Source organism: Pyxicephalus adspersus, chromosome 1, assembly GCF_032062135.1.
Source record: "Pyxicephalus adspersus chromosome 1, UCB_Pads_2.0, whole genome shotgun sequence".
Lineage (NCBI taxonomy): Eukaryota > Metazoa > Chordata > Amphibia > Anura > Pyxicephalidae > Pyxicephalus > Pyxicephalus adspersus.
In genome coordinates, this window is record NC_092858.1 from 89,103,991 (window position 1) to 89,176,079 (window position 72,089).

General features: G+C 38.3%; 4 protein-coding genes and 1 long non-coding RNA gene across 6 annotated transcripts in view; 3 read left to right on the forward strand and 2 right to left on the reverse strand.

The window, feature by feature from the left end:
* Nucleotides 1-6,148: 6,148 nt before the first annotated feature.
* Nucleotides 6,149-11,801, reverse strand: AZIN2 (antizyme inhibitor 2). The gene is made up of 11 exons (XM_072417929.1): nt 11,644-11,801; nt 11,468-11,563; nt 10,144-10,287; nt 9,030-9,203; nt 8,748-8,920; nt 8,500-8,634; nt 8,096-8,261; nt 7,828-7,990; nt 7,597-7,709; nt 7,275-7,489; nt 6,149-6,468 (listed from the first exon to the last, which is right to left on the reverse strand). The coding sequence occupies exons 3-11, from the start codon at nt 10,240-10,242 to the stop codon at nt 6,333-6,335; spliced, it is 1,374 nt and encodes a 457-aa protein (XP_072274030.1). The 5' UTR covers nt 10,243-10,287; nt 11,468-11,563; nt 11,644-11,801; the 3' UTR covers nt 6,149-6,332.
* Nucleotides 11,802-12,952: 1,151 nt separating this feature from the next.
* On the reverse strand, nt 12,953-15,337 carry LOC140335371 (uncharacterized). The gene is made up of 2 exons (XR_011921689.1): nt 15,177-15,337; nt 12,953-14,305 (listed from the first exon to the last, which is right to left on the reverse strand). It is a non-coding gene; the product is annotated as an uncharacterized lncRNA (long non-coding RNA).
* Nucleotides 15,338-22,717: 7,380 nt separating this feature from the next.
* AK2 (adenylate kinase 2) lies at nt 22,718-30,426 on the forward strand. Of its 2 annotated transcripts, XM_072417969.1 has the most exons (7): nt 22,718-22,875; nt 25,585-25,710; nt 25,797-25,907; nt 27,942-28,036; nt 28,129-28,201; nt 29,252-29,447; nt 29,772-30,426. In XM_072417969.1, the coding sequence occupies exons 1-7, from the start codon at nt 22,783-22,785 to the stop codon at nt 29,777-29,779; spliced, it is 702 nt and encodes a 233-aa protein (XP_072274070.1). In that variant the 5' UTR covers nt 22,718-22,782; the 3' UTR covers nt 29,780-30,426. The 2 variants fall into 2 exon arrangements, with proteins under 2 accessions (XP_072274070.1, XP_072274062.1); XM_072417961.1 differs by lacking the exon at nt 29,772-30,426 and having other exon boundaries at nt 29,252-29,653.
* A 4,371-nt stretch (nt 30,427-34,797) lies between these two features.
* On the forward strand, nt 34,798-46,925 carry RNF19B (ring finger protein 19B). Its single transcript, XM_072417950.1, has 9 exons — nt 34,798-35,374; nt 40,428-40,633; nt 43,044-43,188; nt 43,272-43,434; nt 43,543-43,657; nt 43,756-43,893; nt 44,007-44,229; nt 44,697-44,828; nt 46,192-46,925. The coding sequence occupies exons 1-9, from the start codon at nt 34,881-34,883 to the stop codon at nt 46,583-46,585; spliced, it is 2,010 nt and encodes a 669-aa protein (XP_072274051.1). The 5' UTR covers nt 34,798-34,880; the 3' UTR covers nt 46,586-46,925.
* Nucleotides 46,926-55,918: 8,993 nt separating this feature from the next.
* The window catches only part of TMEM54 (transmembrane protein 54), a 17,099-nt gene continuing 928 nt past the window's right edge, over nt 55,919-72,089 (forward strand). Inside the window, exons 1-6 of the mRNA XM_072417982.1 lie at nt 55,919-56,054; nt 64,947-65,128; nt 67,855-67,914; nt 68,062-68,250; nt 69,291-69,419; nt 70,837-72,089. The exon at nt 70,837-72,089 is cut by the window's right edge and continues 928 nt beyond it. Of these exons, the coding sequence (XP_072274083.1) occupies nt 56,042-56,054; nt 64,947-65,128; nt 67,855-67,914; nt 68,062-68,250; nt 69,291-69,419; nt 70,837-70,923 (660 nt within the window). The 5' untranslated portion in view covers nt 55,919-56,041 and the 3' untranslated portion in view covers nt 70,924-72,089. The remainder of the gene's footprint in view (nt 56,055-64,946; nt 65,129-67,854; nt 67,915-68,061; nt 68,251-69,290; nt 69,420-70,836) is intronic.

The following is a 72,089-nucleotide window of genomic DNA, read 5'->3' on the forward strand; positions in this document are numbered from 1 at the left end:
TCTTCTAATTCTAATTCTCCTAGCCAAATATGCTCCCGGTTTATTGCCTAAAGAATATTGAGTAGCCTTCAGTTTCCTAATGTAGGTATCATATTTAAAAAGCAAAAGGGATCTAAGTTGTATTCTACATTTAGAGAGAGCAGCTGTTAGTTGCGGAGATGAAGACTGTTTATTAAGAGTCTCCAAGTCTCTAATAGACTGTAGCAGATGATTAATCTGTGCCTTTCTACCCTTATTTTCATGTGCACTAGCTTTAATAAATAAATAAATAAATAAAATAAATAAATGTATATGTAAATATACATCGCATGTAGGCCTTATGTGCATTCCAAATATCAAAAATATTAACATCTGCAGTAGCATTTAAGGAAAAATATAAGTCCTGCGCTTTCACTAAATCATCTCGATATGTCGGATGGGTTATAAGAAAAGTCTTTAGGCGCCATAGTTGATCAGGTCTAGTAGGTCGAGCTCCCCATACAATCGTCACTGGCGCATGATCTGACCATGTTATGGATTCAATGGAAGAGTGAGAGATATTGATGTAGGAACGTAAGTCTGTCAAAAAGAAATCAATACGAGAATACGAACTATGGACTTGCGAGTAATATGTATAATCACGCTCCTCTCCATGTAGACACCTCCAAATATCGAACAGTTCGTATTCTATGAGAAGGTTGCGCAAATCTTGAGATTTCGGTTTGGATTTAGCTTTAGAGTCCAAAAGAGAATAGGGGGTCGTGTTGAAATCGCCTCCTACAAGCAGCACTCCTTGTTTAACTTTGGTTACTAATTAAAAGAGCTTCCTCAAATAAGTGTGTTGGTTGTAATTAGGAGTGTACACATTCACCAAGGTGAAAATTTCTGCATTAATTTTGCAAATCAAAATAAGATACCTGCCATCCTCTCCAACAATATGATTGAGGTATTGATATGGAACAGAGTCTCTAATTGCCGTCATCACTCCGCATTTCTTCTTGGGTAAGCTCGCCATATAAGTATGGGGAAAATACTTCAGCTTCCAATTGAGCAATTGGAGACTATGTAGATGAGTTTCCTGGAGAAAAATAACATCTGCTTTCAAGCTTTGCATTTCCTTAGAGAGTAGGTTTCTTTTGAATGGGCTATTAAGACCTCGAACATTTAAAGAAACAAAACGTGTCATCTTTGCACTATTGAAATTGGAGCCATCATAGCTATGGAAACTTTTCGAGCATTTGGGTTAAGATTGCAGACATCTGGGTATGATCCAACAAAAAAGGAACCTATTGGCTGGGATAACAAAAATAGAGACAGAAAAAAAAATAGTGAGAATTTAGGAAAAAAGGTAATGTTCTCCTGGCTAATATCCAGGGATATCGGGCAACAAAAAGTCATACTGACTAAATAGAAACACAATCCTGTGTCAGTAAGGGCTATAGAGTAGAGGCATGACCTCTCTATGTCAACTTTCATAAGACCATTCATGAGACACTTTTTTTGGAGATGACTGAGACTGATTTTCAGAAATAGGTTTGTCCAGATTCCATCTCTGAAGAAGCTGTCGACCTGTTTCAACTGACAATACTGAGTGGGTTGTACCTTGATATGTTATGAGCAATTTAGTTGGATAGCCCCATCGGTATGCAATCTGATTGTCTAGCAATATTTTAGTAATAGGTGACAGTTTCCTCCGATTTTGAATCGTCTGAGCAGACAAATCAATAAACAATCGAATATTGCGGAACTGCTCCGGTACGGAAGATGTTTTCCTGGCTGCTATCATAACTTTTTCTTTAATGTGGAAGAAGTGCATACGTATTAGTACATCTCTTGGGGTCTCAGCTGGAAGAAACGCAGGTTTAGGAATTCTATGTGCCCGATCAATAGTAAGCTCTAAATCTGTTGCTAAGGGAATCGAAGCATGACACCTTTGTTTGACAAAAGATCCTAAATCGCCTAGGGTCACCAATTCAGGTATCCCCCTGAGCTTAATATTATTGCGTCGAGAACGATCTTCCAAATCAGCTACTTTAGATCTAAGCCAATTCAATTCAGATGTATGATCTTGATGAGCATCAATCAAATTGTTATGTGCCTCAGAAAATTCTCCCATTTTAGTTTCCATGTGTTGGATTCTTTTCCCAAAATTAGAGATAGACATATTAAATTTACCCAGCATCGAATTTAAATCCTGTTGTATGGAGTGTCTCAAAGACAGAAGCAAATCTTTCAGAGTTGCTGGGGACAGGACTGCGTCTCCCACCTGAAAGCGCTCCAGGTCTATGTCCCCTGTCGGGCCTGTAAATAAGGCCGTATCCCCGTTATGCTTACCGTAGGCTCAGGTGTATGCGGTGTCTCTGAGTGTGAAAACAGAGATGGTGGTCCCGGGGAGACAGCATGGTGGGAAGAGTCATACGCACTGTCAGTCAATCTTGCTTTAGAAATGGGTAGTGGAGAGGAATCCCCCACTGATTGTGCGGGAGAAGAGACCGGAAGAGGAGGGCTGCCGCCATCTTGTTGTTGACGAGATTTTTGCGGCCTGAAAAAATAAGATAATTTCTGAGGTTCCATCTTACTCTTCTTCCGTCTAGTCATGTCAGCCAGGATCCGTAAGGTCGCAGACCACCAGTAAGGATCTCAGAGGGTCAAAGTAGCTGTGAAAAAAGTCGCTAACGCCCAGACTCACACAGAGCTTACTCAAACCGTGGCCATCTTGAAAGCTGGCCGGACACGCCCCCTCCCCCTGAAGGATTTTTAGGGCTTGGTGTGGCATTCTACATCACTGGAGAGGTCTTCAGGGGACACATACAGGGCAGTGAAAATTGATGGACCCCGCAAAAGTAAAGATTAGGTAAAACAAGAATAATAAAGATTTTTTTTACCACTGGTGTTGTGTCTTATCTTTGAGGACCAGATTCCTGAGGTCCATTTTTTTCAAGGAAGGTACCGTTTTAGAAGGGTCTGGTTTCAATATGGAAGGAGGGGGACCCCGCTTTTTAAAAAAAAAATCTTCCATAGAGTAAGTTACAAATGCTTGCTTTAAAGTTTGCAAATTCCTGCACAAACCAGACGTTTTTGCCTGAAAATGATCCTAATGTCTAGCTGTGTATGATGGGTATTCAGGATTGGTAATGTCTGCAGACTCTGAACAAGCCATAAGTCTATAGAAATTAATGCAAAGTATCCGGATGTTTCAGGAAACAAGCATATGGGCCTTGTACAAAGTGTCAATATGGGAAGATGTCTTTATGATACTGCAGCCTCCAGGTAGATTTAGTCATTCACATTGCATATTACAACCCTAAGCTGTGGAGCCATTTGGTGCATCTTTGTCCTCAATTTACCTGGCTGACCTAGGCTGATGGGGAGCCACGTTCTGGCACTTTAGACATCACTTGATCCTGCTTAGATAAGTGTTAGTCAATAAAAAACAATATTCAAGTTTTTGGTGTATTTTGGTGTGTTTGTAACCCTTTCATGGAGTGGGTAAGAGATATTATGTACCCCTGTACTCATTCCCCGGGGGAGGGGGGAGGGACATGGCAGATATCCTGGGGGAAACCTTTTGTAGGGAGCTTCTGGATTCCAAAAAAGCCCCCCACAACACTGGCCATGTTGTATGGAACAGGCCACCATTGGGGGCAGGTGGGTTTATTAAAATTGGGAAGAAACACACTCAATGCAGTTTTAAAAGATTACGAATATCTCTCTGCCATTGACCAGGTCCGTCTGGGATGTGGCAAAAGGGGGCAAGAATTAGATAGGTTGAAGGTGATAAGGTTGTGTTCATAAAGGTGAAATCGCAAGTTGTCAATTGAGTGAGGTTGCAGAGTTTAGAAAAAGAATGTCTAAAGTGTGTCCAGTGATGTGTGTGGGGCCATTTATATTCTGTAGGAGTCCAAAGGAGGAGGTAGTGGGGAGCAGTTTGGCTGAAGAAGGATGGTTGGGGTCATCCACTGGAAAGTCACCAAGGATAAGAGTGGGCAGGTCATGGGAAAGAATGTTAGGAGCCAAGAGGCAGTTATCCAAAAATTGTGAAACTGGGATGTGGTGGTGGGTGGTGGTAGACAACAATGAGGGGTAAGGGGCGGAAAAAATGGACAGAGTGGACTTCCAAAGAGGTGAAAATGAGAGAGGGTGGGGTAGGAAGGACTCTGTATGTACAGTTAGGGGAGAGAATGAGACCCACACCACCCTCTACCACAAGGGTGTCCAAACTTTTTGCAAAGAGGGCCAAATTTGGTGAGGTGAAAATGTGCGGGGGCTGACCACTAACCAGGGTGACGTGAGGGATTTCCTGTGCATGGAGTCCAGTGACTGTGCAGGCTCCATGCAGAGCACAATCTTGGAATCAGAGTGGGCGTGGTCCGTGAGGGTCCCGTACAGCACACATCCACTATAATGACGTAGGGAATTCCCCGTGCACACCTGGAGACTCCGGTCCTGCCAAATATGCCCGCAGAGTTGCGGCCCGATAATTGCAAGGCGGTAGATCAATTTTTTGATTTTAATTTATACTGTGGTCAACAGTGCTGGTGGGCCACGTATTCATTTTATGGCAGAGGCTACAGGCTGGAAGAAATCTGAACACTGCAATTGGCCCCCAGGCTGGACTTTGGACAAGCCTGCTCTACCCTGTTGCCAGGTCCAGGCGTATGTGTGAAGTGCAGGCCTCCATAAAAGAGAGCAGCCGTAGAGACAGAGTCCGAGGAGGAAAGCCAAGTTTCAGTGAAAGGAAGATTAGAGACTTTCAGAAGAAGGTTGTGGATAAAGGTTATTCTATTGCCAACAGATCTGGCATTCCATAGACTGACAAGGGGGGTAAAAACTTTTAGGTAGGGTGTAATGGGATGAGGTTAGGAGGGAGTATCTTGCTGAAAGTGTACTGACTGAGATATCACCAGCAAGAGGCAGTAGAGAAAAAAGGTGCAGGAAAGTGAAGGAGCAGTCAAGACAATGAAGTAAGACTAGGATGAAGGAGAGGGAATAGAGCCAGCAACCTTGCGTGATGTTTAAATAAAATGTCCACCTTTGTTGTATTCTCTTCAAAGAGTTTAGTCCTATTCTAAAGCAGACTTTTCAGAAATTTTACTAGTGTGCACAATTATATTTCTGGCATGTCATAACATACAGCAACACTGTATATTATTTCAAAAGATCTCTACATTAGGGTGAACCTGAACTCTGAATATTAGAATATCAGTAAAAATCTGCTGTAATGAACATTTAGAAATCTTTATTTTTTCTAAACAGTACCGTCTGGAATTCCTTGTATATAACTCTAATTAAGCACTCCAATACCTATAGCCGCATAGCTGTTGTCTACACGAAGATCTAAGGCACTGCAGTTTTCATTGACCTCACAAGATTTGGCTATATCATTATTGTACTGCTCCCCGATTTCCTTGCTTGAAATTCTGACAAAGGGGCCTTTACTAAGATAGCCACTAAAGCGATCCGCAATGTAGAACCAGGTATGGTAAGTCAGTAATCAGTTGCAGGGAAACCAAAACTAATCCTATTTTGTTCTGTCTTTTTGGAAAACAATTTCAGAGTTTAGTTCCTTTTAAATGATTAAAAACAGCCTTTGAGCTTCAGGCAAATTACTTGGTAAATTTGTAGAAAGTCACAATGTGAGAGGCTGCAGCAACAGCTGACCCATGTGAGACATATGCAAACACAGCCAACAAATGCACTAGCACTAGAATTTACAATTTAATCCTAGAGCCGGCAGAATGATCCCCATCTTTTTTTATTACATTTTTCTGGTGACTATTACAAAGGTAATGGCACTGTGCCTGCTATCATCATCCTATCTGAATAAATGCATTTATAGCAGATAAAATTTCTCAATCAACAAGGAAACACTTTAAATTATTGTTAGTAGTTGTAGATTTTTTACTGCAGTTACCTACATTAGGGCAGAGTTGCCAATGCAGCTTTTGCTGTTGCAGATAGTATTAAAATAACATGATCAAAGGATTTTTACTAATATTATTCTCATAGTAGGACATATGGTCAACATGGAAAGTTCAATACTACCAAGATTTATTATACCGGTGCATGCTGCATGCACATCTGAGGCTTCAGTAATCAGGGTTCTGTTCATTTGTAAACTGGTTGTTGAATGAGAACTTGTAATATTGTTATGTAATATACATAGAGATAAAAAATAAAATAATTATTTATTATAAATTAAACAAAGCAATTTCCACATGACCAATGAGAATATGAATCATGTTGCATACTTAAAAAACAATAAGGAAAAATATGAATTGGACCCACATGCTGGACAATAAAGCAGAAAAGAATGCCAGCTTTAAAACACTTTCCATTTGGGATGTAGCGGCTTAGATGATACTGGTTGGGGCAAATGCTGGAGTGAAGCAGAGAGAGTCTGAGATCTCCCAGCCACAGGACATTGGAGTGCAGACTGTTTCCTTCTCAACTTTATGTAATTCTTTTTGTAGTAGCTGAATTGCCTCCCTAAAAAGAAAAAAAAAAGACAGATGTGTCACACCAGTATTCAAAGCAAAATACAAACATCCTTTACCAGTACATTTGCAATCAATCTGTCAGATAACAAGAGACACTGCTCTGCAAATATTCACCCCTTTCTGATGTTGCAGTTTCTTTGGAAAATGTTTTCCCCAAAAAAGCTTATATAAGGAGTTTTTACAAATCTTGTGTAACAAATTTCCTTTTTGCAACATGGATACCAAGTCAATATCAGAATACACATTGGGTCTGATTTTTTAAACCTTTCCAGCACTAAAGAGGATACACTTTCATCAGTGAAGCTGGGTGATCCAGCAAACCTTGAATGGGTGTCCTAAAAGTCCTTTGCTGAACCAGTTCCATTTCAGGTTTGCTGTGTCACCCAGCTTCACTGATGAAAAGTGTATTCTCTCCAGCCTTGGGGAGCTTTTTTAATAAATCAGGCCTATTGTAGGTAAATTCTTTTTCGTAAGATGTGCACTTTATTCTTTTTAAACAGGCTTGCAAAGCCTACATGGTCACTTTGATGTGGCCCTTGGAGCTGAATAGGCCACAGGACCACACATCTGTACGATTAAGTATCAATCAAATTTATATAATCTTCTCCGGGGAAGTTTGATTCACTATAACCCTGGAAATATATTTAAATAAATAGACCATCAACTTTAAAAAGTATCTTTGGACTTGTATATACTATCCGGCACCAGCATGTAATAGCCCAAATAATGCCATCAAATTCAAATACTTTAATTTCAAACTCTTCTCCAATCTACACGTAAAGGTGAAATACTTACCAGGAAGAACGAGGCATTGCATAATGGATGCGGGTTTGTTGAAAACCATTGAATGTGGACGAAGCTGCCACTGTGTAAGCTCCCATGTTTTCAAACAGCAGCCAATCACCAACATGTAGCTCAGGCAGCTGAAGACGCTCAGCAATTTGATCTAATCCATCACATGTTGGTCCCCATAAACTACTGGTGTACATTGGCTGGTCTGGGGAGGGTTTCTGAGACAAAATAAAAAAAAAGAAGTTCATACAATGAAATCCCAAAGTATGATGAATGTTATAAAAAAAAAAAAAAAAAAAAAAAAAAAAAAAGGAGAAACTTTTACCTTATGGAGGATGGGTTTAGGGTGCGCATGATCAAAAAAGATGCAGTTGAAGGAGCCATAAACACCATCATTAACATAGTACATGATATTTTTGTTTGGGCAGTTTTCTTCATCTGGGAAAAAAAATAAATAAAAGTTTGGTACATTTTTCTGGGATTCGGCTTAATGTGTGTAACGCCATTACAGAGATGTATGTAAAAAAAAAAAAAAAAAAAAAAAATTTAAACTTACCATCTGATCCACAATTGTCCAACTGCACCTCCTTCTTAGCAATGATGTTAACAGCCAAGGAGAAAGCAGATGCTACATAATATCTCCCTGGCTCAGCAATTATCTCCACAGCAGAGCCTTCTGGGAAGTACAAGTCCAGTGCTGGATTTATCACAGCTGCAATCTATTATAGAAAGACAAGCGAGTAAAGAGTCATTTCTTTTCAAAATCCCTTCCCTCCCCAAAAAATGGTGTCAGGTGCTGTGAAAAGTTTACTATAATCTATTACCTCTTCAAATCGAATTTTAGCATCATCAGTTCCTGGAAATCCCCCACCGATATCCAGCAACCACATCTTGTATCCAAACTCAGATGCCATTTCAAAGACTAGTCTAGCATCTGAAATAGATTGCACATATGCCTTGGGATCACTGCATCCACTGCCCACATGAAAGCTGAAATAAAAAGTTTAAATTAAGAATATGGCCAATAAGAGTATAAGTGTATTAGTCTACCATCATAATTTGGGTTTGCTTACATATTGCAAAAAACAAACTAGACCTGTTAAATGAAGTTCTCATTTATATGTACAGGTTTTAAAAATATATCGCTGTCACCTTAATGTCTATTATTAAATGAATGGCACCGATTGTACCTTTTTTAATTTGCATACCCAAAATAAATAAGACTTACCTAACACCAATAACATCAACATGGAGGTTCTTGGCCATTTCAAGGAGATGTCTACATGATTTTAGAGGAGCACCAAACTTCACACTTAGGCGACTGGAAGACTTGGAGTCATCTGTAGCTATGCGTAATACCATCCTGTTGTCAATAAATGCCTGCATCAGTATTCTGATATGTTTCACATAAAAAAATCAATGCAGCCTCAATTATTTTATCATCTATATTCTGTAAATTTAATGGCAAGTACATACTTGGCATTTTGGTGATTACGTGAAATCTTGGACAACTCCACCTCATTGTCAAAAGTCATCATCTGGACACCGTTCTTAGCAGCATACTTAATTTGGGAAATTTGCTTACAAGGGTTAGCATAAATAATGTTTTCTGGAGTCACACCAATGCTTTGGACTAACTCAATTTCAGTCTGCAAAAAAACAAATATGGTGTTACACAAACAGTAATGCAATACTCCTGTACTTTCACTTTTTTTCATTTTTTGACACATGACACAAACTATAAAAACTCAATATTACCTTGCTGGCACAGTCAAATCCAGCACCTAGTTCAGCCAGAGTCTGAACCACACCTTTGCTGCTATTGCACTTGACAGCATAGAAAGGCTTTACACGAGGTAGGGCCTTCAGGAAGCGGATATGTTTTTTTACTACATCCCCCAGATCAGCAACAAAGAAAGCATCTCTGTCCTCCTAAAAACATTAAAAGATACAAATTAGTAGCAACAAAGTCTGCTGGGATTATTTATGCTCATATACAATCACATCACTAAAATATTGCTTATACAAGTTTAGAATTAAAAGTAGTTCTGAGTCACCTAAGAGATGTTGAACTATGTTTGACCTCATATGATTATTCTACTGATGTCTGGTTGGCACTTTTTTTTTTTTTNTTCTATGCAAACCTGTTGTGTAATGATATTGTTTACTTTATTTAAAAATTTCAATAAAAACTTGAAAAAAAAAAAAAAAAAAAAGTAGTTTTGCTTACAGGATTCACATTTTAAACTTGAATTGCAACAATGTACTAGGTGATCTTCTACCAAACTTAAAAAAAGGTAAGACAGACATGCAGAGCTGCAACCAAGGAACAGCACAGAATTTGTGCCACGAGATTGCCCAATTTATAGGACCACTGAAAATCTTTTATTTTCTTTTGTTTGAAAACTTGTATTGGTGATGCATGTATGCTCCTAATTAATGCTGTGAAGTAACAGCTAAAAGTCTATTTTCATAGTGTGCAATATCCTAGACGATTGTTTTAATTTTCTGTATTTCATTATCATTGTACACTCCCCTAATGTTTTTGTTTATATATTTTCTTCCAATAAATCTTTTGTACCAGAAATTCCTAATGATTCTGACAACAATCATTTAAGATAAGACTCAGGGTAAGATCCCACTATTGAACTTTCTAACTAGTCTGAATCATATGAACTGTTTAGTATTTTAGTTACTATACTGCCTGACTTACCCTAAACATGTAAAGGTCAGTAGTGTGTAATCACCATATTTTGGAGAATAAACCCCATAAAATCACAATTATTTGCTTGTAAAAACCATCAAAATATTTTCTGTATACATTATCACCAAAGTTAAAAGAAAAAACAATAGGTGCTGATGGAATACTTACAGTCTGTGAGACATCATTAATGATTTCCTCCATCAAATCTCTGGCAGCAAAGCCTTCCTCCACCATGGTGAAGTCTGATTCCTGGATGTATCGTGGCATTGTGACAATTTTTCCTAAATGTGTTGTTTATAAGTATGCAACAAACTGCAAAAACAAAAACAGTGACTGTTAAAAAATGCAAATATATAAAAAAGGAATTAAACCAAAAAAATATGTAAAAATTTGGTGTTTATACACAATTGCAAAGACCGCACTAAAGATGCTTACAATTGTTCTGATATATTTGTATGCGTTAAAAATAATTTACTGGGGCTGCTATTGAATAAATAGGACGGATTTATGACAACTGGGGAAAATTATACTGGACCAGCAAATAAATTTTAACAAAAAACATAGCATTACATGTTTTATTCCAAACAACTCTGCTTGTGGCCCAATTTAAAGAAATAGCTTTCAGTCCTTGGATTGTTTTTGTAAATTAGGAATACAAAAGAAACTGCTTTTAAATCCTCACATTAAGACTTTTTTTACTCCTGGGGTACCATTGATAACGAAAAAGAACATTGCTATACTGAAATGTGTTTGCTTACACTGTGACCTGCATAAAACATGTCCTAGGGAGTTTGTTCTACATAATGGACAGGTCACATGACCAGGTTCTCCTCTTACTCCAAAGCAGGGGTGTCAAACTCGAATACACAGTGGGCCAAATTTAAAAACAAGTTTGACCCACAACTTTAGACAAAGTTGCGGGTCAAACTTGAAACTGAAATAGCACAGGTACTACAATTCTTTGAGTTTATAAAACAGTCCAATGCGGGGCCACACATAGGTAGAGAGGCCGCTGGTCTACAGACCCCAGGAATTGTAGTAGTAGTGCCATTTGAATGCAGTGGCGGCCAAGCTGTAATTCATATATATGATTCCTTTGGGGGCTAAAAAAAGGCCAAAGTTTGACACCCCTGCTCCAAAGAATAGATTACTGAGACTTTTGGACTTTAAAGCCCATATGTAAGACACAAGGCTTAATTTCATCAATGTGTGTATGTATATATATATCTCTACATATGACATTGTGTGCCTCTACCCCCTCCTCTTACATTGCAAGCTCTTCTGGACATCTGTCTGTCATTTGCAACCCCTATTTAATGTACAGTTTAATAGAAATATTAATAATATGGCCGGCACAACCACAATAATAAAGACTGATATTTAGGCTGCTACCACGCTGTCATGTCTACTCCTCGTATTTTCCTATGATAACGTGTGACATATTGCTGGGGTGACCAGGTATACACGATCAGACATACGATCCATCACTCACCCGTTATCAGAAGGCCCAGGGAGGCTCTGCAGTGAATTCGGAGGACTTGAAGCACCCCGGGCTAGCGATGTCGCCACAGCTGGCGTTCTGTGCTGTCTGCGGGAAGACAATGAGATTAATATCAGGACCATCCTGCGTACATTTCCCTCGTTGATAGCTCCTACACACCAGCTTACCTTAACAAGCATTTACACGGCCGCTTCCCATGAAGGATGTTAAGAAGTGTTGTATATTACTGCCCCCACACAGCTCCTCTCCGCAGTGCTCTGTATATGTCCGTCACTCTGCGCAGCCTTCTTATATACAGCACTGACATCCATCCCGGTGATGTCATGATGTTTCCAAGCAACTGGAGATAGCAAAACAGTCCCGCGCCATTCCTTGGCCAAAACCCCACCCCTTTCCCCGGGTCCTGTGACTTTATTGGGTGTTCCGGACATGGGGGCGTGTTCAGACAGAGAGGATATGGCATGTTTCTGTAGACACAGCACGTGATGATGACTAATATACAGGAATTTATTGGAAATTGCTTATAATTGATTGAGAAATCATTTCATTTTTATTATTTTGTCTTCAAGCTGTATAAAATAATTTTCATATATATATATATTGTATTGAAAGCTGTCTGATCCAGGCAGAAGCAGGTCAGGTGGATGAGCAGGTCAGGGGGGATTTAGTCAAAATGAACCTGTCACTTCACAGGAGGATTACTTGCTGCCTGATGGAGTGCAGTAAATCTACAGTCTGCCAGGGATAGTTTTAGAGAAAAGGGACCCTGGACAGTTCTAAAAGGGAGCCCCAAAAACACTGCATACCAATCCCCTGCACCCACTACTGGGGCCCTCCAATAGGTGGGGGCACAGAGTAATTGCCCAGTTTTCCCTCCCACCTCAAATGCTTATCAATAACCAAATAAAGAAAACTGCTATCTAGCCCAAATTTATCCTGAATCCACTACTGGTTAATATACAGGTCATTGCTGTATTCACAAACTTCCCCCAAACAAGCAGTATCTGCTGAAAAATGTTTTTTGGTGTAACATTGTCAAAATGAACACCCATAACAGGACATACATCACATAAAATTGTAATGGCATGGTGCCAATGATGATGGAAGTCTCATCTTCATCTAACTATGGGCATTCAGGGTGGTTGTTGAGTTCAAAAGAAGAAAAAAATTTGTACAGATCACAAAACTAAGGTTGTCGTTTTTTTCTGTATTTTACAGATAATAGGTACAATTTTTTGCTTCTTGTATACTGATGTGAATGGAGCCAAGGTCAGGTAGGTTTTCTAATATCACAGGCTTATTGGCATGAAATTATTAAGTTTAGTATGACATCACTATCTTTCTCTTCTCAATGCTGCTGATCCTCTGAGGAACGAAGCTGGCAAAATAGTCAGCCAAAACCTGTATAGTCAAAGGGCTACCTGGAATGGCACACTTGAATATGAACAACAGAAACCTGGCCATATATCAATCTAATTTCTTTTGGTGTTACCTGATTGGATATACATTGAATAGGCTGTTTAGTTAGGACATAAATCTTTGTAAATGATGCTGATCTTACTGGTCTGTGTCCATTTTAGAATTCAAGGTTAGCTTACAACCCATTATTTTACTGACAGTATCAATTTCTGATTTTGGATCATTACTAGTGGATTTTTAGTGACTTTGATGGGCTGTTGCTGAGGTACTACACTTCATATTGTGGACCTTTTAGTAACTTTAAAATTCAGCATATATAAATTCCAGATATGAAAAGCAACAATATATTGGAAAAAAATTGAATGGACCCCACGTTCTTTTACCACTATTATGAACATGCTATTAGTCTAGTCTTCCTGAAGATTGTAACTTCTAACAAATCACAAAGAGAGGGGTCTGCTCTTAATCAGATTATTTCAATCTGGCCAAGAACTGGAATGAACATGACTGTTATTTCTAAATCAGCATCCCAGTACAGGAAGAAGACACACATTTTAGATAATGCTTTAACAAGGATGGTGCTGTCCTTCTGAATATATATATATATATATATAGCTGACTGCATTGTGAAAAGTGATTGTCCTGTAAATATCATTAGGTTTCTTGTGTGTAACTATAACCAAAGTATAAAAAAGAAACAATGGCTAATAAACTGGGGCATGAGAGGAGATAGCTTGTATATCAGAGCCATGCATTGTTCAGAGCCATCAATGACTCTGGATTCCTGAAAGATCACTGTTTACTGTTTACTTTTAATTACCTTTCTGTAATTCTTCACTTTGTATAAATACCACCACCTTTTCTGAATAAAGCAGAACAACAACCACATTTGATTGTTCTCACACATGTGTCTGTGAAACTTCCATCTATAGCAAGAAGTCTCCGTTCTTTTTAAAGGGAAATACGTTCATCTTCAACAAAATGTGTTTATATAAACAATTTATCATGTGCTAGGTCCACCTGCTATGGCGTTGATATTCCCATACCCCCAGTTATGGTGTTATTAATTGCTATAGTGTCAGGGTGTTTTATGACTATTTCACATGCTATACAACAAATGTCAATGGGATTTGACCTTTACTGGAAGCACAACACAAAACACCATATGAAAGCTCTGTTGTGGCAACTGTAATCCAGATTAGGGCCAGTTTGAGCAGATTTTCCCAGCATACATGCCCCACACTAGGAAAAGGCTGTGTCCAGACATGAAAGGCTATTGTCTGGCTTGACACAATAGTGCAGCTGGTCACATCCAGTTTGCAGACAAGATGATATACTGATTCTGTCATGTTGCTTTTTGCTGTCTGTGTCCTGTTGGGCAGATTTCCTTGGCAGATATCCCTCCTATCCCTAAAACACAACAAGTAAGATGAAATATCTACTACGGTAATGCTACAATAAATGCTTAAAAACACTAGCATGGCATTTGTATAAGTGTTTCTAAGGAAATTTAGAAACAAGCTATATGACAGAGAACAAGTAGAATAGAAGAAAACACCCCCAAAAAAATTAAAAATGCCCATAAACACTTGTCTAAATTAGGGTAAATCCCCTCTTAGGCTCATTTCACAAATGTGTAATTCTCACCAATGGAGAGCATTAAAATGCATATTACCGTGTGTTATGTTGTATGATAAAGTGCAGTGTGGTAAATAGGCCCATTCCAAAGGACCAAAAATAGGACAATGCAAATGCATATGAGTTGTGTTACTTTATTGTGTTGGGGTGCTCCTACTGTGCTTGGGGTGTTCTAAGGTCCCTCCTGAGTTTGCTAAGGGTTCCTTGAGCCATGAGCAAAATTCCTCTTAGGTCAGTTAAAGTGACATCAATGATCTTTTTGGCTATCTGTAAGGGTGACATTCTTCCCAAAGGCCAGCCATGTAAGAGGCATTCTTCCCACTGACCACCACCACCTCCAATATAATATGGGCTGTAGATATAGTAATTGTAGAAGGGGTAACCTAAAGACTTAAAAGTTATTTCAAAGGTTGCCCCATGTTAGAAAGGTCGAAAAAGGCTGGTATGAAATTACATATAACAAGTCATTTAGGTACTGGATCTTACTTTGTAAACTATGTATGTATGACACTAGTTATATAGTGTAGGCAATGTAAACTTGCTGTTAGCAACAAGGGAGGTTACAGAAGCACAAAGACATGAATTTACATGAAAGAGGGAAGTAATTGCATACAATATTCTTGTTTGACAGGGTACACATCACCTTGTTTGTTGCACAATCTGGTTTTAGTCTGTTTAGAGAGGTTTGCTGAATACAGAGTATAGTCACCACTTCTCCTACCACAGCATTGTTTTTCTGTCAAATGGTTACATAGATAAGAAAAGTTCACGTCACAGGATACTGACATAGTACGCAAAGTCCACTGCTTCAGGCACTTCCTGCAACAAAAAGTGGATGTAAACTTTCGGTATATGACATCAGAATGCTCTGCTCTGGGCTGGTTCAATCCAGCTAAGAACAGATATTACAAACTACTGTAACTGTGCAACAGACAGAAACTACATAGTCTATACACTAGTCTACTAGTCTATACAAGAGCTGAAGAAATTATTGCAATTATCTACAATAATTAACACAGAGCTTTACAAAACAGCCTAAAGTGTAAAACACACCATAAACTTTTGTTTTCCTTGATTAAAGCTTGATAAACTATGAATTTATATAGCATAACATTAAAAAATGTTGCATTATTAACTAAATTGTAATTTTTCATCAAACTAATTCATGTACAGTTGTATAATTTCAGATATGGGGGAAATTGTTTTGATCTTTTGAACACTTGCAATTAATTTATATTGATAATAATTGTGCATATAGATGCAACTGTGCATATTTGAATTGGCCTTTATCCATTACCTTGTTTGCTGCTTGACTATCATACAGAGGCATTAGGCTGGGTTTACACAGACGTTTTCCCGAGCGTTTAACCTGAGGCTTTAAAAGCCCATGTTTGAAATTTCCATACATTCCAATAGGCTAATCTATACCAGGATGTTTCCTTGTTGCACGTTCTTGAGTGTTATAGATAATGCTCCTTGCAACATTTTAAAAATTAGGTTAGTTAACGCAGGTAAACATGTCCATTGATTTTAATGGGGGTGTTTTCCCGCATTTATAACGTAATGTAACGTAAAACGTAAACAGTCCAAAAAGCTTGTATAATACCAGCAAAACGCGGCTTGGAGGTGTTCTAGCGTTTTTCCAGGCGTTTAAAGGCAAGTTTTAAAACGCTTGTAAAGGTGCATAAAAACGCATATAAACGCATTAGGAATGTTTACATGCGTTTTTAAAACCGTAAGTAAAAATAATAGATGATAGTGATGATTCTCAGGTGCTATGATTGATCCATCCTGGAGGATTAAGGTTCCTTGGGATGGATGTCTGGAAGAAGCTTCAGTGAGGAAGACCACTTCAAAGGATGAAGAGGTCAGGGAGAATGCAGGAGGTCAGCTGTCAGTAGTAATTGTGATTTACTGGATTTGGGCTACTTGTACTGGACACGTTTCTACCCTAGACCCTCTCTTCTACATATTAAGTTCTAATAAATTCTCCTAACCTAGGCCACATTACAAGGGTACAAGGGTACACTCAGGAAAACAACATTCACACCTCCAGGAATGAATGCTACATCAGTTATCTTTAGGCCGGTGAATAATTATACAGAGAATAGCATGGGCATGTTCATAAACCTTTGGGGGAGAGGAAGTGACATCAGAAAAATACTTTTTCACACTGCTATTGAAATAATAAGGAATGCAAATAGAGTAAAGAAGTGGTACCTGCAGAAAATAAAATGGTACTTGTAAAATATCTTATTTGGCAGATAAAATATTCCAACAATTGCCTTTTAAATAGAATTAAACACTTTGTAAAACAGTTAAAAAAATAATTTAAATATGCCACTAGTTCTAGATCGGTAAAATTGCTCATCTAAATAACTACATAACTAATATTCTGATATTTATAGCTCTAATATTTTTCATCCATCTAAAGCTGCCCTATATCAAAGATATTTAAACTTACCTAGATGACAAAGAAACATCGAATAATAAAAGGAGTAAATGATGGCACTGGGACCTGGGGTCCTACCTAAGGAATCCTACTGCAGGGCATGTGAGTTTATAATTAAGTTGTACTACCAGAAACGGCAATCGGTATGGTCATTTACTTAGTATTATCTATTTATAATAAAAAAAAAGATATTAATCACTATGTTTTCTAAATTCCTTGGGTAATAAAGTTAAGCTTTTCTTCCTATGCTCCAAAATTTGATTGAATCAAAATCAATTAAGAATTAAACTCCACCCTGTCACTTTCACCCCTAGTGAGACCCCTCCCCCCTTTCACGCCTTTCCTCTCTTCCCCTATGACATTTTCGTTCCTTGTCTGGTTTTACCCCTTCTATAAAAATATCTCAAATAAAAAAATTGAAAAATAAATTCCACCTCGGATATCAAAAGCTTTTACTTGACTCTGCCCTCTCATTTACCCCCCATATTCAGAACATTTCCAGGTCCTGTCACTTTCATCTACACAACATCTCCAAAATCCGCCCCTACCTGTCCCCTGAGACCACCAAACTCCTTGTACATGCTCTTATCATCTCTCGTCTGGATTACTGTAACCTCCTTCTCTCTGTTATTCCACTAACCCAACTCTTCCCTCTACAATCTATCATTAATGCTGCAGCCAGACTCATCCATCCTTCCCTCCGCTCCTCTTCCGCTGCATCTCTTTGCAGATCTCTACACTGGCTTCCATTTCACCTTAGAATCAAATTCAAGCTCCTGTGCTTTGCCTTCAAATTCCTCCACAGTTATTGTCCCACTTACCTTTCTGACCTGGTAAAAAAAATACTCCCCCTGCCGCTCTCTCCTCTCCTCCAATTACCTAATACCCACTTCCTCACTCATTACTTCATCACATGCACAGCTCAAAGACTTTTCTAGAGCTGCCCCAACTCTCTGGAATGGTCTTCCTCGTCCTATTCTTGCTCCCACTTTCTGCTAATTTAAAAGAGCACTCAAAACCCATTTTTTCAAACTTGCCTACCAATCTTTTTCTGTCTTTTGATACCATCACTACTTCCCACCATCCTATTGTGTGTGAAATTCCCCCACCTACTAGATTGTAAGCTCTTCGGGGCAGGGTCCTCTCCTCCTGTATCACTGTCTGTATTAGTCTGTCATTTGCAACCCCTATTTAATGTACAGCGCTGCGTAATATGTTGGCGCTAGATAAATCCTGTTTAATAATATTAATAAAAATATTAATAATTGATCCAACTCAGAAAAAAAGGATCAACAAATTCCTATGAAAAAAATAGGATGTTTGATTGAATGATACATCTGTACAGTTAGCCTTAAGATCAGGCATTGCTCTATGCCGATGATTAGCAATGAAAGGCTTGCAGTTCTTAAACAAAATCCGGTTCTGCAGGGTGGGATGAGAAAATAGGAAAGAAATGGCTAAGTAGTGGCTGGCAGGAAGGAAACCTCTGAGTGCCTAGCAGTGGTAACAGGCAGTGACCTGCAGGCTTTTTCAGGCATTTGCAAATGTTCATACAGGTGTTTGTAAGCAGCTGCAAAGTGTGTGTTTTTTTTAACTTTTTTTGGTAATAGAAAACACGTTCAATTGCTTAAAAAAGTTGTATAAAAAGTTGTATAAGTGGTGACAGACAGTTCCAATTCAAGTCTATAGAGACAGCAGAGAAGGGAAATCTCTCCTGCATGCTGCATGTAGCATACATAGACCCATTTGTTACAATGCTAATCACTTTTGCAAGCAGCTTTAAGTAAGAATAACATAAAAAAACTTGCAAAACTGTGTGATAAAGCCATAAACCTCTTGATACAGTATCATCCCTAACCCTGGGGGTCTGCCTAGTCTAGAGTTAAACTGAATGCCCACTGGGAATAGTATGTTGTTTTTTTCTGTACATTGGTTTGTTTTCTGTAAATATTTGTGATTATTTTGGGGGCAATACTAGCTGCTCAATCCACAAACCAATGTTAGAATGTGGTGGAAGATGTGCAGCCCTATATGTAAAATAGTTAGAACTGTTCTATATTTATGACCACTGTATTCTGTGTTGTAGAATGCACAATATATATATATATATATATATATATATTTACTCCTGAACCATGTACAATGCACAAATATTGTATTTTACATTCTCCTGACCTTTTCACTTTACTGTATTATATACTCCAACTCCTTTACTTTAAGCACTAAGCCTTGTTTTTTTTCCTTATGATAGGCCCATTACAGTTTAACAGGGAGCATTTGCCATGTTTTTTACTTTAATTAAGCATTGTCCAACTGCTGGATCAAAGTATAACCTCAACAACTAATTTTCAGATACTAATACAGGCTGAACATTCTTCTGTTTTCAACATACATGTGATACTTTACCTAACAAGTCATTTTTATTTTGATGAAGTGCTACTTCTGACCACAAGAGGGAGAAGGTATACCACAAATCAAACTTCATATAATCCATGTAATTTCCTAAAACAAGGGAAGTGAATGTGTCCAATTTTGTGTTGTTGTTTTTTTTTTTACTATCCTGTCCTTCATTATATTACCCTTACACTGACAAAAGGGGAATGTTTATTATTCCCAGATCAATCATATTAGCTGCTTTTGTTCACCATACACCAAGTTTTCCCACATTTCAATGGAAAATCCAGGTCCCAAAACCTTTAGTCAGATTTAGAAGATGGCAAATGTGACAGTCGCTAGGCCCAATTCGATTTTGACACTGATCAACTTTTTACAGCAAAGTCACCCACATTTCTTCATGTACCACTTCTAAATACTTTTTAACACCATGTTCTGGCCAGTCACACGTCCTTCCTGTCCACAGCATTTTATTGTGATCCTAGGCTGACGTAGCAAATTAATTAGTTCATTTGTGCACACACTGGGCCTGTTTTATTAAAGGTCTCCAAAGCAGGAAAAATAAACTAATATGGGTAAACCAGGGTGATCCAGCAAACTTGGATTGGTTCAGGATTAAAAACTTTTGCCAAAATAGCAAAATCTTATCCAGGTTTGCTCACTTAGCCTGGTTCTCCCATAATAGATTTTCTCCAATCTTTGAGAGCTTTATTTTAATCAGGTCCAATGTTTTGAGGGAACCCAATCACTTTGAATGAGCCCATAACAAACCAAAAAGTATGTAAAAAACATACTGTACTCGAATTTATTTTAACTAACACAGTGTACTGCAACAAATGTACACTCACATACATGAATTGCAGTATGCAAGTCCTGGTTTGCTGCTTCATACTTCATCACTATAGAGAGAAAGGCACCACAAGACACATATACAGCAAGTTTCAGTTTGTTGTGCTAACACAAGTGGGAACACTTCATTTTTCTGCTGCAACATGTTTCATCCTACCTTTCTATAATGCCACAATAGTGAGAATAAAGACTGGCATATCAAAGAATAAAAACCTGTCTTCCAATTGTTTATTGCCCATATAGGTATCCTTTTTGTCAAATGTGTATCACAAAAAGAAAGCAAAAGGTATAAGTGACTATTTGAAATTGAAGCAACACTTTACAACCATTCATTTTATAATTACATCTAATCCCCTGAACTTAATTTCTAATTAAAGTGGGCCTATCATATAAAAGGGCAGATAACCCTTCTATATGAAGTAAAAATGTTGTTTTTCATTAAATGGCTTTTACTATCCTTACCATGAAAACTGAAAAGGATCGCAGGGGTTTCGGGCTGCTCCTTCTGCACATGCCGAGATTGGGGGTCTTTTGAGTCATTAAAAAAAAAGAACTGATCTCACGCATGCGTAGTGACATAGGCAGAAGGCAAGAAGAAGGCAGAAGATGCCGTTGCCTGGCGCATCTTTCTCGGCTCCGGGACGTAGCAACAAACCAGAACAATGCAGGACTAAATTGTAGACAGCTCCGGAGGGATCTGTGGAAATAAAGTGGTAAGTGTGATTTTTGTTATTTTAACTTTAGTTTCGCTTTAAAAATGGTAGGGAAAACAATCCTTTGATTTGCTAGACTCAATGCTATGAAAATAATGGTTCAGTAACCAGATCCATGAGTGTAAGGCTAGCTTTAGTGATGAGGCCAGAGTAGAGATGGTAAAATGGCAACATGGGTTGAAAGCCCCCACCCCTGTACAGAATTAGTTATTCTAATTTGATGTAGATGGCCTTTTTCATACCTGTTGCAAACTAGTTGTCCTCTCTGTCCAAATGTCGAATACGGCAGAGATACCTTGCCTGTCATGTTAATTATGAAATGTTGGGTGCTGCGAGTCACCTCACCATCTTCCCTGCAGAATTAAAAGATCCAGTACTGTGCCCAGCCCTTCATCACCCAGCTCACCTCCATTCCTGTCTATGCAGACATTTCTCTATGGATATAGTAACCACTCTCCTGTGCACACATCAAGATATGTTTATATATGATACGAAATAATAGGAAAAAATCTGGCTCAACCACACCGGTGTCTTATTTATATATTTGTATGTTATATACCTGCATGCTAAGTACTGTGTCAGTGTAAAATGTATAGGTATATTACCTGTCACAGAGATCACAGTACTACCCCTGACAATGCATGCATCTGCTTTTCTTTCCAGAAGTATGATGACAATTTTGTTCAGGCATCAATGACAACTTACAGCAACCTTTTTATACCTGAGAAAAAAATTCATGTCATAAGAAACCCTATTAACTTTTTTTAGGGGGGTTGAGAGGTTAAAAGGAAAAAAAGACTTCTTAAATTGTTGAAAAAGAATGGCCTATGCAAGGGTGGCAAGAATAGCATATTTATAGACAGTAGGCAATCTAGGGATAGAACTTGGGAAAGGTTTGGATAGGGTATAAGAATGTTCAAATGTATTTTCTTCTGTCTTTGAAATACCTGATGCAGAAGGAACATCATACTTCTGTTATTCTCAAACTTTTTGATGTAGGGGAACCCTTTAAAATATCTTTCAGGTCCCCAGGGAACCCCTGCTATAAGTACTCTATCCACAGCCACAAGTACATTAGCTTGGTGGTCTGTAGGAATAATACCTCTTACATTGCTAGCCAGTAAGAAGAATGTCACCCTTACAGATAGCCAAAAACATCATTGGTGTCACTTAAACTGGCCTGAGAGGCACAAATTGCTCATTACTCCAGGAACCCCCAGCAACCTCTGGAGGAACCCTGGTTAAGAAACACTGCCCCAAACCAAGCACAGAACATTCTGGAAACATTTTATTGAATATGTCATGATACAACACATAGACACAAATAGGTCTAAGTACAGACACAAATAGGTCAAATAGGTCTAAGTGTTAGATTTATAACATCAGTTAATTTAATCATTGCTAGCCATTCCCACCTCCAGTAATTGACCAGCTACAAATGAGTTTTTATTTAGATATAAATGTGTTCCAGTGGAGATTATATTACATTTTCCACCAATTCCATAGCATCTGGTTACATTCATCTGCGGTCACCATACAGTTCATAAGGTGACATGTCCCAGCACAAGCCACGCCCCATATGAGCCACGTGTTTTCCTATCACCAGGACACCTTGGCGATCTTCCGCTTCCCGCCTTTACATTACAGCCCACAACCTCACAATTGTCCAATCACCTTTCTATTGGCTAAATATGGTTTATAATTGACAGGCCTCTTATCCAATAATCGTCTCCTTTCGAAAGTCACGCAGATATCCTACCCAATAATATTGCGGACTGGGCGGAGTGGGCTTTGTGAGCGTAAAGGTGTCTAGGAAGGCTGACTGCTCTTTCTTGTGAAACATGGCTCCCAGAGAGGGTACAGAGCGGGGCTCCGTTATGGACGGGATTAGAGCCATTCTTCTAGGCCCTCCGGGAGCCGGCAAGGGGACACAGGTAAATGGAGTAGCAGCGGGTATATTCTCTTTATTCTTTGCATAGTCAGAGGCTCTCTGTCAGCTAATGTGAATGCCTGGACTTGAAGGGGAGGGGGGTGTTGAAGGGTTTAGTGACGTGGCAAGCTGTGATAGGGCAGCCTTCCCTCGTCATGCAATGAGTGACAAGTAACCAGTGCCTGTGATCACTGACAGGAAGCCCTCCCTCCCTGCGGGCTACTAGTAACTTGCAACATGTTGTTACCTTGTCTTTGAAATGGTTTATGATTTTAGCAAAGATTCATGCAAGTATAATTAATTATAATGTATGCAACTGGACATTATTATATATGTATGGCTGTGTGGTCACAGAAGTCCCAGCATGACAGAATGTACCACTGTTCATCCAGCCTCCCAAAAAACATGTGCTGCAGTGCTGTGATATAAATGCAATTGCAAATTACAGTTTTCTCATAGTCCCTCTACAAAATCCCACACATGCCAATGTATTCTGCCCATGACAACAATGCTGCACTGTGCCTGAATTCAGTGCAGAGTTGTCCCTCTCATGTAGCCTGGGTCTGCTGTGCTACAATGAGATGATCAGGTTGCAGGGATCTTGATCTCAGCATTGTCACTGCTGATTTGTGGGTTTGTAGCTTGTCAGTCAGCATCTAGTCCTGACCAGGAACCATGGCAGGGTGCCAGGAAATCAACACTACCAGAACTGTTCGATGCTTCAGTATCGCTTGTTCTGGCCATAATGTTCACTTCCTCCTGTCTGCTCCAGTGTTCCTAAATTACAGACACACATGGCAATAAATGATCTTTCCTTGCTCTAAAAAAAAAATCAATCTACGTTCACTTTAACTTACAGCTATATTTTTGGAGGCACTGGTGAAAATCTCATAATTTATTGTGCTTGGCTATACAATTTTTAACCTAAAAAAAGAAAAAAAAACTGCTGCTGTTTGAAAATCTGGTCATCAGAGTTTACATTTGTGTAAGTGACTTGATCTGCAGTGGCTGACCTTGGTAAAGCAGATCAATAGCTTGCTGTAAGGACAATGCTTTCATTGCTCTTGTCACATACATGGGGTGACCTGCAACTGCAGATTACTTTATCTTTGTTCTAACAGTCATTTTCAAATAAACCTATACTGTACTATCCAGGCTGATTTTGCTGAAGTCCTTGAAAATATTAGTTGACTGGTTGTCTGTGGACTTTAGTAGTTTCTGATCTAGAACAAGTATACTGCAATTTAAACTGTTTAATCTGCATAACTTGTTAAATGGCATTGCACTAGAAATTATTAAAATTTGCCATGACAATTGGAAAACTATTATTTTTTTAGTCTTTTTCACATGGCCAGTTATGTTGTAGCTCAGTTATAGATTACCTGACACCTAATTTCAATTGCTAAGCACTCAGACGTTATTACAGGAGGTTACAGCAAGTGCCAAAAGAAAAACCTACAGAAATGCTATAAAAGCAGTTTATGAGCTATGTGATTATCAGGAACTGGAGGCTTATAGAAAGTGAAAACACATTTTTTTTGTATAGAGTCCTCACAAATGTTTCAAATTTGCTTAGCTGACATTGGGAAAACATTTTTAATTATGTAAATAATTAATATGGAAGTGATTGAGCAGCTGATGACCTAAGATGACAGTCACCACCCGGTGGTCCTGGTCCGTTGGTGGTCTGCAGTCCCCTGTATTGACACAACCTGCCCACTCTCCCATAGCGGGCTCATACCTGCTTGCTAAACATCCTGGGGGGACAGCAGCGCAGGGTTGTGGAACGTCCTTAACCCTGCACTACTATCCCCCCAGGATGTTTAGCAAGCAGGTCTGAGCCTGCCATGAAAGTGTGGGTGGGTTCTGGCATCATGACTTTAGTCAATTTAGTTCCTTCCCCTTTGATTGACACACGGCTTCCCACGCAAGTGCGGTCCAGAATTCATGGATTTAGTAGTCTCTGAGTTTGGAAAGGCTGGCGACCACTGTCCTATGAGACACTGCATATGGGGCCTTAGTAGAGGCCAAAAACTGCAACCCGACCACACTGCCTGCAGAAAAAACTTTTATTTTTCACAATACAAGCCGGTAAAAATACATCAACAATTAAGCATACATATTTATGTTTAGTACAATTTTCTTTAACCACCTCAGTCCAAATCATTTATTGTGTTGGTACGGCAGATATCTGTCCTGGAGTGTGAAGAAGTATGAAGTAGAATACTATGCAGTTTTCTCACCCCCAACCTCCCATCCCATGCATTTTGTTTACCTCATGAAACAAAATATACTTGTCTATATTTGCTGTCTTGGTCCTTACTTGCCTGGGTGCCAAGAACTGCTAATCCACCTTGGCAGATGTTCCTGTTATGTGCCATGATTGACATGCTTTAAATCCTATAGTTATAAATCAGCCCTGCAACCTCAGTTTCACATACTGGAGAAACCACAAGGGGACTGGTGGGATCAATATTTCAATTCAACAAAGGTTAGTTCACAAATGTTTGTCATGGTGGAGATGGGGGTTATAGATGTATAGAATGTTTGGGTAAACAAACTGCCTTTAGTTGGTAAATGAACGTGTGCCTTTTAAATGATTAAAAAAATGTTTTCCTAACATTTCCTAACATGTTTTCCTAACATTATCTGTTGTAAGCACAGCAATTATTATTCTAGATGTGCCTTTATTTAAAATCAATTTTTTTTTCAGGCTCCAAAAATAGCAGAAAAATACTGTGTTTGCCACCTTGCCACAGGAGATATGTTAAGAGCTATGGTGGCATCAGGATCAGAGCTGGGAAAACGTCTAAAAGCTACAATGGATGCAGGAAAACTGGTTAGTGTCTGGCAAGTCACCTGCTAGAATGCATGCTGCTGTAAAATGCATTCAAAAACAATTGTATGCTTCATTTCTGTCTTTAGGTCAGCGATGAAATGGTTGTAGAGTTGATTGAAAATAACCTGGATACTCCTGCGTGTAGTAAGGGATTCCTGTTGGATGGATTTCCTCGCACTGTCAAGCAAGCAGAAATGGTAACACCTGTTGAATGAAAGAAACATAAATCCTCTTTGCAGATTACAGATGATGTAGCTCAGTTACATTTCTGCACCAGTAATACTCAGTACATAGGAATGAACAAGTTTGTTAAAATTAACCTTTTATGAAAAATCATGAATGCTGCTTTTGCTTCCATATTACTTCAGCAATGGTTTGAAAATTAGTAACTTGGAAAAACTATATCAGGCATAGTCGTAGCACAGCACTGTGGAGCCTTCAGAAGGTATTCACATGTCTCCTCTATATTGTATCCCAAAAATAATATTAATTTCAGGGTAGTGACCAGAACTACACATTTATATAACCCTATTGGTTAACTCTACATCCCATACTGCTGATGTGAATAACGGGTACAACCTAATAAAATGGACTCATGGCAAAGTTTTGTTTGTCATCATCAGTGCAGTAATTGGAAACTATGGTTTCAATGGAATACTGCTCTTAACCAAAAAGAAAATAGTTGCTCAGAAGACTCTGGTGTGCTGGGTCTAAAAAATCTTCCAGATAACCAGTGTTTAGCACACTAGAGTGTAGTTTGGAACTGTTAGCCAATAGGGTACAAAACAAATTTGGAAGAAAAATGCTACATTGTGATATGCACTGATTTTATGACAGCCCTTCTTGGTTCCATTAGTCGTTCCTTGCTATAACCTTCTGTGATAGTGGCACATAGATGTTTCAGGTTAGTCACTCAAGTATTGGGACCTGAGGGTCAACATAGTAAAAGGCAACTAATATTTTCAAGATAAGGTCAATAGCTTCCATTCTTCTCTTCTGAGCAATTCAGTTTAAGCTTTACTAGGCTGACATAAGAGAATTCAGACTAAGGCTGCTATAGTGTTTCAATGGTCAGAAAAGTTTTTCTCCCAACTAAGGTAGACTTACACGGCTCAACCCTTAACCAAATGGTTACCCATCAACTTATAAATGGTAATGCCTCTAAATTTAATTGTGAATAAAAAATGTAGGCAAAGTTATGTCTCCCCTTAAAGTTTTGCAGAATAGCTGTTGGCTCTGGCATACAAACAGCAGCCACTCCCATTGGCTATCCTTTGTTTGCATTTCTGCTCTCTGCCCTAGTAGCTAATGGTGAAACATCTGTGGAAAAGGGTGCAGTTTAGGCAAATATAGACAGGCATTCACAATTTAACTTGATTCATTTGAATCATTTAATGCATTGAAATATGATAAGGACAAAAAATAGTAGGAATAGAATACTGTAATAGTTGTGCTTTATTGTTACAGGGTTTAATGTAAAAAGATCTGGTAACAGTATTTTTAATTAAATGATAGGGAAGTTCAGGAGGTGGTAAGGGGAAGAGCCCAGGTTTGACTTTAATAGGAAATGTGTAGGAGTTGGGTAAAATAGAAACTGTAACAAGCTCCCCAGCTCATTATTACACACTCATTTTCCATTGTGCTTGAAAATCTCTGCAGCTGAAGGACAGCTGCTTAGGAAGCAAAAGAGCAACATCCACATCTTTCACTTTTTGGGACAGGCTGCCATCTCCTTGCTCATCTTTCATTTAAACATGCCAATTCAAAAGGCCTTTAAGGCTTTTACATTCCACTATTTCTTTGGGATTTTGTAAACAAAAGACAATATTTTAAGCAACACTTCATCTTAAAGTTAAAAATGAAAAGGCTAATAAAACATGAAATGACTAATTCCATCAGAAGGAGATGGTTGTGGAGTTCTATAACACGAAGTCTCAAACTACTTTTGATTTTTGTAGAATGCTGATACCTAAAAGCCAGAGAAGGATTCTTCCCTGTCTTTCCTAAACGGAGACTGCACCTGCCTCTGTTTGGTCCACTGGTCACAGAGACTGGCATAGACTTTGAAGAATAGATCTTTTGCAACCTCTGTAATGACAACGGGCCATTATTTTGTCTTTTATTTCTGCTTAGTATGAATCTTTAATAGTTTTCAAATCAAGCAACAAATCAATTGATTTTTTTATAATATATATATTGTAATATGGAGTTTTCAATTCTGTTGCTTTTAGCTTGATGAACTTCTGGAAAAGCGTCAAGAAAAACTTGATTCAGTCATCGAATTCAGCATAGACGATTCTTTGCTTGTAAGAAGGATTTGTGGCAGGTAATGACAACATAAAATTTCCTAGATCTAAACTTTACTGGTGTTCAGATCATGCTTCGTTACTCTAACTTCTTTTCAATCTGTTGATGTAGGTTAATACACCCTCCAAGTGGACGATCATACCATGAAGAGTTCAATCCTCCTAAAGTACACATGAAAGATGATGTAAGTTTGCAGTGCAGACATTGCTTCGATGTTTCACTACTAAATGAATGAAAACTTAAAATGCCAGTAGGAAGCTGTATAAATCTAGGGAGTTCTAGTATGCCTTTGCTAAACGTAGTTCTCAAGGACTGTTTTTGACCTTCAACTCATAAAATAAAGACCAGCATGTAAGAACTTTCAGCATAACATCTAACATAGCATATTATTAGGTATGACCTTTTTATTTTCTTCATTCATTGTAATTGCAGTATACTTAGTAGGCATGATTAGAAACTATCCAATGAAATGCCTAAAATTTTAAACTAGAAATACCAGTAGAGGGGAAGCATTGGGAGCTGCATATCATTATTAATGGACTTCAATATATCCAAGATCTCAGTCACACAGTTATCACAGGGAAAAAGATGATTATGGGTGCCCAGGAAATATGTTTACCATAAAAAGAAAATGCCTGTATATCACAACAGTTAGAAAAGAAAAAGACAATTGAAAGCCATTACCAGATAAAGATGTGATATTTGGTGGCTTCTGATTAGCAGTTTTGTCCAAATAGGTGACATGTTTTGCGGTTTGCAAACGCTCTTTTATATATATATCATAATCAAAACCAGTTCTTGTATAAATCCATAGGGTAAGTATGCACATATAGGTGAACTATTCTGAATTTAAACTGTTTTTTTCTTTGTGCAAGGGTATATTATTCTGTAGTGGCACATTTATACTGGACAAAGGATGGTGACAGCCTGGGAACTTTCACCTTTTAAATAAAAGTATAGCATGCAAGGAAAATAAAGAATGGTCACACATCTTTGGCATGTCATTCCAGAAACCTTTATTTCGTGCTTTATTGTGATAATGTATGGATATTCTATATTGAGAGCAGTATACAGAAAGTCCTTTAATGGACATTAGTTTATAGTTTTCTGTGGCTGCCACTGTGCTCCTATTGTCAGAAGTTTACTTTTCTGTCTTTTTTCTGTAATTTCCCATTCAGAAGATTATGCGTGGCAATTACTAGGGCTTATTTATACAGACTATGTGTTTTAACAGGTGACCGGAGAGCCTTTGGTGAAACGTTCTGATGATAATGAAACTACTCTGAAGTCCCGGCTTGATGCCTACCACACTATGACTTCACCACTTGTGGAATACTACCAACGTCATGGAATCCACACAGCAGTAGATGCCGCACAGTCTCCAGATGTGGTGTTTGCAAGCATCCTGGCCGCTTTCTCCAGAGCTCGTAGTAAAGATCTTGTTATATTCTTGTGATTTTTGGGTGGAAATACTTAACTTTTCACTAGCTTTCAGAACAATAATATTCTATTTGAGTCTGTGTTTAAAAGGGACATCTGTTACTGAAGGAATGTTGTAATCTTATGTGCACACTTCTAAAGCTATGAGCATCCTGCTCTTGCTGTAATCTGTCAATAAAAGTGCTGGCAAACTAAATATTTTTATATTTTTCTAATTTTATAGAATTATTTTTTCTCTTACCTTAATCTTTTTCTGTGGTTGTAAGCTTTAGAGTTAATTTTTACATTTTATTTTTTTTTTTTATTCATTCCAGCGCACTGATCCCCAGTCATCCCAGAAAGGAGTGTGTTGTCTGCAGGCCCCTAACCCTGTGCACTAGGGCACTGCACAGTAGACTGATGATTGAGTACCCCTGTCAACTCCTACTGCTGTTATCTTGCTGTGCTTGTGGTGCTTCTTCATTCCCACAAATCTTCATCACTGCATTCATCTTTTATAAGTATTTAAAGCTTCTGTGGTTGAAGCTACAGTGTTTTAACCTCATTGTTGAGGAATGTGTGACTGGACCATTATTTATAAAAAAAAAAAATACTTGCTTTATCACTTAAGTATGAGAAGTGCAGATCAGGTTGCAATATGAGATATGGACACACTGGAATTGGGACATTAGAACCAAACATAAAAAAAAAAATCCTAAATTTTGAATGTTTTTTGCACTTGTCTGTATTTTTGGATTCCAGTCTGTTTTCCATTCACTGTTGTACTTTCTTGGTAAGTAATCACTATCAGAGAAGTATAAAGGGCTCATTTGTAGGGTGACTATCGCATGACAATCTCACAGCATTGTTAACCTTGGATGCTGAGTCTGACTAAATTGTTCTTTACTCTCAATCACTTGTCTTTTATTTGAACATTAACAACCAGTGCCTTGTGTAATTACTGAAACAATAAAAGGTGTGCAGGTGTGACCATTTGTATTTATTTATATATTTTTTATAATGCGTTTAGGCAGAAATTTTTGATGTTTATAATACACTGACAGCAGAATGAAATTAAACTATTTGGGATATATGTCTATTCTTCCCATGGATCTCACAAGTTTGTTATCCTAACATCTCTTGAGCCATCTGATCATTGTATGTTTTTGGAGCTCTTTGCAAGAGTTCAGAGCTTGTGCAACCTACTAAACTTTACTAAAACTTCTGTTTCCGTACTTCTGTCTTGTTAAAAGATTCATAGAGCCAGCACTTCCAGCAAGGCATGAGTCAACCATAGCCACATAGTTTTAGGAGATAACGATCAGGAACTTGCAGCTGAACTTTTGCTATACAATTGCTCATTGACATGTGCAGGAAAAACATTACTGATGTCTAGTGAGCAGAGGTGGTAAAAAAACAAATGTCTGCTCTGGAAGTTGTTTTTTTTAATTTATGTATTAATGTTTTAAGTAACTACACTATTTCACCCATTTTATGACAAAAAGAATACTAATTTTTACTGTGTCTGAGCCGCATTCACTCATCACCCAATTCAGCGATATCATAGTACATCTTGGAATTGATTCAGTTAAGGAGGGACAAATGTCTTGCCCCCTCCTAACGAGATTTGTTTTTTTTTTTTTGTCTTTATACATAAATAAAAGCTGCCATACATCATCCAAGGTTTTGGTGCAATTTACCATTTCTTAAGGAACAAAGGTAATACAAGAAAGGTGATTAAAGACGTAGGTTGCTAGCACCTGGAGTAAATATAAAGCTGTATTGAAAAAGATATATTTCCTTTGTTGCAAACCATATGCAAGAAAAGTTTATAGCCTGCAAATTCGTCCTCTGGCTTAACCATGTCACTAACCCCAAACAAGTATTTATGAAATAAATTATGGACCCTACTTGCTGCATCTGTACACCTATTCTGCGTCCGTGACTCTGGGAATACTAAGAAGGGAAGTCCATTACAGCTGCCAGGTGACTAGCAGCTTTGGAGGATGAAAAACTTCTAATTTTCTCTCTGGAAAGGTATGATTGAAAAGTTTACTGCAGTGTCCACTTTCAATGCAGAACTACTCCCTTCTCCGTGCAGTACTTGTTTTCTGACACCATTCATGCTCAAGGTTGACAGCATTATTCAATACACTTCCTCTGACTCTACAACTGTAACTTAGAAAAAAAAAAATCAGGGTTGTCAGCTGTGCACCCTGGCAAGACTTATGAACTGTAAATAAATATATGTGCTGAATATCTGAAGACTTGCTCAAGGACAATGTTAGAGACTTGTGAGATAATACAAATGTAGTATGAGACGATTCAAGATGGGAAATCACTACTTTACAGCCACTTTACAAATCCACACTTTTATTACAGACTGCTAAGGCCCAAGAGAATTTTAACTTTCTAGCTTTCAGCTTTAAGACCTTTGGATGGGTGGTTCATGGGAGCTTCTTTTATAAGAGCAATGTATACCGTAAGCATATATAGAGTTTAAACAAGTTTTTTTTCAGAACATTTGAAAAGCTTTGAGCAGCTATCTTTACGCCTTTAAGGTGCCAATTCGCTCCAGGTTGGGAATTATAACAGATCTTAATTACATTGTCTGTCACTCTATACAGGCTAATAATAGATTTTTAACTAGCTTTGGAAAAAAAAATAAAAAACAATCTTCCTATGTGTAGAAGCCCAACAATGTTGGTTCTGCATAAACACTGGGATTGCTTTAAATAATTCCCACTCCATTTTTTGTTTTTATATTACATGTGATGTTAAATGATGTTAGAGATGTCGAAAATCATAAAGGTGTGTGGAACAGAATTCAAAATTACAGTTTTTTTCCTATTAGAATGTTTGCTTCAAGAGAGTCAGGCTGTCTGACTCCAGCTGTAACTAAAATAACACTTTAGTGTGAAATAAAACTTTAAAAGACCTCAGGAGCACTTAGTGGATGGACAAAGCTTTGACCATAAGTAATGTTATTACAATTTCAAGTGATTCTGCTTTCCCTCTTTAGTTCCACTGGTAGCACGTGAGGATAAAATTCAGGTAAGCAAATTGGGATATAAGGACAAAGTGTTGTCACCCTTTAAAAGGAAGTGCCTAAACAAGGACCTTCATAGCTGGATCAAGGATATTATGTCACTTAAAGCTGTACATTAAAAGAAAATACAAGATTTTGTAATGTGATGACATAATCTTCCCATGTCCCTACTCTCCAGCTGGGAACTTATCTGTCTATAGCTAGACACTACTAATTACAAAAAATCTAGTTCCACAGACCATTTACTAATTTACTGATTTAGAATTCAAGCTCCAGTATGTCATTAAAAGCTTTTTCTCAGTAATCAACGCAACATAAATCAAATGGGTTTATTGATGTCAAAATAGCTTTGTTCCTGGGCAAGTAATCAGTAGAATACTTCCATTCTCACCAAGCAAAGCTGGGGGTTTTATATCATGTCCTCCTTAGTCTGATATGTGGAAAGCTACAGCCCTTCTGTAGCGTTTTTCACATTCAAATGGACCTGTTTTTGTAACGTTGAAGAAAATTCACAGCCTATCCATGCTGTTTCTACAGTTCTACCAATGTAGGAAATATCAGTAAAACCGATTTGGTGATGACCTGGAGGGGTGCAGCAACAATTTATTTATATTGCTTACAATTCATAATATAGTGTTATGGATAAAAGATACAAAATGATACATTTTAGGCTGATGGATGAGAACTGGTCAGGATCTTGTTGAGCTGGCTGCTAATCTCTGATCTAATACAAAGACACAAACATGACGCATTAATTTCACTTCCCGCTCTTCAGAACACGTAGACAATTTTATAACTCCACTTGTTTTACGTTCACACCTGGGTAAAGCTTTTCTAGTACTGGAATGTGTGTGGCACTGTTGTTTCTAATGTATTTGTGTTGTTTGTGGTTTGCTTTTTAATGGCCCAATTTCTCTTCTTATGGCACCATATAGCCAAATAAACATTATACTATACTATACACACTGGGCCCGATTTAATACAGTTCTCCAAGGTTGGAGAAGATAGACTATCATGGGAGAACGTTGGTGAACGGATTTCCTAAAAATTATTTGCTATTAGTTGGCAAATGTTGTTGCCTGCACCTGATCTGTGCCAGGTTTATTGAATCACCCAGGTTCTCTTTTAGTAGTCTAACCTCCCCTCTCTTAAAGAGCTTTATTATATCAGGCCCATTTTAATGTTTTTATTTTTTTTATAGAAGCATAGTTTATATGTATTTTAAAAAATATTGTGCCAAAGCTGAGGTTGAGATACTAAAATCACAATGTGGCCATATGAAATGATCCAGGAAATGAAATCCCATCCAAGACACCCATGTATTTCTGCATGCTGCCAATGAAGAAGTGAGCATTCCTCAATTACCTGCCTGGGTATTGGCCATGATCCGCCAGCTTGATCTGGAATACAGGTAGTACCCGGGTTAAGGACATCTGACATACGGACAACGACTCCTAGATACAAACAGGCTTTCCTGCTAATTCTGTGCAGGAGGGAGGCTTGATGGGGGGAGGGGGCAGTTGCTGTTCTGCAGCAGTCTCTTGTAACTCCTTAATTACCAAGACACACTCTGCAGTTGTTTCTTTTTGCATAACAAAGAACAGCTTGCTCCAGAAGTTAATCATTGTCTAGGCTCCATAAAGTTTTATTTATTGTTTTTTGCTTTGTTTGTGATTAACTCACAGTAGGGATTTTTTACAGTAACTGATACCACGCTTCCTAATAATATGTTGAGACAAACATCTGTCCTAATTGCATTTATTAAAATAATGTACATGTTCAGACTTACAAATTCAACTTATGAACAAACCTACAGTCCATATCTCATATGTAACCCGGGGACCTGCCTGTACTGTAATACAAAGTAGCCAATCTGCTTCCTTGTTGTAGGACACTAACCCAGGGTATGGAGAAGCATGGCTACTTTTATTTTTACAAAGATTGTCAATGGCAGACGCTGTTTCTGGACTGACAAGTTTCCTTTAAGACAAATCTTAAAAAAATAAATTACTTTTCAGCTATTGATCTGAACTGAGCAGAAAATAGCCAGCCTGTCAGATCTGACATGACAGGCATTCACTATAAACACAGAAGTGATGTGTGTTGTATAAGTGAAAGCTGTCAAATCATGTCTTTGTCACGTGACCTGTACAGGCGCTACCGCCAGCAAGTATAGGACACTCTAAACCACTACTGCGCACGTGTAATGCCCGCACTAAGGCGTGGCCTCTGGGGCACGTACTACTGATGTCATCCACTCTCGGGATTGCTTTCATTTGCGCATGTGCGATTCTGTCACCTGGGTGGAGAATTGTAGAGCTCGCAGAGCGGGCGCCTGCGTAGTCTGAACCCGGACTCTAATCACTTCCTGGTTTGAAGTGTCGGTGAGCGTAAGATGACCGAGGGCTCCGCGGAGCCCCCACCCTGCCCTGGGGCCCGGCGTCGCCGACTTCTCCTTTCCCTTCCCAGTGTGTTCCCTGGAAGAACCCGTTCAGTACCAGAGCCATCGATCCCTTCCCCTCCGCCGTCACCGCCTCCTCCCCCTGTTGTACCGGCCTCGGTTCCCCCGCCGCCCTCCTCCCCTGGCGGTCAGGACTCGCTCCTAGAATGTCCGCTATGTCTGGTCCGTCAGCCCCCCGAAGAGCTGCCCGAACTCCTGAGCTGCCGCCACCGCTCCTGCCTGCGCTGCCTCCGCCAGTACCTGCGGATAGAAATCACCGAGAGCCGGGTCAACCTCCGCTGCCCCGAGTGTGCCGAGCGCCTCAGCCCCCAACATGTCAGGGCCATCCTGCGGGACCCCCAGCTCACCCGGAAATACGAGGAGTTCCTGCTGCGCCGCTGCCTGGCCGCCGACCCGGACTGCAGGTGGTGCCCGGCCCCGGACTGCGGGTGAGAGAGCCAGCACGGTGCTACAATGCATGGCGGGGGAGGGGTCATACCGGGTAGGGGGTCATACCAGGGGGAGGGGCAGATCCTCTGCTGGGGACATTTCATGCTGCTATGCTGGGTGAGCAGAAGGCGAACCTCTGTGTCTTCCCCTTACTAAGCAATCTGTTGATCCAGAGATCCAGCATGTTGTGCTGCTATATGACATCATGAGATTTCTTTACTAACCCCAAAAGCAAACTCAAAGCAATCATCTCCAGCAACACAGACCTAGTGCCTGAAAGTGGGGAATGTTGGAAATTGGATGAGGATCTGGTGTTGTTTTATACCCCATTTCCTCATCTTTAAACTTAGTGCCATCAGGAATATACTAGAATTGTATAATCCCCCCTAGAACCTCCCTCCTGTATGAACTTCTGTACCACTGGGCAACTATTGTTTTACTTTTTGTTTTGTTTTTTCCTTCTTCTACTTGTATTCTATGGTAACAATGCAAGGGAAAGTCAGGAATGCCGAATAATTCCTAAACAGCAATAGAGAGTAAATTTTTCAATGGAGACACTGGTTCAGAGCAGATTTCTCTATATTCCTGTTGTTTAGGAAATTCTTCTGAATGGGGGACAATGGGCAAAAAGGAGCATTTACTGATCTGTCTAAAATGGCTTAAATTATATAGTAAGTGACATAACAGGGTGAGAACCTATAACGTCTCTTGCATTTTGTTGATTTACACTTTGTCCTGCTAATAATGGATGCTTACAGTGAAATTCATAGAGAGAGTATATGGGGGGTGGGTGTGACCACATGGGGCTCATAGTAAATATGTGTTTTATAACGGGTACCACTGCAAAGCTATGTATTTGCCTTCCTACCTGCACTCTGTTCACTTAGAACAGGGGTGTCCAAACTTTTTGTGAGGAGGGCCAGATTTGGTGAGGTGAAAATATGTGGGCATGGTCTGCATGGGTTCACACAGCACGCACCAACTATAATAACCTAGGGGATTCCCTGCGATGACAGAGGCCACGGGCCGGTGGAATTCTGAACATGGGCTGCAATTGGCAACCGGGCCAGACTTTGTACATGCCTGACTTATCTGTGCTTGTGTGTACACAGTCTGTTGTCAGTGACCAAACAATCCGACCAAGCAATTGATAGATTGGAACTCTCAAAACACTGCACACACATATTAGATTCTGCCCTGCTTGTGGATATCCAGGCAGATGTATTGGGGGCCAGGATTGGGGTGCTGAGAAGTTCCTGGCTTTACCCAGAAAGAAGAGAGCCAGAGTTATGAAATAACACATTTTTTCAACATATTCCCCCCTGAGACTGCACTTTGTACAGCATAGTTGCAGCTTTTCTAGACCGTTCAAATAAAAGTCCTTTGGTTGGGCCACAAACCAGCTCTCGGCAGCATCTTGGACTCAGAAATGTCCTCAAAATGTTGCCCCTTCGGGTGTTTCTTCAAATTTGGGAACAGATAATAGTCTGAAGGGGCCAGGTCAGGTGACTAGGGGGGATGGTGAACCAATTGGAAACCCAGGGTGTTCAATTTGGCAGCCACAACGTTGGAGGTGTGGGCAGGTGCATTGTTCTGCAAAAAAAGGATCACTTTGGTCAACTTACCATAGCGTTTCGTCTTTATTGCCTCCTTCAGCTGATCCAGGAGGTTAGCATAATACTGTCGGGTGATACCAGTGCCCTGAGGTAGGTAGTCCACCAACAGAATACCATCTTTGTCCCAGAAAACAGACACCATGACCTTTTTGGCAGATTTCTGGGTTTGGAAGTTCTTCAGCCGTGGGGACCACTGTGGCGCCATTCCTTTGACTGTTCCCCTTTGACTGTTCCTTGGTTTCAGGATCATAGATGTGGAGCCAGGTTTCATCCTCAATTACTAATCTAGCTAAAAAGTCCTGAGCAGCTTCAAAATGGGCCAAAACAGCTTTGGATGCTTCAACTCGTTCCTTCTTCTGATGAAGCTGAAAGCTCGTGCATGTCTAGGATAGTGGTGATAACAAACTCAACACGCTCAAGTATCTGGGCCATCTTTTTTTGCAGATATTCGCCGGTCCTCAATAATCATCTCATTGACAGCATCGCAGGTTGCCGGGTCAGTTGAGGTTGGGGGGCGCCCACTGCGGGGCTCACCTTTAACGGTGATATGCCCAGTCTTGAAACGAGATATTCAGGTTTTGTCAGTGCTGTAGGAAGGACACTTCTCTCACAGTGTTTGTGACATCTCAGTGTGAATGTTCTTTGCTGACTTTCCCTGGAGAAACAAAAACTTTATGATGGCCCGTAACTCCAACAACGTGAAACTTGCTTGTGCCTCCTCCATCACCAGCCAGCTTCTCACTAAAAGAAAAAACAGTTTTAAGAATCGCAAAGACCTGATATTTGCACAGTTACATACTAAGATATTGGGCTGTCATATGCCCCCACACTCATTTGTCTATTTCATCTGGAAAGGGGGCAAAGCCAGGAATTTCTCAGCACCCCCTCGTACATGATCAATCATGCACAATACAACTTGTGTACCTTCAATACTTACTTGCATGTTCAAAATATCCAGAGGTATAGAAAAAAAAGAAGAGGGGACATGGTACTATCCATGACGAGGGCCCATGTGCATCATTGTTATATAAATGCCTCTTTCCCGAATAAAGTAAGGACACGCGTGCCCGACCCACTACACCCCTGCATATATCTACAGCCATTTGGAAATTAGTCTCATGATCAGTCAACTATTGAAGTAGTAGTAGTATGTAAATGTTACAAATGGATGGTGGGTAAACGGCACAGCGCACATTTGGTTTAAGGCTTAGTAAATGTCAGTTCACAAATCACATTTCTGTACTTGGAAATACTTGTGATTGTTCCCATTAACACAAACTAATACACACAGCACTGATCAGTTCTGTGGAGGAATAAAAAGTGAGCAGGAGGTATCTTGCTTTGTCTTCCCCCCCAAGGGAAAGTGGAGCAGTCATCCCTGTCTGGTAGTTTAACAATATCCAAGGGGGAAAATTTCTTATTGGGCATGCACCAAAATAGACACGTAACATGACCATGTGTTGCCATCCATTGTGATGCACTGGAAAATGTACATCACATGTACATTGCCTTAGAAATAAATGACAGCATGTTGCACTAATATTACATTATGTTTGTTACCTTGGTGCAACCCCATTGTAAAATTGAATTTTGGCCCGCTAATGGATGCTGTAACAGTTACCATTTTTCTGTATAGCTTGAAATATTGAACATGTGATTATACAGAAGTCACCATCATTATGTCCCAACTGTCCATGTCTCCCAAACCACCCGGCCCCCTCTATGTAGTGCAGCTGGGAATTGTGGATATAGCCCATAGGCAAATCAATCAGGTGTAAGCTACACAAAGCAGGAAAAAACATAGATTCTGCTTGGGACTTGTAGAATAGGAAGTATATGGTGATAACTCTATTTGTCAATAGGACACCAAAAGATATGAGAGATACTAAAGCAAATACCAAGTCAGGATTTTTATCATAGGAATTCAGAAATTGTTGGTTCCTGACCCACAGGGACACTCCATGCTCTATTCTTGTCTATTTACTGTGGATTCTAAAACATAAAAAAAATACATGTGCTCTGTACAACACTTTTTCTCTGCAAGCCTTTGCCCTTGTCCCATTGGCACTAAACACAGAATACAGTAAACAGATACATAGACACTTTAGTAGCCCCTCTGGGAACAGCTCAGCTCTGACAACTGCTCTATGGAAACAGTTTTCATGAGAGTACTTGCAGCTCTTCCCAAGAGGTATCTTGTTAACTCATTAGGTTGTTTGGAAAATATACTCTATATACACACACAAAGCTCCAGTCCTGCTTACATAACCTTAAAGTTAGGCATCTGACCTCTGTTTTATGGAAATACCAGGATTTAGCTTGATCTGTTACTCTGCAAAATGCAGGTCAGCAGGGAAAGAAAGGTTTTTTATGGAGCCGATACACATTTTGGTGCTACATTGTGGAAACATGCATGCTGTTTGTTTTGCATTGAAATGCACAAGGCACAACAGGTTGCTACCTTAGGTATGCTGTGTATTTGTCCATTGTACTCAAACATCAGTGTTTTTTTCCTTAATACACACTGGGATTGGTCCTGTCATCATGGTATACAGATTTCACCCATTCAGCGTCCCTACCCACTCATTATGAGCAAATTTATTGAAATGGCTTATGTCATACCTGGTTGTCATGCTGACTAATTTTATACCTTTGCTTTTCTGACCCATAACAAGTATTTGAATGAAGATCTCTGACATTACTGTGACTTTTACAGCCTGTTGGTCAAGGCCGGTGACTCAAAGTATAACACATAGTGTGTTAACATACCAGAATTTTTAGAAGAGGCCAGGAGTGTCGTCCTCTTTTTAACTTTTTAATTAACTCAAAAGTTGTTCTGTGGTCCTTTGTTCCTCGCTTAATCGGGAATAAGGTACAGGAATGCATGACTGACATCCTCTCCTCTGTTTATATGGTCCCTAAATGCACTATTTGCTCACTAGAGCCCCAAAGAAAAAGGCCCATGTAGGTACAAAATCATTTATAGTGGGCCTTACATAACACTGACATCCCCCAGTCCACCCTTGCTTGTTAGTACTCATGCTGATGATGGATTGCATGGGTACCTAGTGGTGCATTGAGAAAGTAGTTAGGGGTCAGATCTTCTCCAGTAGCAGGAATTATGTTGGGGACTTTCAAATATGATTTTTTTGGTGGAAACTTGTAAGCTCCGGAGAGTTGGAGACATGACTATAGACTCTTTATGTAAAGAGCTACATTAGATATTGTCACTATATAAATAAATGGTAATATTGGTAGCAAAGTTGTTTTGGAAGATTGTTTTTTTAAACATTTCTTCATTACAGATGAGTGTCTGTAGTTTATTGGGCTACTTGGGTTAGTATACAGCTTTGTTGTACTAGTGATTTTTGTTTTTGTCTAGTAATCCTGTTTTCTATTCAAGCATACTTTTATTTTTTGTTTTTTTGTTCTTTAGGTATGCCGTTATTGCCTATGGCTGTGCCAGCTGTCCCAGACTTTCTTGTGAAAGAGAAGGCTGCCAAACAGAATTCTGTTACCACTGCAAGCAAGTGTGGCACCCCAACCAGACATGTGACATGGCACGTCAGCAGCGTGCACCATCGTTTGGTGTGCGAAGGAAGCACCCTTCTGGCATCAGCTATGGTCAGGAATCTGGATCAGGTATACACTTGAAGAAGATGTTAACTGTAAACATTTTATTTTATGCTTATCTAATCTTAAATCTGAAAAAAAACAATGGAAAGGGTGTCTGGGTATAAGCGCCCTATTTGGTATTGAAAAGACATATAATCAGTTAAATTAGTCACTTATTGTATGATGCATTAGTGGATATGGAACAAGATACTGTGTATGCTCAAATATAAACAGATCAAACTTCTAAACAGAGTACTTTTTAACCTGAAAATAATAGGAAAATTTATAAAGTAGTTTAAACTTAAGGCACAAAATGCGGCCATTACTGTTAACATTTAAAAATGTAATCAATAGAAATGCCAATTAAATATAAATTCATACATTGTCTGTTAATCAAATTGACCCTGTACATTTTCCCTATATTTTTACAGGTTAAAGTATTTTGTACTTTTGGTTATAAGTCACTTTCCATAAATAATTTGTTTGCATGAATATGCGAACACAGTACCACCTATTGGTCTGACCCAAGTAAAATACATTTTTTTTCTGATGTGACTTTAGGGGCAGAGAAGTTTCTTGGTTTATACTCTAGTGTATACTATACTCACTTAACAGCCAGGTTCTATTCCTATGACCTGTTGATAAACAAATTGGTCATTAGATGAGGAGTTATAGGCCCATTTGCAGAGCTTTGAATGTGTAGTTTGTGTAGGTGACAGGATCACTTACAACCTGCAAGAAAGGGATTGATGATGCAGTGTATGCAGCAGTGAACAGGAAGTACAGTGAACAGTTTTTGTACAGTGTTCTCGTTGGGGAGATGGGAATAAGTAGGAGCCATCATTAAGGAGGTAAGTTTGTAAATGAGGAGTATTTGTACTATAAATGTGGAATATTATTATTAATCTGCAGTATTCATCTGTAGATTGACATTGGTCACCCATTGATAGGAATGTATATATCTTCCCGCTTTGTCTGTAATCTCTGGGAGTAGAAGGTGCAATATTAGAAACCAGTCTGGTGTCATTCATACACATGTTCTTACATGAAACATCTTCACAGGAGAAGAGAAATGACCTTTTCAATCTGTGGCTGCTCTTTCGAGATCTAACCACACCGGGGACCAGAGGTGACCTAGCTGCATTGCTTCAAGCAAGAAAAAAATTACTATCCTAAAAGATAACAAAACTAGCTTTTGCTAGAGTATTGCGGGAGTTTCCCTTTTTGTTTCTCTGCCATTACATGTCCATCTGTCATCTTCCCAGAATAATGTTTCTTCCTCTAGAGTTGTCTAGAAGTTGGTTCTAATTGCAGTGGTGAAAATCAGGTCATTAGGTTGGCTGCAGTCCTATCTGGTATAGCTGTTGAATGTTGAAGAATTTTATGACTAGATTTAAAAATTAAAACTAAACTTCAGGCAAATGGCTAAATACACAGATTTTATTTGTAATTGCAAATGGCATGGCTTCAGGAGCAATAAGCTTGTTTTACATTTTGGCAACAGGATCCTGGCTTTCCTGTAGGAATCATCCTAGTGATAGTATTAATCACACAATCAATCCCTTTGGGGATCCCGGGCTTCTGACTATTCAGGATTCCATTCTGTGATCCCTAATCCCTCCTCCATGCAGTAAACCTGGGTAATCCCAGTTTCCAAGCTGTCATTTTAGGGCTCTGCTGCAGTTGGAAACGGATCACATGAAGTCATTTGGGATCTAAGACACTCGATGGCTCTATAAAAGCTCCTGTACATCTGCTCCCCTCACATATACATATGTAAAAAGCATTTTTTGGCTTCCTTATTTGTATTTAAGCATTCACACAAAAGATTAATAAAAAATGTTTTTTTGGTTTGGATTTTAATGTGCTCAATAAGAAGTGTCCCTTCAGTGCAATCTTCCTTCAGGTCCCTTCATAGCCATGAGCATCTTTCTGTGTGTGCACTGTTATCACTGTTATTGGACGATCATGCCATTGTAGTAATTGGTGTATCGTTCACTTTTTTTAAAGTGTGTGTCTATTTCTATTAAAACTGCGTACATTACAAAAGTCCCACAGATAGCTCAAAACATGGCAGACTAATCTGGCTTTTTTAAAAAGGAGAATGTAGTGTGCAGGTGTTAACCATACATTGAGGTGTGATGCTTTGCAGGTAAGTGTGGACTCTACCTAGCCCTAATGGGTTGTACAGAGTTATTTAGCATGTCCTACAAGTTGAGTTTTTTTTTTTTTTTATAGTATCATTTTATGTTAAGACAAAGTACTTAAAAGAGTTGGTAAAATATATATATTGATTGAAATAAAGTGCTAAGAATATAATTTAAACGGTTCTTGATGTAATGATATTGTTATCTTAACTTTTGTAAAGTTTCGATTTTTATATTTAATAAATTCCATGTTGACTAAATTGAACATGAAACATTTTTTTTTTTTCCAGCTGATGATATGAAATCCTGCCCCCGTTGCAGTGCTTATATTATCAAGATGAATGATGGGAGTTGTAATCACATGACCTGTGCTGTGTGTGGCTGTGAATTCTGCTGGCTGTGTATGAAGGAAATCTCTGACCTCCATTACCTCAGGTAAATCTAGAATTTGTTTCATACCTTGAACCTTAACTAATCTCTTTTGTATTACTCCTTCTTATTCTTCTTCTGTTTTATAGCCCCTCAGGGTGTACATTCTGGGGAAAAAAGCCATGGAGCAGGAAAAAGAAAATCATTTGGCAGTTGGGCACTCTAATAGGTGCTCCTGTTGGCATATCACTGATTGCTGGCATTGCCATTCCTGCTATGGTCATTGGGATCCCAGTTTATGTGGGTAGAAAGGTTAGTGACATTTTGTGAAATTAAAGATATTTATACTTGGAATCTTTTAGCGTACAATATACACTGTTGGTGTCAGAATATTGTATAATATTAGGTCTTTATTTGCAGATTCATGGCCGTTTCGAGAACAAAAAAACTTCTAAACACAAGAAGAATTTGGCTGTGACAGGAGGGGTTATTCTATCTGTAATTGCGTCTCCTGTTGTGGCGGCAGTCAGTGTTGGTATGTGTCATAAATTATCCAAACATATTTTTATCTTTACAACTGCATTCTGTATCCTGAATTATATTTTTTCTTTATTTTTCTTCCTTGTATATTAGGAATTGGTGTTCCTATCATGCTAGCTTATGTGTATGGAGTGGTGCCAGTGTCCTTATGCCGTGGGGGTGGTTGTGGTGTAAGCACAGCCAATGGCAAAGGGGTAAAAATTGACTTTGAAGAGGATGGTCCAATCACAGGTAATGACATTAGAAATGCATTATGAAAGGATTTCTGTAGGGAAAAAACTAATGAATATATTTTAAAAACCTGTAATTTGTGATATTTCATTTGCCTATTTTTCTACTTATAGTGGCAGATGCTTGGCGTGCACTAAAAAACCCAAGTATTGGGGAAAGCAGCATGGAAGGTCTTACCAGTGTGCTGAGTACAAGTGGAAGCCCCACAGATGGATTAAGTGTTTTACAGGGAAACTACAGTGAAACAGCCAGTTTTGCTGCCCTGTCTGGAGGAACCTTAACTGGTGGCACATTAACTGGTGGTATGCTAAGTGGAGGGAGAGCCAAGTACTGCAGGTATTGTCCTCATGTGATATGCAATTAAGTAGTGCTGTAAGATCAGCCATTATTAGGTACAGCTTATAAATGATCCTAAAATCTACTCATCCTTAAAATGATCACCTTGTGTTAAGCTACTGAGATGATCCCTGAAAAAGGACTCCAAGTCATTTCAAAAGGTTGTTTCTCTAATAAATTAGATTAGTCAGTAAGGTTCATTTGAACTGCAAACTTTCTGATAATGTTACATACAAATATATGTAAGGTAAGGTCCTTAATATAATAATATAAACTATACAGGTTTACACTAAATCCAACTCATAAAAAAAAATGTTGGTTGTCCCAGCTATATACATGATGATTTCTAATATGTGACAGGAGAGATGAACTGACCACATATGAGGAATTTTTTGTTTGGCAATAAATTGTTTGCATTTTTATGTCTGGTTAAGCATTCCTAATGTTCAATATTTCCATAAATGCAGACTGGAGGTCCAGGCTGATGTGCAAAAAGACACTTGTCAGAAAGACTCTGTAAGCCTGGGAGCTGTCAGTGATAGCGCCAGCACAAGAGCAATGGCTGGCTCCATCATCAGTTCATATAACCCGCAGGAAAGGTATGTTAAATTTAATTTGATTTAATGTTTTTTACATACTCACCTTTCTCCAACCCAGGTAAACCCAAACCTTTTTCAGCACCAGCCATTTTACAGATTGTGCAGCTTTGAATTCAACCTGCCTCACAGCTTTTAATAACGGAATGGGTTTTTGCAAGTAGTAGTCCACATTCACCTTACCAGTATTCTCCACCTCCATCTCAGCTGACAATACTTAAAGCGGAAGTAAACCCAAACCAAAAATAATCACACTTACATCTTCTCCTCTCTTCTTCCATGTTCTTCTTCCTACATCACCCGATCTCGCACTGCGCAGGCGCAAGATCAGGTGACGTGATTGGGAAAAAACTTGCCGATCCCACTGTGCATGCTTGGGATCGGCAATTTTTTCCCTATTGATGAAAGGGCTCCTTCTGCGCATGCCTTGGATGCACGGGCATGCGCAGAAAGAGTAGCAAAGAGCCTCCCAGGATGCGTGATGTAAGTATCCTAGGAGGCTCTGTGCTCCAATTCATTCTTGATCCCCAAGGCGATCGAGAATTTAAGGGGGTGTTGCACTTAAAAAGAACACCAACAAACTTTTTGCTTTAAATAAAAGGGTTGTCTTCTCTTTTATGTAACATAAAAGTTCTGAGTTTAGGTACACTTTAAGAGAATCAGTCTTAATGGGAATTGACATCACCACTTAACTTACTTGACTTGGTGGGGACAAATGTAAAAGTTTTGCTGCTGGTAAAGGGAGTAGAACTTAGGCTGGGGAACTCTTTATATGGATACTAGTACCCTACCTTGCATGGGTAAGATGACACGGTCTCTTTAAATTTCATCACCCTAAATGATTCATATCTAACATCGTTGTGTTCATTTTTTATCTCCATATTGTTGCAATCCTGTTTTTTTTTTTTTTTTTTTTTTTTTTTTTTTTTACACCGATCAGCATAGGATGGAGAAGCTGTATTTTTACCTTTTTATGTTTTAAAATTGGGATAGAGCATTTATGTATTCTGAAATGTATGTATAGATGTATGTATAGAAAAATCCAGCCTACCTTGCCAAGGAGGTCATTTTCTTTGCTGGAAGGATATTTATTGTATGAGAAGGAATTGGTATAATTTTTTTTTTTTCTTGTTTGAGTAAGTAAATTGAGATCAGATTTTTGTCCAAAACTTTTATATTAAAAAATAAAATAAATGTTAATACAAATAGTGACTTATTGGAGAAGGTATTATAAGGCTAAATACATTGTTTTAGATGTTTGGTAGATAAGAATTTTATGACGTGTCAATGGAATTGGTAAAAGTAATGTGTGATTCAACTCTTTGTGGCAATTTTTTATTTAAAAACTTTAATGTGTTTTCTGCAGGGAGGTCAATAACCTGGAGATTCAAGTTCACATAGAGGCCAAACCTTCCCGGTACCAGTTGATGAGTGAAAGCAGCACGGAGGAATCCTTACATGCCTCTGCACCTTTAGTGGAAGGAGAGGAAGATGATGCTTGCAGAGGCCAAGTTACTACTTGTGACATCACATTGGCACAGCCAGAGAGCATTCGCAGTGATCTGGAAAGCTCTGATGCCCAGTCTGATGATGTACCAGACCTGGCATCAGAGGAGTTTGATTCTCCCCACCTTCTACCACCATCGCCCCCAGAACAGCGCCATGAAAGCCCTCCACCCCGCATGTGTGCACAACAGGAGGGAATTTGTGCCAGAGAGGAGGGCCTTGCCAAACTTGAGTTCATAGAGGTACGGGTGTAAAGTACAGTATCTACCCACCTCAGCTTACTCAATTTTTTTTTTCCCTCTTAGGGAAACCTCTCAAAATGCTGTAAGTGGACAGGACCAATCATTGCACAGTCCTGCTGTATGCCACAAATGCTTTGTCTTGGACTATTATCTTCTGTTCTGCCCGTCACTGTGAAAGGCCTGTGTCTTGCTCCTGTAAATTACTTTAATTTATTGACTTTGACTGGATGTATAGAGCATTAATTTGGTTCTGTGGAACGTCACAAGGGATTTGGTGAATCTGCTATTTTCTTTTCTTTTTTTTTTCCTTTGTAAGGAATTGTTGAACAAAATAAAACATATTAAAATATAACTTGTAGTAATTCTTTAGAACATAAACTAGTCTTGTAACAAAAGAAAAAAAAAAAAAAGTAAAGGGTAGATGTCATGACTTGTTCACTAAGTTCAACGGACATTAGCCGACCATGCTGTTAACCAATGCTGGGCATTTTTGACAGTCTATGTCTGCGAAAATGGTTTGGTAGGCTTATACAAAATCTCAACCCTAATTAATGATAACCAGGGCATTGGGGTAGTTAAAGGCTGGTTTACAATGGTGAACTTGAACATCTGAACTTGGCCTAAAACTTAAGATGAGGAAGCATTGTGGTTACATTACACTGGGGAACAATTTTGAACAAATTTTTCGTTGACTTAAATTTTTAAGCTTATTTACACTAAAATAGGTATGCGGATTCTGAAAATGCAGTTTTCTTCTATCATGTCAGGTTTTTTCTCCACCGCCTATATTATTGCGATTACTGTAGTGTGGATTTGTATAGGCTAATAATTTACGCGCAAGACAGTGTGGTCATATGTGCGCTGCTCTACGTAGTGAATAAGCAAAATTTATTTTTCTACTTACACACGTATTTCCTTAAACAACCCTGATTCATTTTGGTATATCTGTGGCAGTTTCACCATTCCCAGTCAAAGTGCGAACATCAGCACATTTGTAGAGCAAGCCTATTTGGCATATTTCAAAGTTAAACTTGGTGATCAAGATAAGTCTTGGGCCCCTCATAAGGTGTTGAACAGTGTGTGGAGGGTTTAAGGATATAGACAAAGGGAACACGTGATAAGATGCCATTTGGTATACCTATGGTTTGGCGAGGGCCAGGAGATCATTTCAGTGACTGGTACTTTTTTATAGTGAAAACTTCAGGATATAACAAGAAAAATAAATTTAACAGAGTATCCTAGTCTACCATCGTCTATGCACCCAGTGGCTCATTAAGATAAAATCCCAGTGCCGATTTTCGTTACACTACCCTCTCTTGAAGAACATGATTATGGTGATGAATTAGGTGACAACAATGATGAAGAGTTTGAAATTGAAGAGGACTCTGTTTGTAAGGATTTGATCAGCATGAGTTGAGTGATTTGGCACGTGATTTGGGACTATCGAAGAAGGGTTCAGAACTCCTAGCATAAAGACTGCGAGAGAAAAATTTACTTGAAAAAGAAACAAAGGTATTGTACTTTAAAACCAGAGAAATTGCATTTCTGCAGTACTTTAGAACTGACAGTGGCTTTGTGTATTGCCATAATATCCTGGTTTTAATGGAGGAATTGGGAATTTCAATCTATAACTCAACTGAATGGCCACTATTCATCCATAGCTCAAAGCGGAGATTAAAGTGTGTCCTCCTTCACAATGGCAGTTTATTTGGGTCAGTCCCAATTGGCCATTTAGTTGCTCTTTGTGAAGAATGTGCAGACATAATGACTTTTTTTTTTTTTAAGTTGTTGCAATATCGCCAATACAACTGGGTCATCTGTGTTGACCTTAAAATGGTATACTTCCTTCTTGGTCAGCAATGCGGATACACCAAGTATCTCTGTTATCTGTGCATGTGGGACAGCAGAGCTTGTGGGAGGCATTGGGTGGAAAGGAATTGGCCTCCGAGATCTGCCCTGAAACCTGGTGATCCAAACATTTTACATGAGCCACTTGTTGATAGAATATTATATTCCCACCTCTGCACATGAAACTGGGTCTGATGAAGCAGTTTATTAAAGCTTTGCCAACTGAAGGAGACTGTTTCAAGTACCTCATTTTGGCATTTCCTAGCCTGTCATTTGAAAAAATAAAGGCCGATGTGTTTGATGGCCACATTTTCAGCAGCTCATCAAAGATGAACATTTCATCAGGACAATGTCGGAAGGGGAAAATAATGCTTGGTTATCATTCAAAGCCATTGTCAGGGACTTTCTTGGAAACACATGAGCAAAAAAGTACACAGAAATTTTCCAGAAACTCTTGGGAGAGCTACAAAATGCTTGGTTGCAATATGAGCATCAATGTACATTTTCTGCATAGCCATCTTTCGATTCTACAAAGATTTGAACGTCATGGAAGGACGGTATCGGGGTAGATGGGATGTACATATAATGGCTGACTATTGTTGGAGCATCCGGCGGGATTGTCCTAACACTGAACACTCCAGGAAAAGCTATAAGCATACATTTTTACCTTAACCGCTTACCCGATTCATTTTCAAATGTTTTACTGTAAAAAAAGAAAAAACTCTTGAGTAACAATAAATTCTTTGTATGAAGAAAAGAAATTAAAATAAACCGTACATTCAAGTTATTTCAATATTTTTCATTGTAAAATTTGTATGTTTTTTGTCAAAAATAGAGGGTACCGTGTATTGTAAAAACTGGATGTGATAGCAAAAAACTGGGGTCATTTCTGGATTTACCACCCAAAAAATAGTAAAAAACAAGTGTAAGATCTAACTTAACAAAAAATGTGTTTCTTAGTGTAGTATTATATTCCTAAGGAGCTTCCTGCAAAACTGCACAGCTAGATTCAGGTTATTAACAGCCATCTGACAGTCTCCAACTCCTTGAAGCGTCTTTATTTAGCAAAAAAAAAAGGGTATTATCAGTGCACGCATATATTTAGTTCTTCATTACTATACTTCCTTGAAAATATTTGATGTCCCTTTACATTTTACAGGATTGTTATTCCTTATTTTGGTTAATTGTAGATTAGTCACTAGGGTAAGCTCCCAGTTTCGATGCAATCCGTCTCAATTTACAAATGGTATCATTACTATTACATTACCAAGTTGTTTCCTATATGTTCATTTTGTTTGAGACTTCAATTAAGCCTCAGTGACATAAATATAAGTCTGTAGGATTTAATTTAATCCACTCTCTCTCTATTCTTCCCTAATTGACTGGATCAGCAGAGACCGCAGTGGGTAAGTAATATAAATGCCTTTTTCAGTGGTGTTGATCACATCAAGTCACCGTCTGATGGCAGGATGACGTCACAAGGCTTGTATCAACAACACACACTCGCCAGCCACTTAATTAGATACACCTTACTAGTACTGGGTTGGACCTTGTGCCTTTAAAACTGTTGCAATTCTTCATGGCAAAGATTCAAGAAGGTGCTGGGAACATTGCTCAGGTATTTTGTTTTTTATTGACACAATAGCATCATGCAGTTGCTGCAGACTTGCACATGCGTGATGCGAATCTCTTGTTCCAAGAGATACATCCCGAAGGTAATCTGGTGACTGTTGAGGCCACCTGAGTACAGTGAACTCAATGTTCAGTTTAAGAAACCAGTTTGGGATGATTTGAGCTTTGTGACGTAGTACATTATTCTGCTGGAAACAGTCATCAAAAAGTGAGAAAAAATCGGCCGTAAAGGAATGGACGTGGTCAGCAACAATATTAAGTTGGATTGCGGCATTTTAAATGCCCAATTAGTAATTGGCCCAAAGTTTCCAAGCACATATTCTTTAAAACCATTAGACCTACAACCTTAGATGAACAACACATTTTTTTGACAACTGGGGACTTAGTAGAAATGAAAAATGGACACAGCCGCAGTAGATTAAAAACCTACAAAGTTGCACACTCTAACAAAAAAAAAATCTTCCTCTGCCATTGCTTTCTGCTTACACTGCACCAAATAAAATTCTTGAAGAGAAAAAAGTTTTCCTCAGTCAATGTGACTACTGCTTAGAGTACCTAAAAATCTTTTAAGAAAATGCAGAGCCTTATTAGACATTCTATAGGAATGTTTATAGTCCTTGCATGCAGAGGCAAAAAAAATTTAAAAATTGTTATTTTTCTTTACAGCTCCACTCATAAAGATGTGTACACACAACACTGACATTTTGCATCAAATTTATATTCGGACATATTTGCAAGGATTAAAATTCCATTGGTTCAATTGTACAAAATCATGTTTACAAAAACAATGCATAGCCACATCACATCCACTTGGGGTGCAAAATATAGGGCCATATTGGACCTAGAAACCTTACCAGTGCCATAAACCTGTCAAACCCTACACCATCAATGTTTTGAAGAAAAAGACACACTGACATAAGACTTGGCAAGGGAATAAAGCCTTCATCATTTTATCCAGTTTAAGGAGAACGATAAGACTAGCAGGTTGGGCAACAACATGAGCTAAGCATAATTTGGGAGTCAAACTCCCAAAACTTTAACTACTATGCCACAATAATGACTGTACAGCTTTCAGCAAACGATGTGGTTGCCTTAAACATTTAGTGGGAGTCCATTCACATGATTCCAAAAAATGAAGTCCCAACACCTATTCCCTTATTTGCGGAAAAGTTTGAAAGACAGCAGGGTTGCCAAGTACAAACCTTTATAGATCAATGCAGGTGCATTGTCCTTGGATTGCTGAGCTGTGACATGCTTGGGGCTGGTGTGTTGGAGGAACTTCCTGTTCCTTATTGCTTTATGCTCCTCCTGACCCTGGGGCAGGGTTGAGTATGAAATTGGAAGAGTTTCTGAGCTATAAAATTGCTGTTAGCACACTGCATTAACTGCAAGTGAGATCCCCCGCGTGTCCTTTACCTGCTACCTGCAATATGACTTTTCTACCTCCCACAGTGCTCACTGCCTTCTGGCATTGACCCATAATTTCTGCCAATGCCTCACCGTCTCCCATAGTGCTCCACTCACAGTGTTACTATTACAGGGCCACATATTGAAATCTTGCCTAGGGCCTCTATGTTCTTAAACCAAATCAGATTGTATGGTTACAGGTCTTGTACAGTATTGTTTACCCCTGGTCTATCATACAACCCCCTGGAGGATCCTAATCGATAAAATTCCATAGACTGTACTAATACCATTAAGCCACTGGCATATGCAGCCTACTTCTTCATCTCCTTGTTGGTCACATACCAGAGTGAGAATCCAGTCTAGAGGTGCTCTGTACTCTAGGAAAATGTCTAACCAGATGGCTCACCAGAGCACCATTGATAGCAGGGTTGTTATTAGGTTGTGGCCTTCAGACACACTCAGGCTCAGGCAACAAAATAGCAAAGTACTAGAACAAAAGATATTCCAGAGCTTGGATCAAGCCAAAGGCCATGACAGTCATCAAACCAGTTAAGAACAGGGAGTAGTGAGTAATTAGTGAGAAGGAAAGTGGGAACACAGGATCACAGGAGGCACTTGGGGTCACAGGTAACACATAGGGTTACAGTCAGAAAGAGCAGAACTAATGTAGAGATGTATTGCTCCAATGCTGAGCAATACCCAGCTACACCTTAAGTTCCTCCTAACTAGCCCTACACCAAAGGAGAAGTGCTCAGTGGAGGAATGGAATAATAGTGATTATAACATTTATATATCTGATTATTGGCTATGAGGGACTAACCACTGAATTCATCCCCTTCACCGCTAGCAGGATTCTCAGTTAACAAATAGATGGTTTGCAGTGGTGAAATCTGAAGTGGGCTGGTGTCGGGGGAAAGGTTAAGCCCAGAATTGGGCTTTGAAGTTTACATGACTGGATTCAACTGTGTTTTTTTCCTTGAGTTTAGTATTACCTTATGTATCACATAGTATAATTTTTTTAACAGCATCATATCATTATGCAATAAGAGAATACATAACAAATTTTATGGAAAAAAGTGAAAATGATAAGAGGGGCAGAGAAGAGATAGAGCAGCATTTTTCAGCTTTCTGTACATACAATAGCTCATTGATAATGCCTTACCTTGTCTTTTTGATGCCTGAAGGTTTCTTTTTTTTCTTGACTGGTAAAGCAAAAACACTACAATACATTCTTGAGATGTCTTTCCCTATGCAAAACCAAAACGTAAAGGCATGCTTTCATCCAGTGCAAAACCTGACATCAGTTATCTAATTCAGGAACAGAGCGAAGTACTTGGTAAACATTTGAATGGCTGTTTTTTCTATGTTATTCATTAAATACTAAAGAATGTGGAATAGTAAAAACACATAGTAACAATAGTAACAACTGTATTCTCAATTACATTTACAACTATGATTTAAATTACAAACTACAAAGGAGGACCACCAATACAATCCAACAACCATTTATTACAAATATAATTTGTTTTGAAATCTGTTTACTGTCTGTTCAAGGAGGAGCAACTAAATTCAACTAATTCCAAGCAATATGAATACATTTCCCCTAGCTTTGGAGAAAATACAAACTAAACTTTGCCTTAGATTTAAAAATATTTTTTTGATGTTCTTTTACCCAATATTCCATGGTAGTGGCTCTGAAAACTACGCAAAGTCAAGCAAAGTTCTCTTAGAAAGAAATTTTTCAGTACATCAAAGTTAGCCATTTTTTTACTCCATGTCCACAGTTACACCACGCACACCCTCAGTTTTAAAACTCTCAAAGATACAATGAGTCATGACATTTATTAAACAAGAAAATGGCATTGGTGATAATCAACTCTTAATCTATAGAGACTCAAGTGACATAACTAAACAGCCACACATATCAAGTGAGTGAGTCCAAAGACACGCAACATGGGATGGTCAAATACTTAAGGCATTCCACAGGATGTTGTCAGAGACTTCAGACGTGTTACAGGAGATGGTCAGAGATTGTAAAAATGCTAAGTTAGTTGGAATTTGGAGAATTGTTTCATAAACTACAAAAAGGCTGCAAGAGACCGCTTCTATTACAGCTCCCAACAAATCAATGCTTTCACTGTTTGTGCTGCCTACAGACACCTTAAAAATGACCACATTTAATAAATAATGTAGCAAGATCCCTTGGTAAGATATCATAGGTAAGATAGCATTTTTGCTTCTGGTATAACTTTACATGGTTTTGAAGATTGAAGGAGGGGGAGGAGGAGACATAGTTTGAGTTGACCTTGGCCATTCACTCTACAACATGATTCTTTTGTAGAAAAAAAGGGCTGCACCACATTGAAAAATGACAGGCGTGCTTGTTCTTTTGGAGTCTGAAACACTATTACAGCTTGGTTGTGCTGGAGCTGATTGGGAAACCATTTCACCCATCCTCTACTACTCCCTCACTCCTACTAGCCCCACTGGCCCTTCCTTTCCCTCTTCCCATGTTGCTGTTAATTGTGGATTATGTCTGAAATATAGGATGTGTGCTAATAGTTGTCACCTTATATTTTATTTCATTCAGTAAGCTCTTAAAGGACTAATGATGTTTCCTATTGCTTTCAGTGCCTCCTCATTTATATGGAAAGATCAAGATGGCTATTTTTCTCTAGATACATCCAAGTTACATCCTTACTGGTGAGGTAATAATTCTGCTGTCTTCCCGTATCTGCATATTTCTTTTCTGAATGTCTGTATGCAGGACACCTGTACCTCCCTTTTCCTGTTCCTGTACTAAGGATTAAAACAGGCTTAAAAGTCAGGTCCAGGTATTTATACTTGCTGCATTTAAAGATATATTAATGGATTTTAATAAATACATAGCTACATTAATTGTTGTTTTTTGTACCTGTCTGGGTACAGAAACCAAAAAGCCCTCAATTAAAATACATGCACAATACAACTTTTGGGTAAACAAGTAAAGTTTGATCTTCCCAAGCAACTTGTGTAGTTAGGCCCATTAGGCCTGCTACTGTTTCCTAAAAGTGTTTTAGACCATTATTAGCACTAGGCACATTTAAGCTACGTACAGACGTCCAATGCTTCTCGCCCGATAATCGTCTCAGGTCCGATATCAGATGAGAATCTGGCGTGTGTACAGCGCTAGTCATCCATCGTCCGAACGACCATTCTGACGGATCCAGGGACGATAGACGACAAACAATCCCAATGAGGAAGGGAAGGATGGGAGTGCACAGCGGGGTGTAGCTCTGTCATTCTCCCCCTCCCCTCTCCATGAAGCAGTAGGTACAGCACTCGTTCATGCATCGTGCAGTCTTTAGTCTTTGGAAAGGATCGTGAAAGATCCTTTCCAATGACAAAAATTGCATGTGTGTATGCGGCTTTAGGCTACGTACACGTCAAATGATTCTTGCCTGAGATAAACACAACTGTTCTGACATATATACAATAGTCCCCTGACATTCTTCTTCACTACACCACGGCAGATTAATGAACAACTGATCAAATACGGAAAGACAGCTTTCTGTGATATGGAGGAGAGCACAGTAGGGTGCTGCTTGGTCATTCCCCCTTCCCTCTCCATAGAACAGAAGGAGTGCTGAGTGTTCCAGCACTCACTCATTCATCTGTTACTGGAAACAATCATGAAACATTGTTTCCAGTAACAGAGATCTTTCATTTTTACATAGTGTAAAACTTTCTCTATTTGTTGGAAAAATGCCCTCTATAAATGAAGGGGTCAGTGAAATGGAAAAGATAAAAAGACTTTCACAATGCAAGCACCATATTCAATTGTCAACTATATTGGTGAGAAAATTACAGCAGACCATGTATACCTCCCAAATGTCACTTTTTCATATCCAGTCTCTCTGTCCCTCTTTTGTTCCTGCTGTTTTATAATGCTATTCTGTGTTCTCCAAATAACTATATCCTGACGTGTATACACACAGTGCACCTACACATTCATTATTTGAGGATGGTGTACTTTCACCTTAGTAAAAGTGTTGAAGTGCAGTAAAAACATTTTGTTGCCTTACACATGATTGGATGGCTGAAGTCAGCACAGTTTCATCTCCTGTACATTGTAACATCATACATTAAAAAAGAAATCATGTTTATCACTTTGATTGTTGTGTTTCTAAATAAATGATCTGTTTTATGACAATAAATAATTTCATAGGAAATTAATAATTTTCATAGGAAATTAATTTCAAGGATAATTTCCTTGTTTTTTTGTAACAAGGACAAAGCCGTTTCTTCTATATAAATACTTGCAATGTTACATTTTATGGTGTTTTTTTATAGAGTGTTTTTTTTTCTTCCCTATGGCCTATTTTGGTGTAATTTAATGGTTGTATGGTCAGCTATGACACCACTGATAACACAAAGACAACCTGCTGTGCTGATAAAAAAAAGCCAGAATCCAGGTGGAGCTTACAAACCAGTTTTACTGGTTAAAAGCTGGAGCCGCCCATAGTGGATCCCTCCGACAGAAATTTAGAAACAAGGGACATGGATTAGAAGAGAAAACTGTGAAAAACTTCAGAAAGAGCCATGTGTGGACCCAGTAAGTTGCCTTTTATTGATAGTGACTGATAACACCTAGTTATGCTGATATATACAAACATAATAAGGTAAAATGATATAATTATGATCCACTCCCCTACGCATACTTCTGATCAATTCAGTGGATGACGATGTAACATGTATGCAATGTCTTGTTGTATTTGTTTGTTGTAGTCTGATTTGTAGACTGTACTTTATATGAATGAGCCCTGGGTTTTGCTTTAGCTCAGTGAATACTAAGGATGTCTTTACAGGAGCTACCTGAAGCATCATATAGAGGTGAAGGGGTTAATAGGAGTGCAATGTTGAGGGTTTTCTCATCATTACACAAAGGGAAAAATATGTGCAGGAGTGTGAATGCCGTGACAGTGGGCAGAACAATAAAAGTATATCTATACCTTAAACTTTTTTTTGTTGCATTGAGTGAGAAAGAATTGGAATTCCTACCAGTTTTCATTGAAGTCGGAGGCTAAATTTGAGAAATTCTTTCACTTCCTGTCTTATGCAAAGATTGTCATGCCAGAACAGAAAAGGGGAGTGAATGTAACTTTCTAAGCAACCTAAACAGAAGTTATATCAGGCAGTTTTGTTTGTCTGGTCTCAAAAACAGGAAGTGCGGGTAAATCTCCCTAATGGAGTCATGGAGAGTAGTAAAATCTGACAGGCGTTCTAAAGTTTTCCCAAGTAGCCAAAACTAAAAATAACATTTCTGGGTATGTATATACTTCAATCTTTTCTGCCTTACAAATGGTGGTCATTATGGTGATCTTAAATAATTAGAAGCAGAAATTGTAGCAGGTTATTTTACGATAGTAGATGTATCAAAGATTAGGTTGGAAGCACCATGGACTGTAAAGTTGGTGGAAGTTAGTTGAATTAGACTATATAAGTTTAAAATAAAACATTTAAACTAGAGCAGGTGATTATCAGAGACTATTTACTGGAGCCCAGGGACAATGGAGGCAGAACTTGGGACATGAAAGATGGAGTAGGACTTTGTTGGTGGGGGTGTTTAACCGGAAATGGGACAGCGACTATATTCAGGCCATAATCAGAGGAAATAGTAAGTTTAGTGTACCAAATAAATGTAAATAATTACCCAATGTGTGCCAGAGACTGGGTGCTGAGGTGCTAACCTACATATGCTTGGTATGTAGGGGTTATAACACGTATGCTGGTGGACTGACTGTGTTGGGTTAGCATATGGCATTTGCTGCTTGGTGGTAATTTCAGATACCATGGGTACTGGAAACCGGGAGAATAATTAACATAAGCAGAATAGGTGTTTTAGACAAGAAATATCTTTATAAAATGGGCACTTGACAGTGAGTGGATATTATACAGGAACTGGGTAATGGGCATTGAAGTATTATAACATGCATGCAGAGAAATGGTGCTTTAGGGTTAACACATCTGAGCTGAGACTGGACACTAAGGGATAATGCTTCTATACTGGGGACAGATCACTGGGGGGTGAATACATACAAAAACTAAATATTCACCACTGAGGGTCTGGTCCTCATGTTCATAAAGCAGATCACATACATTGCAGGTCACTGGAATTTATTAACTGGGAAAAGATGATTATGACTTCACACATATTTAGTGGTGCTCTATTATTGAGATGTTAGTGCACATACACTGCAGATAGTTACTTATGAGTTGTTGCAAATAAATACCTGACTAGATAGCTCTGTGGGCTAGTGGGTTGTCTTTCTTCTGACATAAATACTTAGGTGAATGAGGTGTATACTGGGTGGAGGATACAGGTAAAAAAAACAATATGTGTCCTTATATACACACAATCAGCAATCCTGGACTACACACATACTGTACAGCAGGGGTAGGCAAACTCGGGCCTTTAGGCCAGATACAGCCTAGGCAGTAGTCCATTACGGCCTAAAGCCCCCCTAGTCGATCTGACCTAATCCCGGCTGCCAGGCAACCCGCGGTTCTTGAGCCTCCTTGTTATGCCTCCCTTCCCTATTTACCGTGGTGGGCGTTAACACTTCTGCCGCCGGGGTAAGGGGACATTCCCTCTCCTCCGTATGCTATGCGGAGGAGAGGGATTTCCCTTCAGGGGCGTTCCTAGTGGGGGGCAGAGCCATCAGCGCGGGATTCGAGTGAGAGAGAGAGTCCAGCCTAGTGTGCCTTCCTGACCTCCTAAAATGGCCTAGTAGCCAAAAAAGTTTGCTGACCCCCTGCTCTACAGTTACTAGGAAGCAATAGGAAACTACTGCAAAGGAGAGGCTGATTTGTGCTTCAGACTTTCAGATTGTGTGTGCAATCTCAGGGAGCAATGTCTGAGGGGAGGACATGTGTTTAGTATATAGTTTGTGTGATGGGAATGTGTGAATGCAGGCTAAGAAATCTCAAAAGGAGAACTGAACAGTGTGTGTTGTTGGAGGTATATAGTGGAAAAACCTATGTGTGTGCTGGAGATCAGATGTGACTGTAGGTAGGCCATTCTGTGCATTAGAAGAGTGATGTAATTAGGAACGGACTAAGAAAAGGGAAATTGACAAAGTAAAAGTTACATTTTGGCATTGTATAATGTGTGTGTGTGCGCGCACTTATATATTATTATTATTTTACTATGTCTGTGTGTGGTAAACTGTACTAAGCTGCCCATACTAAGCAGTGTCCTTGATTAAAGTAACAAGTAAGGGAATTGCCATTGGGGATCTCTGTGTGAGAGCACACAGCAGCTTAGTACGAGTAAACACTAATAATAACTAAACAAAATCAATTTTGTAACTGATAAGGCTCAGTTGGGTTTTAAAATTTGCTGTATTCGTACATTTTAAGTGGACCTCAAACGGCTACTGGGTACCAAAGCGCTAAAATTATTTTTTTCATATAAATTTAAAATTATTTACATACACTTGTTTTACTGTTGTCTACCCAAAATATTGTGTCAATGTAATTAACTATAAATGAGATTATTATTTCCACTAAAGCTAATACGGAAAATGAAAAAGCATTGCCAATAGTAATACAGGGAAAACTTACTGCTGTTGAGCTTAATGGTAAATCCACATATGGATAACAAAATGCAAGGCAAAACAACAAAAAAAAATGACCCTAACAATATCATATGCGTGTGGGAAGACACAGCCTTTTTAACATTTTTATGGCCAATAATAATGAAACTGTGCTGCAGACAGCCATCACAAGACCTATTTACAAGTAATGAAAATATATAAATTTCACATAGACAACATGTGAGTTGGAAATAGTTATGAAGCCCTTTTTTAATTGCACTTTGTTTTTTCTTTTTAGTAAAGGCTATGATGTGCATACTCTTTCTGAAAATCTAATGTCATGTTTTGTCCAGCGGAATACAGTGGTGTGTCTGCTTGATGTACTTACTATAATAAAAGAATGTTTATATGCCTGGTAGTACTTACTGCATATTAAACTTAACACATGCCTACGGTTAAATTATTCTACAGCGCAGCATAAACCCTTTACCAGTACTGTACTCTTTGTTTAACCTTTCCATTATTTTTGTTCCACTCATTTTTTTTCAGCTAAAACATCAGTTAAGAGTTATGAGAAAATGGGATGAAATTATTTATATTCTGTATAACTTTACTGCAGAATATACAATATATTCTGTTTAGATATATTATAATAATAACATGAATACAAAAGAAGACTATAGGGAATATAGGGATTTTTCAGATCCTACAATTTATTAAATAGGGATGTGGATTAAATTTAAGATTAAAAAATTAGTGTGAAATACAATGTATATACGGCATGTGCAGGGATAATTATTATGAGAACCTCAGATATAAAATATAAATAAACAGACAACTAAATGTCATCAATTCTTATTACTACTGGTAATGATATCTATGGTTGTAGAGCATTGTCATAAGAATCCCATCTCCGTGCAGATGGCAGTTAAACAAATATCCCTTTCGTTAACAGTCATGGCCTTGAATAGAACAGATTGTTAATAATTACAATCTGTTTGCTTTGAAGTTGGATCTAACTGCAACCCTGTACCTTTGAAAGAACTATTTATCCCTATTCTCATCATCCACATACATTGAACTGACATACTGAATGTATACATTTTTTGGCAAATTGACCCAATATCTTTTGAAGAACGTTGGTCATTAGAGAAATATGTAGCTTGCCAATGATGATGCCACTTTTATTAACATTCATTTGTACCTGGTGTTAGGCTTTTGTGAATATTTCAGAATTTATTTGAGGTATAGGCCACTACAAGTTACTTTCTTACACTATACTACTATTGAGCTTTACATGTTTACTTAACAAAGCATAAGATTGGTGTACAACAAGAATTCAGTTCAATTTATTCTGATCAGTAAAATATTATGTTGATGTAGTTCCCGTGAATTAGTACACCTTGAAAATGTCTTTTGTCTATAATAAATTATCCTAATTATGTTTTTTCTAAATAAAGTATATAAATTAGATAAATTCAAACAGCTACACAATTAAAACACACATCTAGTTGCCATTTTGTGTCTGCATATAACCCATCCCCAGACATGCATATTTACCAACCACATACCTATCTCTCAGTGCCTGTCAGTCTAAGCTCCAGTGTTTATCGGTACTTTAAAAGAAGGAAAACCTTATGGGATATAGTGTTTGGGCCTTGGGTATTGTCCGCAAACACTGCCACCCCATAACTACAGCCCCTGTTCCCTTTAAGAAGACCTTGCTACTGACAGTGAGGAAGTGTGGTTGGGTAACTTTACAACTTTACCTTGGAGGTTGGCCATGTAAGACATTGTCCAGATTGCCAAATTATTGCATAGTTCTAATCATCTCATCTCTGATAGATTAGACAACCAGTGGAAGAACACAACCCTCACATTTAGTCAATGAAGTGGTGGCACCTCATACATACTGATGAGGAAAAAAGAAGTAGCACACATAAGTCATTAGTTCTGCTCCCTTTTTCATATTTGCTTCCAGCAAATGTGTATATAATTCTAAGATCCCACTAATATGCATCTAAACTAAAAGCTAAAATTACAAAATTTTGCCGCTTACAAGTTTTTAAAATGAATTGGTGCATTTGTTTTGTTTTTTTTTGTTTTTTTTTAATTTATGCTAAGTTTGCTCTATTTTCGCTTGGTAATCCTGCAAAGAACACACTTTCTGTCCTAGGGTGTCCACACTTGCCTTATTTTTTCTAGGGAGTACCATTGTTATCACCCTAGGCTGCTCTCTTGATTTGAGAAGATAGCATGGGAGGTAGAGAGCAATGAGCACTTAAATTCAAGCAAGATAAAAAATAAATTTTGTACTTGCTGAAATTGTAGGTATTCTAAAAAGAAAACAAAATATGGCACACAGTCTATGAAGTGGTAAACTGCAAAATATACCAAAATTTGTTCTTGAGTACAGCTGTGCTTTATAATAACACAAGAGAGCAATAGATCAGATTCTGTCTAAACCACCTGATACGATGGTCCTTATTTATTAAAGCTCTAGAAGGTTGGAGAGGATACACTTTCATCAGTGAAGCTGGGTGATCCACCAAACCTGGAATGGATCTAGTCCGGGATTTAAAAAACTTGCTAGCAATTAGCTAATGACTTTTAGGAAATCCATTCCAGGTTTGGTGGATCACCGAAAATGTAGGTGAGAACGGCCTTCTGATTCACTGAGAGGTCGAGCTCTTGCCGAACAGGATGATTTCCAGTGCTGCATCATGCATTTGTAACATAACTGACATTGTAATATAAGTATCTCTTACAAATGTTACATTTGTATCTGTAACAAATGTATCATTTGTAAAATATACTTAAATTACAATGTAGGGAGGTTCTCTGGTGCTCAGCATCTTCGCAATGGAAGTTCAAGGAAATTTTGGCAAGAATGCTTGAGGCATTCTTGCTTATCCCTACTGACCAGTAGAAAGAATTCCACCCCTACAGATAGCCAAAAAGATCATTGATTTCTGTTAAACTGACCTGAGAGTCAAGGAACCCCTAGCAACCTCTAGAGGAACCTTTGTTGAGAAACCCTGGAACAGACGTACAGAGAGAAGAAATGCAATGTGTTAAAACCAACACTTCCGTGCAGAATATCATTCATTAAGGCAACACATGCCAACCTACTTGACATGCCAACTTACATTACATGACATGTGCATTCATTCTTTCTGTGCTTTCAAAACTACATTTCTGTGTAAACCCAACAAACATGCCAATGCATGCACAACCTTAATAGGAGCTGGGCCTTACTCTGCCTAATCAGATATCTCAGAATACATTACCACTTTCTTTTAATTGAAGCTGCTCTGTCACTGGGTTTTGGCAAAGTTTTTTTCAATTAATTCAATTATGGCGCACATAGTTATATAATGGTATTTAATAGGGCAATCACCTTTGGGTGTGGTGCATCTATGACTATGGCACATGTACAAAATCAGCCAAAATAATAAACTAGAATATATGATGTCAGGTATTTTACACAAATAATTATGTGGTATCTAAAGACTCCAGGTTTTTGTATTTAGCTTATGTAGATTAACAAGAGGATAGAACCACCTTTAAGTTTTTCTGTTTTCTGTGTCCCCACTAGAGAGAGTCACTTTCAGTTTGTCCTGGTGAAAACTCCAACTCAAATTTTGTAAAATTCCTGACAATGGAAACATTTTGGTGATAGAGGTGGACAGCCAAAATTGGACTTTTTTTAGATAACCCTTTCAGATGGCGTAGGTTTTGGTCTCTTTACTGTGGTGGTCAAAGCAAGCGGTATTTCTTGCCTTGGTAACCAGGTTTGCTGTTTATGGGGCTTTCTGCTAATTGCAATCCAAGAAAATTGTCAATTGACAATTTTCAAAACTGTAAAGTAATTCATATTTGTTTTGCTTTAAAAGCAGAATGGGTTAGCTATTTAATCAGTTGTACTTAATTTCATGCACAGGAAAAAAATATTAAAATGTAATTTTTTTGTTAAAAGGTATCTAAACTGTGATTAGCTGGAGGCACCTTTTATTGTGCCCTCAACACACAATTTCTGACAATGTTTTTCTTCTTATTTCCATGGTGTGGTATACTACAGTGCAGGTGGGTTCTTTTTAATCTACAGGTTAAGGTCCATTGGGATGTCATGTATATTGTTGTTTGTATAAGATGTTATAAAAAGTACTTTCTAGTACACCCCCTGGCAAAGATTATGGAATCGACACCCTTGGAGAATGTTCATTTAACTGTTTTGCTGTAAAAAATGGTACATGTTTTGTAAAGACTAAGTAGGGGAAAAAATTATGAAATCACTTCGCAATTATAACAAAAATGTGGAATCTCTCAACAATGAGGAAAAATGTATGGAATCCACCCTAAAATTCCACTTAATACTTTGTCTTCTGACTTTTATGACAGCTTAAATTCCTCAAGGCACAGAGAGATTAAAAACAATATGCTTCAATAATTAGGTTCCCATTTTCTCGTGAAGTGGTTGGCAGATCAGCTTTGTGAGTTGGAGCCTTTAATGGATCATATTTTTCATATTTAAGTTCAATAACTTTCAATGGGATTAGGATCTGGACTGTTCTCTGGACCATAGGATCAATTGTGTAGTAAAACGAATCACCCTCACTGTAATAAAGGCTGGGACAACTAAGGTTTGGTCTCATTCTTCTTCACATTCTGGCAAGTAAAGCTCCAACCACCCTTTCCAGAGCCCTTTCCTTTAGACTGTACAAGGCTTTGCCTACTGTCAGGTCAATACTCATCCACCTATTATGCACATTGAGCTTAACATTCACAACTGCAGTCCAGACTACGACACACATTCCAATTCAAAGTCCCCAGAGTGTCTTCTCAACGAAAACATGATTAGAAATTTAAGGTTTGTAATTCTGAAGATGTTTTTTTAAGTTTATAGAATAATGGTACAGAGGATGGCACTTCATAGATAAAATAATACAAATAAATACAAATCTAAAAAAAAAAGTAATAATAAACCACTTAGTTTTTTTTAAATCTTACTGCTTTAATTAAAAATACAATCTTTACTTTGGCAGAACATATACTAAAATTGGAATAATACCAAGAAGATTGGCATGGCCCCTAAAAAGTAAATAATAATAATAAAAGTATTAAGTCCTTATGCAAAAATACAAATTTTTTTTGTATACGGACTACTAAACCACAACATGGTGTCGTAAAGGTGATGGGAGGGCTTAGATTTTACACCAAAATCATATGATGATCTACTCCAACAAAGTTCATACCATACTTACTTATTTAGTATTATTATTAGTATTTATTTACTTATGAATTATTATTATTAATATTGTTATTATTATTAGTATTTATTTACTTATGAATTATTATTATTAATATTGTTATTATTATTAGTATTTATTTACTTATGAATTATTATTATTAATATTGTTATTATTATTAGTATTTATTTTACTTATGCATTGATTACAATATTGTCCTAAATGACATTGCCAGATGTCACATACAAAGGTCACAGGACCTTCAATAAAAGTTTGCTGTGGAGCCCAGTGAACTGTGGGAAAATTATTAATATTGCATTTTATACAGTCATGAGCCACTAAATATTTTAACAATCTCCTTTCATTTCTATTACATCTAAATGATATTTAAAACAAGAGTTCTAAATATACTCAAAAGAAATATGCATGGGGAACTGATAGGTCCAGCACACAACAAAGAATGTGAACATGTTAAAATTCTATATTATATTACCATATATGTCATTATCATTTTTGATTATATCTAACCTGACAATAGATGCCAATCACATCTGCAACATTAGGGGTGTGATAGAAATTAGTAATTACAAATTGTTATAAAATTTTCTTCATGTTTACATTTTTAATTTACATTTGTTACTTTTTTACCTTTCTTTACAGAGGCTCTAGATAGTTCCCAGTATGGAAAGGTCCTGATGAAAGTTGGCCTTGCACTTATTGTGGTTGGACACTTGAATTTTATCGTTGGAGCTATTGTACATGGATTAGTGCTGAGACATGTTGGACGCAAGTCATTACATTACTCTGTAACCAATATCATTGCTGTAGTATCTGCAATTCTGGTAAGTGCATAGATAAATGTACACATAAGGGAGTGCACTGTGTAGTTATTGCAACACTAAAAATAACCATTAAAAGTTTTCTGTGGTCATCACAATACATGAGAAATCCTCTGATATCAGCAAGTAAGGCTGAGTCCACATGGGTTGTCTTTTAAAATGCATATAAACGCTCCTACTGCTTTTACTGAGCAGCACGGTGGCTCAGAGGTAGCACTATTGCCTTTGCAGCACTAGGTCCCAGGTTTGCATTTTGGCTAGGACACTACCTGCATGGAGTTTGCTGGTTCTCTCTGTGTCTGCGTGGGTTTCCTCCTGGTACTCTGGTTTCCTCCCACATTCCAAAAACATGCAGTAAGGTTATAAGGCTTCTCTCCAAAATTGATCTTAGACTGTGTAAATGACATATGGTAGGGACATTAGATTGTGAGCCCCTTTGAGGGACAATTAGTGACACAACTATGGACTTTTTACAGCGCTGCTTAATATGATAACCCTAAATAAATACTATGTAATAATAATAATTTGCGTTTAATGCTTGCTTCTCTTAAAACGCCTGCAAACGCTTGTAAACACCCATGACGCATGCAAGCGTTTACAGCCCTTTTAGATATGCTAATTTTACCCTGGAGAATAAGTACAGTGGGACTATACCCCTTACCCATCCCATGAGACAATTGTGTTTAACTGTAAATACCTACCTTTTTAACATGTTATCCCACCATGGAAGGTTAATTCCCACAGTTGTACACTGACATGAGCACAGCTGTGGGACTCCTGGCAGCATGGCATCCCCTGGCACTAGAAGCCAAATAAGGACAAGTGTCCCCATTCACCTCTAGTGCTGATTGGCTGAAAAAAGTTAACCCCTGATGACGCTTGAGCCATCATCAGCCAATCAAGGGAGAAGTTGTATGGGGACACTGCTCTCTGGAGCCCTAGAGGAGCTTTTGCACAAATTCTGATCCAAATTCTGGGCAAAACACACGCTCTGCTAGTGCTGCTAGGAGCAGTAAATATGAGATTTCACTTGACTGAAAATAACCAAAGATATTTTTTAGGCTGTATAATTCTGCATTAGAACAGAAAGTGACATCAGATCTACCTCATTCTCTCATACATTAGGCAAGATAGCATTGCCTGGTGTATCCTGTTGTAGATTTTAGTGGTAGCATAAATAGAAGTGAGTGGACTATGTACTGGGGCGGATCTCCTCTTTCCTTTACTTTTTTTATTTGTGTGCAAGCCATTTGCCTCTTGTCTTGTAAAACACATTTCTGATCACTGGTATGCCCCACTGTAAAGCACTACAAGTAACAGAGCTATAAAAAAGAAAATATTAATATTCTCACTATGTAACTATCCACCTAAAAAAACTTCTTGGTCTCGATCACGCTGCTTCCCTAATGTTTTATGGTCAAAATGACTGGAACTAAAAATAAATGGAAATAGTAACCAAGACTAGAATAATGGTAAAATGTTACATGTAGCCATAGGCATGAGTTTTTCAAAGCATGATAGGTACTCATGGCATATGAATTTACTTTTAGTATATTAAATACATAGAGCAAGCAAATCACATTATTTAGCTGCACAAATCATCTTTTTTAGCAGGGGGTCTGAAATATTTTAGAAATTACAGTACATGGAAAATACACAAAGCCATATACATATACCTGGAACCAAATCAAATAAAGGTTCACTGGTAGGAAAAAAGATGCTGGAGGTAGAGACCAGGATCTGCAACCTAGTATGGCACAGATCACGTTCTAGAATCTCTCTCTAATATATACAGACCCTCAAGCATAAACATTTTAAAAATGGCCATGCAATATCCTAAAGCCTATATATTCTACATTTCTGTATTACACCAGGTGCCTTGTACCTATCTACTACAGGCAGTGCCTATGTCTGTGTTACGTAAAGAACTTAATACCTATTTATTGCACCACTTTAACTTGTATCCTAGCCTGATCAGAGTTACTTCATTTTTTGTATTAATTATTTAACTTTTAAGCCAATATGGATCCCATATTGCCTTATGCGACTTTTGAAGATTGAATTGCTAGCTGTTCAAAATTCTATATATAAATATATATTTATTTATTTATTTATATATATTTGCATCACTTAAATCATACTTGAGAAAGCGACACATTCTTTAATTTACAACTACTGTTTATGAGAGAAGGTGATGAGTGCTGCATTCTCGTGGTAGGGTAGAGTTTGAAATATTTTTGCAAGCTAAAGCTAATTTTGAGGCTAATGTCCCAATTGTGGTAGGTTGGGGTGTTAAGGTGCCCATAGACATTAATGACAGTCTTTAGGCAGATGGTGCTGAAATTTAAAATGTATGTGGTTCTCTAAATGTTTAGTAACGACTGATGCCTCAAATATTTAAGTGATTGGTTATAAACCACTGTGTCTTCTGTCCATCAAGGTGCACTTTTCTCTTGCATTGACTAAAAGTTGCATCTTCTGCAGATCATGTGAACTGGGCATAGTCCTAGATAAATCCTAGATAAATATATGGGAAGCTTTTTATGGCACATAGATGGCTCTTTGCAATGCCAAGCATCTGGTATGTGATCTTAGTCAAAGAGATCCCAGGCCAAAAATGGCAGAAATTGTTTTATATTTACACAAAGAAGTATATATGTATCAACAATACCTATAAAGTTTAATATTTATAAGCACTGATCACACTTTTTTTTTCTTCTGTCCATTAGAGCATATCCTGTGGAATAATTGCTATTGTTCTCTCACGGTACCTAAAAAAAACTACACTGGTAAGAACATGTGACTTTGGGATAATGTTGGCAATGGGTACAATATCTGTCACTATACTGTCTTTTTATTACCTCACTAATTGTATTGCAATTGTGTATGTCAGTACATGATGTATATTACTACTAACCCTGTGTTTTGTCTTACAGCGTTGGGCAACAGTGCTTCTTAGTATAATTAATGTGGTGCTGTCCGCTGCCTGCACAGTTGGCATCATTGTGTCGGTCGTCATGACTGTGGCTAATCAGGGGCGCACACTGCTGTCTACATGTACATTCTCCAACTTGCAACTTATCCAGATTTCCCATGAATGTCCTTTTGATCCTACAAGAATCTATGTAAGCTATAAACTATGTTTTTTTCACAAATGTATGTTTTATAGTGCAATGCATTGCTTGGTTTTCAAAACAGAAAGCCCAGTACAAACAACTTACTTTTTATGTTTATTTGTGAGCAGAAGGCACAATTAAATCATAATAACTATTTTATCTATTATGCCCCATCCTTTTATATATATATATATATATATATATATATATATATATATATATATTAGTCACATACAGTTTGTGTCTGAATGCATATTGTACTTTAATGCCTGCAGCACCCATTATTAGGGGTTCCTGGAGTAATAAGCAATTTCTGACTCTCAGGTCAATTTATTTTTGGCTATCTGTAAGGGTGACAATCTTCCCAATGGCCACTACACTAATGTACTGTGACCTGTGAATATAGCAAGGGTCCCATTAAGACCTGAAAGTTATTTCAAGGGATACCCCTATGTTAAAAATTTTGCAGTAAGTGGTGAGCAGTGGTGGAGTAGGTTGGTCACAAAAGGTCCCAGTTGTGTAGACAGATATACAGCAGGAGAGTAGGTTTTTGAATTTGTAAAATGTAATTCCTATGATTATACCTTGTACTTATATTTTACACTAATCTACTCAATTGCTTTAAGAATTTGTCTTCTTCAATTTTGAGTTTAGTTTAGCCATATCTGAGCCAAACAGAGTTTTTAAGGTTGAATTGTAAGCAATGTGCCAATAGGCACCAAGCATGCTGAAAGTCTAAATTAAAATATGGTGGTGTGAGGCCTAAATCCTGAAGGATTTAGAAGGGCCCCAGTTGGAAGTGATCACATTTATGCAAGTGATCAGAGTCAAAATTTTGAAGTTATTACTAGAAGAGGAATAGGGACAAAGTTCATTTATTTCCAGTGACAACTGTCAATACATTTTTTTTTTTCACAGATTCTACTTATATTTATATAATGGTTGATGTGGAATAGTTCTCACAATTCTTATTGTATTGCTGAATATTACCAACAATCTGAGTTATCTTTTGCTATATAATATGTTGTATACCCTATTTCACATTACAGAGTACAACACTATGTCTATGGGTGATCTCTATTTTATTGGATGCTGTGGAAGTTGTTTTCAGTGCACGCTGTTATGTGACAGTCCTCCGGCTGATGGATGTTCGGCTGTGCTCCAAGAAGAAAAAGAAAGTAAGTGCATGTTATACATAGGTTTATTAATTTGGATTACCAATTTAAAATGATGCAGTTTCAAGATATATTACTGTATATACCACTGCATTTAAGAACAATTGTATGTTGTATATAGAATAATAATTTTACAGCCAGAGATGTTATAGTGTATACAGAATGTATAATCTGACATATTTATTTAAATCCTGTGTGCCAACAATCTGCCATGTATGGAACAGATCGAGTTCCTACAGCTAGTCATTCCCTTATCATGTGTCTAATACTGCCAACATAAAACCACTGCACCAAACACACACACACCGTGCCAGAAATGAGGTCATACTTGGTTAGACACCAAGTTACAAGGTAGCCAAGAGTGCTGGCTGCTACCATAATCTCTTGGATATTTCAAGCTACCCATGCTGTATATTTTTACTGCAGTATAAGCAAAATAAGGCTTCTTTATTCTACTACCGCAATTATTATTTTAGCATCTAGAATACTCTATATTCTAACTAATTAAAGGCTTGTTATATTTCAAAAAATCGTGGACCTCAGACTGTATATGCCCTTAAAGCAGTGGTCCTCAACCTTCTGGAGCTCATGAACCACTAAATGCACGGACTCCAGACTGGCCGGTGTGCCCCCCCAAGCAGAGTCCTTTTCCTGAGCCTGCTGGTGGGTGCATCGGCCAGAGCCACGGCCCACCTGTCAGACAGCCTTGGCCCACTAGTGGGGTTGGAGACCCCTGCCTTAAAGCATTAACTAATAGATACAACACATCTTCCTGGCCAGACATCGCAGAATGCAATTTTTTATGCAGGGCTGTGTGTATAGCATATAGTTGGGTTGGAGGTGGCTGTACTAAGCCTCCAACATTACAAACCGTTTTTCTTCTAGAATTTTGTGGCAAAATGTGGTTGGTGCAGAAGATAATGTTAGGAGTCAGAAGGTTTAGAAATTCAAAAGCGATCTCCCTTTGCACTTTATAGTTTGTACAACTGAAAACTAGTTCTAAATATTCCTATATATGTTTGTTTTGGCAAGGAAATGTGTTGAAATTTCTCCAGTCATTACAAAGACAGAAGGAGAAACCAAACAGTCATAATCTCTACATTTTATCCATACCTAAAAGTAAAATAAGATTTTATCTGAACTTCAACTTTAAAGCAGCTTCCATGGGCAAGCAGTGAGGAGGGGGGGGGGGAGGGGTAATTGGTACTCAAATCCTAAAATATTCATAAAACTTTTTGAACTAGTATTTTATGTGAAACACAAACATTTACATGGCTTGACATTTTTAGAATATTTACATATATCTGTTGTATTCTAGCCTTTACTTTTCTTTGCAATTTAAAAACCCAGTGGTTACAAATTGTTAAAAAAATCACTAAGCTCTTTGAATTTTCATTTATTCTTGTGACGTTTTTTGTAGGTCAGAATCCACATTCCCATAGAAGAAGAATGTAGAACAGAGCAAGAAGGACTAAACAGTAGTGGCAACACTAGTGAGTGGGTATAATACTCAAGTATAAGCTGGACAAAGCAGTCCTGTTATCAAGCGTCCAAACTATGCTTCGCATTGAACACTGAAGGACTTATCGGAAGGGACCATGTGCAGCACAACATAACTCAAGACTTTTACACAGTGTACTAATATTGTTGCACAAAATCTTTTTTTTTTAGATATCAATGTGTGGCTTCTTACACAAACAAGAACAAACATGGACTTTGCAGACTCCCCTAAACTGCCATTAACATTTATCCAAAAAAAGACCTATTAAAGTGAACCTGTACTTCACCCAACGCAGGACATAGTAATAGCTTTATTTAGTCACATTTTCTTTGCTCCAGCCTGACCACCCATTGGAGTCAAAAGATTAAGTCCAGACTAAGCCCCAACAAAGGGCTTTCCCTAATGTTATAAGGGGTACATGGAACCATCCTCTTTAATCCCTATTCTGCCATACACTCACCTGTTTGCTAGTACCATTCATCTCCTATATGGTGAACATAGAGATGTCTTAAAAATGGCAATAACAAGCTACAGAAAACAGTCTGAATGATATGGTTGAAAACTTTTGGCATGCTACAGAAGATGTTAAGACTGAATGTGTTGCATGGATAGAGACTGGTGATGCTTCAAGAAACTGGGAAGTTACAAGGACTTCTAGTGATTATTGCCATTACATTCCCTTTATAAATCAATGCCCAATAAAGCCCCCCTAAAAATTCCTGGAACATACAGATACACAAAAAAGATAGGAGAAAGTCAGAAATAGACCAAATATTTAAGATAGTAGAAACCAGTATATTTAACATTTTCCTTCACTGTCCCCATATAAATTTCTGGACAAGGGAAACATTAGCTTCTGCCTGCTTGTGCCCAAGAATCACACATTTAAAAGTTAAAAAGGGCTGCAGGTTGAGAGCATCAGTAGGGTCTATGTTGAAATCATGTAGTGCCAAGATTCCAGTTGGGCTTCAAAACTGAACAGAAGTGACGATCAGATGAGAAAAGTGCATAATAACTGGAACAATACAGCATTCAGACATGGATACAAGACTTTTATTTCTTATAGAAAAATTAGTGTTCCCCCTGTTCTGGGGACTTTACAGTGATACAAAATACCAGTAACATAATTGCTGCCCCAAGCTTAATGACAGAGAAAGTTATGTGTTCTGCAG

Bases quoted from the DNA above. Each gene is read 5' to 3' on its own strand.
- AZIN2 (XM_072417929.1), bottom strand. From the start codon at position 10,242: ATGCCACGATACATCCAGGAATCAGACTTCACCATGGTGGAGGAAGGC. The intron at 8,262-8,499 runs GTAAGTCTTATT...TTTTTATTTCAG, and splicing joins GTTGATGTTATTGGTGTTAG to CTTTCATGTGGGCAGTGGAT. The intron at 7,490-7,596 runs GTAAAAGTTTCT...ATTTTGTCTCAG, and splicing joins CTAAACCCATCCTCCATAAG to AAACCCTCCCCAGACCAGCC.
- AK2 (XM_072417961.1), top strand. From the start codon at position 22,783: ATGGCTCCCAGAGAGGGTACAGAGCGGGGCTCCGTTATGGACGGGATT. The intron at 25,711-25,796 runs GTTAGTGTCTGG...TTCTGTCTTTAG, and splicing joins CAATGGATGCAGGAAAACTG to GTCAGCGATGAAATGGTTGT. The intron at 25,908-27,941 runs GTAACACCTGTT...TGTTGCTTTTAG, and splicing joins CTGTCAAGCAAGCAGAAATG to CTTGATGAACTTCTGGAAAA.
- RNF19B (XM_072417950.1), top strand. From the start codon at position 34,881: ATGACCGAGGGCTCCGCGGAGCCCCCACCCTGCCCTGGGGCCCGGCGT. The intron at 35,375-40,427 runs GTGAGAGAGCCA...TTTGTTCTTTAG, and splicing joins TGCCCGGCCCCGGACTGCGG to GTATGCCGTTATTGCCTATG. The intron at 43,658-43,755 runs GTATGTGTCATA...CTTGTATATTAG, and splicing joins TGTGGCGGCAGTCAGTGTTG to GAATTGGTGTTCCTATCATG.